The 70158-nt window shown below is 43.2% G+C and overlaps 4 protein-coding genes and 4 non-coding genes across 9 annotated transcripts in view; 4 read left to right on the plus strand and 4 right to left on the minus strand.

Annotated features, from left to right (window-relative positions):
• Nucleotides 1–7626: 7626 nt before the first annotated feature.
• Nucleotides 7627–16743, plus strand: GPR161 (G protein-coupled receptor 161). Its single transcript, XM_033146597.1, has 5 exons — nucleotides 7627–8048; nucleotides 8879–9603; nucleotides 10552–10656; nucleotides 12343–12462; nucleotides 13161–16743. Exons 1-5 carry the CDS (start codon nucleotides 7681–7683, stop codon nucleotides 13406–13408), a joined length of 1566 nt encoding a protein of 521 aa, XP_033002488.1. The 5' UTR covers nucleotides 7627–7680; the 3' UTR covers nucleotides 13409–16743.
• A 1683-nt stretch (nucleotides 16744–18426) lies between these two features.
• TTF2 (transcription termination factor 2) lies at nucleotides 18427–39407 on the plus strand. 2 transcript variants are annotated; one of them, XM_033146599.1, is made up of 23 exons: nucleotides 18427–18527; nucleotides 19891–20002; nucleotides 20519–20605; nucleotides 20705–20771; nucleotides 21096–22040; nucleotides 23686–23812; nucleotides 24391–24576; nucleotides 25098–25255; nucleotides 26106–26187; nucleotides 26848–26964; nucleotides 27148–27298; nucleotides 28656–28761; nucleotides 29166–29356; nucleotides 29697–29850; nucleotides 30615–30706; nucleotides 31570–31649; nucleotides 32722–32864; nucleotides 33150–33317; nucleotides 35364–35416; nucleotides 36215–36368; nucleotides 37415–37497; nucleotides 38441–38515; nucleotides 39167–39407. In XM_033146599.1, the coding sequence occupies exons 1-23, from the start codon at nucleotides 18500–18502 to the stop codon at nucleotides 39309–39311; spliced, it is 3504 nt and encodes a 1167-aa protein (XP_033002490.1). In that variant the 5' UTR covers nucleotides 18427–18499; the 3' UTR covers nucleotides 39312–39407. The 2 variants fall into 2 exon arrangements, with proteins under 2 accessions (XP_033002490.1, XP_033002489.1); XM_033146598.1 differs by lacking the exons at nucleotides 35364–35416; nucleotides 36215–36368; nucleotides 37415–37497; nucleotides 38441–38515; nucleotides 39167–39407 and having other exon boundaries at nucleotides 24394–24576; nucleotides 33150–33348.
• Nucleotides 39408–41444: 2037 nt separating this feature from the next.
• On the plus strand, nucleotides 41445–41527 carry TRNAL-CAG. The gene has a single exon. It is a non-coding gene; the product is annotated as a tRNA-Leu (tRNA).
• Nucleotides 41528–42379: 852 nt separating this feature from the next.
• TRNAT-AGU lies at nucleotides 42380–42453 on the minus strand. Its single transcript has one exon. It is a non-coding gene; the product is annotated as a tRNA-Thr (tRNA).
• A 1064-nt stretch (nucleotides 42454–43517) lies between these two features.
• TRNAI-AAU lies at nucleotides 43518–43591 on the plus strand. The gene has a single exon. It is a non-coding gene; the product is annotated as a tRNA-Ile (tRNA).
• A 496-nt stretch (nucleotides 43592–44087) lies between these two features.
• On the minus strand, nucleotides 44088–44159 carry TRNAH-GUG. The gene has a single exon. It is a non-coding gene; the product is annotated as a tRNA-His (tRNA).
• Nucleotides 44160–47790: 3631 nt separating this feature from the next.
• CPOX (coproporphyrinogen oxidase) lies at nucleotides 47791–57462 on the minus strand. The gene is made up of 7 exons (XM_033146600.1): nucleotides 56943–57462; nucleotides 53745–53888; nucleotides 53363–53473; nucleotides 52350–52491; nucleotides 51685–51903; nucleotides 49570–49674; nucleotides 47791–48519 (listed from the first exon to the last, which is right to left on the minus strand). The coding sequence occupies exons 1-7, from the start codon at nucleotides 57418–57420 to the stop codon at nucleotides 48432–48434; spliced, it is 1287 nt and encodes a 428-aa protein (XP_033002491.1). The 5' UTR covers nucleotides 57421–57462; the 3' UTR covers nucleotides 47791–48431.
• Nucleotides 57463–70055: 12593 nt separating this feature from the next.
• Nucleotides 70056–70158, minus strand: part of LOC117045081 (tigger transposable element-derived protein 1-like) — a 1701-nt gene continuing 1598 nt past the window's right edge. Inside the window, exon 1 of the mRNA XM_033145863.1 lies at nucleotides 70056–70158. This exon is cut by the window's right edge and continues 1598 nt beyond it. Coding sequence (XP_033001754.1) covers nucleotides 70056–70158 — 103 coding nt within the window.

Genomic DNA, 70158 nt, shown 5'->3' on the forward strand with positions numbered 1-70158 from the left:
TGGTGGTTGTTTTTTTAAGTGGTAGACGAGCTCCCCCCCTTCATGGATCCCATGCCTTTAAAGGCTGTGTTGCAGGCACAACTTCAATTGGTGCAGCAGTCCTCCCCATAATGGAGAGTGGGGTTTGTGTCTGTTGAGTATCTGCTTTTTATGCAGCCCTGTAGCCACAGGAGGAGGACCTGACTCAGGGATATTCAAAGGCACCTTGTTTGAATTTTTAATTTTCATTTTAAAACAAACCTCTAGCTCTTGCAAGATATAAATTCAGTCAGGATGATTGAGCACTAAGAACTAAATTTGCTCTCACTATTCAGTAGTCGGGTCAATGAATGCACTAGGTCCTTATTTTTACATTGTATAAATCATGTTGTCGGCATCTGCCTGTCTCGGGAGACAGTGGAACTGTGTGCCAACAGTTGCAGAGTCACAGTGCCTCCTGTGGCTGTAGAGACTGATATGGGAGAGATATGTTTTGTTGCAAGTGGGGCAGATGCTACTACAGGTATAGTTTTGCTGCTATAGGTGCACCATTGTGTTGCTTTTCTTTGCAGTTATTCTCCCTCTGGTCACTGCTGTAGATACACAACCTGTTTGTCTGTCTCTAGGCACTGTGGTTGTCTGCAGGGGATTAATGCACGGCATGGTTAATGTCACCACCCTTCATGTCACATTTGCAGACATCTTTGTAACACAGAGTTGATCTGCTAACAGGCCTAGTGCCTGAAGTCAGCTCCCTGTGGAGCACATCCTTGGGGATCCTGCCATCTTCCATTCTGTGGATGTGACCAAACCAGCATAGACGTCACTGAGAGGACAAGCTTCTTGGCAAGGCAGCTATGGCATTGGTTCGCCTCTCCAAAAGGCTGTGGGAGAATGTGATGCTAACAACCAAGATCAAGGTCAACCAGGCTTGCATGTTAACCATGCTGCTTTATGGAAGTGAGTTGCGGATGACTTATAAATCAGTGTTTATTGACTTGGTATATGGCAATTTCTTACGTTCCCCTGGGGATGGGGGGAGGCAGCAGCTTTTGCTCTTCCTTCTTCCATTCTTGCTCCAGCACACTGGACTTCCCTTCCCCTGAGAACAAGGAGCAGCAACTATTGTCCAGGCTAAGGGATGGCCAGTTGGAGTGGCCTGCCCAGGGTGTGGCAAAATCCTCCAGTGAACACTCCACCCTCATATTCCATATCCCTCTGTTCCCAAAGAGTTCTGTGTCAAACATTCATCAAAAATCTGTTATCTTTTCATTTTCTGGCCAAGCACATACTTGTCCTTTGTTCCTTCAACTGCCCAATTAACCGTATCTATTTACTCTCTAATAAATCATTTAATCTAAATAGGGAATGAAGTGGTGCTTAAAATTCTGCCAGTTGGACAGAGCTACTTGGGTAGAGAAGAGCAAGGAAAGACACCGAATAAACAAAACGCTTACTTCATCATAACTCTTCATTTATTAACAAAACCAATCAAACTTTACATACACGAAATGCTAGCTTTTAACTTTCTGAGTCTTCTAAAACTTGGCAGCAGCTTAACTGCATTTAAGAAACACCCACCCACAGAGTTTTCTGTTCTAACACCCAGTGATATAGCAGACTCACCCAGTGAGCAAAAGGATTTTTCTTTTGGCTAGAAAGCATGTTTATCATGCTCTTCCACATTTCAGATATGAAACTAGGGCTGCTCTTGAGTGTTTGCAGTAGTCCTATTCTTAAAGCGAGGACTGGCTGAGTCCAGATACAGTACATATTTATAAATGTAACACAGGACTCTTCTCCATTTACTGTACATCGTAAGTTTTCTTTTTTTAAACAATTTAAGAATTTTAATCTTACAGATAATATGGTTCTTATTGCAGAATAGCTGAAACTCATTTTTACATGTTGCTGTTACTCAGCTATACAAAAGTAACCCCTATGTACTCAGAAGCTGCCAGATCCAGTCGTCTTTCAACAGCTCACAAGCCTAGTTGCTAATCCATGCTATACACAACCCCAAAGAAGGGTGTAGAATTTGTAACTCAACTGTAAGACAACTATAAAATCTTCCTCCAAGGAGTTCATGGTGATATACACAGTTCTTACTGCCTTTTCATCCTTACAGCTTTGTGAAATAGGAGACACTCATCTTTCTATTACTAGTGGTGGCAAGAATGTCAATGGTCAGCAAATGGAAAACTTGTTCGCCTCTCTCCATTGATTATTGGTTTAAGGTGTGTATAGTTAAAGCTATGGCATTCCCAGTAGTGATGTATAGAAGTGAGAGCTGGACCATAAAGAAAGCTGATCGCCGAAGAATTGGTGCTTTTGAATTATGGTGCTGGAGGAGACTCTTGAGAGTCCCATGGACTGGAAAAAGATCAAACTTATCCATCCTTAAAGAAATCAGCCCTGAGTGCTCACTGGAAGGACAGATCCTGAAGCTGAGGCTCCAATACTTTGGCCACCTCATAAGAAGAGAAGACTCCCTGGAAAAGACCCTGATGTTGGGAAAGATGGAGGGCACAAGGAGAAGGGGACGACAGAGGATGAGATGGTTGGACAGTGTTCTCGAAGCTACCAACATGAGTTTGACCAAACTGCAGGAGGCAGTGGAAGACAGGAGTGCCTGGTCCATGGGGTAACGAAGAGTCGGACACGACTAAACAACAACAACAAATAGTCTGGGATATAGCTCTCTCTGAGCATCTTACATATCAAAGTAAAGTAACTAGGGGAGAATCTAAATCAGATAATTTTTATGCTGTTTGGTCTATTTTTATATACAGTATATACATCAATACAACAGAGATGGAACATAGACCCCGCCCCCAATGGTTCAATTAAGTTTGTAGAGAGAATGTGTTCTAGAATAGGATTAAGTGATTTATCAATCCCTTGTATTGTGATTATAAACGATGCAACACATGGATTAATGGAGGGTATTATTTTCCCTTTCTCTTATCCATTGTAGTTTTCCTTATTTTCCCCTTCTGTATCAGTATGTTTAATGGTTTTTTATTTTGTCTTTATTTTAAAAATTAATGTTTCTGTTTCTTAAAAAAAAAGCTTTGTGAAATAGGTAAAGGAAGATAAAGGAAGATATTTTGCCCAATCCTAGCCAGACACATCCATACCCAGACATTTAAAGCATATTTACTCCGCTGCCATGGCTTCCCATAAAGTATCCTGGGAACTGTAGTTTGTTAATGGTACTGGGAATTGTGAAGAGTAAATTACAGTTTACAGAATTCCCCAGGATTCTTTGGGGGAAGCCAGTGTTGCCACTTCTTCACACTGGATCTCAGCTTAATTCATTTTGGATCAGTCAGAAGAATTTTAGCCCAGGCGTGGGCAACTTGAATCCCTTAGGAGTCATCTTCCAGGGCTGCATTCCAGAGGTGGGCAGGCCTGGAACCAAAACTGGGTGGAACAACTTTCTTTCACAGGCTTCTCCTTTCCTCTCTCTGTCACCATTGCCAACATTCTGAAACTACTCCAAGGGCTGCATAAAATTAAGCAGAGGGCTGCAGGTTCCTTAACTCTGCTTTAGTTTGATGGGCTAGGACACAAACTGTTAGAAAACCGGCTGAATTCTGTAACTTCATTGAAGGTGCTTTGTTTCATTGAAGAAAGCCTTCTTTGCAAAGTTAGCTTTGGGTGCTGTTCTGATATTGCCCTAAAATACCGTGGATTCCATCCCTTTCCCACAAATGCTCATTTCTCTTCCTATCTCTCTCTGTGTTGAGTTTTGAGTCTGGTGCACAGCAAAATGGAGGGGAGAGAGAAGAAAGTTTATGGAGTGTGAAAGACAGGAATCTGAGGGTGGAGGGGAGAACAGCTATATAATATAAACTGTTTAATACTGGCGGTGAACCAGAGTACTGCCTAGGAACATCTCCCAGCTGCTGATTTTCAAGTAAACCGACTGGTGGTCTCTAAAAGGGAAGGCAGCACTTTTGCCCAGGGGCGAGCCTCGGCGTCGTTTCCTCACGTTCCACGGCGCTGACTCGCAGGCAAGCGCGGAGCCGTGGCTCTCTTTTGCCTCGCCGTGACGCGAGCGCGAAAGATCAAGAGGAAATATGAAAAGAGGGGGCAGCAAACTGGGGAAGGACAAAGGAGGGGAGGAGCGGGTGGGGGTATGGGAGGAGCGAAACGGGGACTGGCGGGATGGGAAAGAGTAGCTGGGAGGATGGACGGGGAGGAAAGGGGGTCGGGCGCATTTTCTGGGAGTCTGGTGGTGGTGGCGGCGGCTGTGGGGGGTCCTGGGCGCGGTAACCTGACTCCGCTGGCCCCCGAGGGCCGAGCAGAAGGAGATCGGCCGGGTCTGACGGTGAGTGGGTCTCTCTTCTTCCCCGCGCCCCAGCCCGGGATGAAGGGAAGGTGCGCGCAAGAGCGAGAGCGCGCGCGCAATGGAGGGGCCATTGTGTACGAGCGAAGGTCCCGGCTGCCCGCCTCTTCGGCGGGGGACCCTCCGGTCCCCGGGCAGGCGCTGGGCGGCCCCCGAACTGGCGGGGCCTCCGCGGCTGCGGAACAGAACTGGCTTTGTCTCTCCCGTCGCCGGGATGGGGCGGCTAGGAAAGCGGGCGAGGGAGAGAGGGAGGCGCGCGGAGAGCCCCGCCGCCGCCGCCGCCACGGCCCCTTCCACGCCTCCACGGGTGGCAGCTCCACAGGAAAAGGGCTGGGCTCCAAAGACGCTTGCACGGAGCAAAAAAAATAAAATAAAAGCCCGGCTGGGTGCGGGCAGCTCCGGGGACTTTGGGGGGTGGGATGGGATGGGAATACAAGGCGCAAAGACGGCTGGGGAGAAGCGAAGGGCTTCGTCCACTTCTCAGGGTGGGGTGTCGGGAGCATCCAGGGAGTGGGGGACTCGGAACCGACGGCCTCCTCTGTGTTTGGGTTACTTTCGACGGGTGACAAGATCTTGGGCAGACAGGGATCCTCAGATCTCACACCCAAAAGCGAACGAGATGGGGAAGCTTCGTTGCCCGAATCCGTCGTTTGATACATGCAACTCTAGGCCTGCTTAAGATCACAGACGGCTTCCATTGATTCACACACACACAATTGTGTGGGAAGCGAGTTGCTTCCTCGTGGTGGAACCCCGTGTCGTTAGCAGATGTGTGAATGAAGCAATGCACTTGGGGAAAGAATTGTAGACTCATAGACTGGTAGAGTTGGGAGGGACTCTGAGGAGCACCAACCTCCTGTAATGCAGGAACCGCAGCTAAAGCATCCATGGCAGATGGCCATCCAACCTCTACTTTAAAACCTCCAAAGAAGGAGAGTTCACCATCTCCCATGGGAGTCTGTTCCACTGCAGCTCTTACTGTCAGAAAGTTCTTCCTGATGTTTAGTCAGAATCTCTTTTCTTGTGACTTGAATCTATTGTTCAGGTCCTACCCTCCAGAGCAGGAGAAAACAAGCTTGCTCCATCTTCCATGTGACAGCCTTTTAGATATTTGAAGATAAGGCTCACATGATTGGTCTTGCCCATATGGTTCATAGTAAGGGCAGCCAATGTGGTGCCCTCCAGCTGTTTGGGACTACAACTCCCATCATCCCTGACCATTGGCTACAACACCTGGAGAGCACCACATCAGCTAGCTACCCGTTTTATAGTACTGTATTACATTTCTGCACACAAACAGGACTGTACCACAAGAGGGAACCAATTGTTCCCTTTTTTGTGGATGAAAAGAGCTGATATACAGTGTAGGATTTCTGATCTGTATTAGTAGGTCCCTTTTTGAACAGTGGTATTACATGTTCTGCATTAATTAATAGAGCCAGATCAAAAGGGCAAACGTTGCATTTGTGTCCTTGCATGAAAAACTGCTGGGATGTACATGCAAAACTGATGTTGAGCACTTAAAATCCCATTGATTTCAATGTGAGAATTAAGCAAGTGATTAATTTTCCCCAGCTGATGTCACCAGATCTTAGAAAGTGCTTGCTTTTGACTAGAATCATACCTCTGATTGATGGACCTTTGGGCAGCTTGCTCAGGATACCAGTGGTAACCAATGGAGGGAGGAGGCTGCAAAACTCTTCGCAAATTGGCTGGTCCTTTCTAAATGTATGAAAATGCTTTGAGTCCCCTGATGAATAAGAATTGCTACTGCCCCACATTTGTAAAATCTTTCAGAATTCTTGAGGACACTACTGCTCGTTCAACAGAGAAAGGTACTGCAGATTGTGGGCAGAAATTCCTGCTTCCATTTAAAAGCTGGAACAGGGAGATATTCCTATCACTAGCTATCTGCCTGTGTGGAATGCAATAAATGTTATGTACTTAACCCTGTTGTTGATTATTGTTATCACCCAAATTTAATTGGTGTAAAGGGAAATACTGTAGAGAATTATCTGTGTACCAAGCAATTAGATACACAATAGCCACTGTGAGACAGATCTATAACCCATACAATGAACTCTTAACTCATTCCTGCCTCAACTTTGCTACTGCTACTGTAGCTGGTTGAAATTCTTGAAATGTTAGGGAAATACTGAAAAAACATTGGAGGCTAACTGTGCAAGCCTAACCATGCCTACTCGGAAGTAAGTCCAGTTGAATTCAATGGAGCTTACTCCCAGGTAAGTAGGGTTAGAATTTAAGTCCCATAAATTTCAGTGTGAAGTGTGCTCAACGAATTTACCGTACTCCGGATCCAAATGGTGATGGGTGCCACTTTTCAGTAGATTATTAAAACAATAATTATCAATAAAACTTTATAATAAAACAGAAGAGGCTAATCTTGAAGAAGCTTTTTTTCAATTTCAGGAGGGCAGTTACACCCCTTGGAGCTGGGTGGTGGCAGCTCATCAAGCTGTTTCTGCTTCTTCTCCTTCACCTCAGGGCAAGATGGTTGTTTGTTTACACTGAGTTGCGCCTCCCAATTGAGACATCCCCAACTACGTACCGTATTGGCCCGAATATAAGCTGCACTCAAATATAAGCTGCACCTTTTAAATTTGTAGGGGGGAGAGGAAAAAAGACAATACCCGAAGATAAGCCGCACCCTTAAAATTGGAGGGGGAGGGAGATTCCAAAAGGCACCCACCCAATGAAGCGCAATCACACGACGAGGAAAACACACGAGGCTTGCCCAGGGAGGGTGGGGGGGAATCAAAAGGGGGGTCAACAAGCACCTGTCCCAAACAAGCACACTCTCACCACTGAAGCCCACGCGGTCATCTGCTGCCGAATACAGTAACTGCTTTGCTGGCAGCCTTCCCCCTTCCTTACAGTGGCTTGGGAGTGGCAGGCGGGCTGCGCACCATTCCCTCGCGGTCCTGGGCTACTTCCTGGTGGGGGAGCTGCGCCGCTTTGCTGGTGGCCTTCCCCCTTCTTTCTGGTGGTTCGGGGAAGGCTTGGGAGCTGCGGTTGGGACGGGCACCCTTGTCCCGCACCCCTGACGGCCCTCGTGGGCAGCTGTTTCAGCAGCGATATCGTAAGGTCGCAAATATCAGCTGCACTTTAACTTTTCAGTCGGAATTTGGGGGGGGGGAAGTGTGACTTATCTTTGGGCCAATATGTTATATATGCAGCATTCCTCAAGAGAATAGGACAGACAGTGTGAAAAATCTGCCAGTGAGTCTCCACCTGCATTGGCAGAGAATATATATCTACAATATAGCATATCTTCTTTTTCAGGTGTCCAGCATGTCCTGGCTGTTCCAACACAGGACGCTCTGACAATGAGCATCAACTCGCCTCTCAGCAACGAGAACGCCTCAGGGAACCTTACGGTGCTGGAAGACGGAGCTGGCCGAGTTACAGAGTCCATTGCTATTATTGTCATCACCATTTTCATTTGTTTAGGAAACCTGGTGATCGTCCTCACTCTTTACAAGAAGTCGTACCTCCTCACGCTGAGCAACAAGTTTGTTTTCAGCCTGACCCTGTCCAATTTCCTCCTCTCCGTGCTGGTGCTTCCTTTCGTCGTAACCAGCTCCATCCGGCGGGAATGGATCTTCGGAGTCGTTTGGTGCAACTTTTCCGCCCTGCTCTACATGCTGATCAGCTCGGCCAGTATGCTCACTCTCGGACTCATTGCAATCGACCGGTATGCTGCCATAGAATCATAGCATCACAGAGTTGGAAGGGACCCTGAGGATCATCTAAGCCCACCCCCCCCCCCCCTGCAAGGCAGAAATATGCAGCTGTCCATTATGGGGATCGAACCTGCAACCTTGGTGTTATCAGCACCAGGCTGTAACCAACTGAGCTATCCAGCTGCTTTCATTACAGATGGGATGTGGGTGAGCAGTAAAGACAAGCCAGAATACACCTGTGCAGAGAGGGAGACCTGTCTTAAAGTAATACAGGACAAGATTGCCCTGAGAATCATGACAGCAAATACTTTTGGGGGGGGGGAGTCTACAAGCATCAAAGAATGGTGAAACTGACTGAACCATTCCTCTATGGGGCCTCCCAGGAGACATCTGGCTGGCCACTCTAGGAAACAGGATAAGAACATAAGAGGAATCCAGCTGGGTTGACCCATGGCTCATCTAATCCAGCATCCTGTTCTCACAGCGGCCAGCCAGATTACAATGGGAAGCCTGCAAGCAGCATCTGAGTTGGGCAGATGCTGTACCTAGTGTGCACGTTCATGTAACATCATAAATGTCAACTGGTGCTCCAGCATAGCTAGGTAATTAAAAACTGCACCATAATGACAGATTTGTACAATTTATATTTTAGCATCATCACTTTGTGTGTCCTTTGAGCTCCAAACCATGCAATAGCTGTATCTGTAGAAGTTGCCCGTTTGGTTGATTACTGGGGCGAATTTCAAATAACCGAGTGCAAGTTTTTCAAAGGAAAAAAAAAACATTTCCCCTTCTTACTGCATGCTTTTTAACATTGCTGAATCCTCCTATTTTTCCTCAGGTACTACGCTGTCCTGTACCCGATGGTTTACCCAATGAAGATTACAGGTAACAGAGCTGTTGTTGCCCTTCTGTACGTCTGGCTGCATTCCCTCATCGGGTGCCTTCCTCCCCTCTTTGGCTGGTCCTCGTTAGAGTTTGACCAGTTCAAATGGATGTGTGTGGCCGCGTGGCATAAAGAAGCGGGCTACACTGCCTTTTGGCAAATCTGGTGCGCGCTGCTGCCCTTCTTAGTCATGATGATTTGCTACGGATTCATATTCCGCGTGGCCAGGATTAAAGCACGGAAGATTCACTGCGGGAGCGTGGTCATCGCGGAGGAAGACACCCAAAGGAATGGGAGGAAAAACTCCAGCACTTCAACGTCCTCGTCAGGCAGCCGAAGGAATGCTTTCCAAGGGGTCGTTTATTCCGCCAATCAGTGCAAAGCTTTGATAACTATCTTGGTTGTGATTGGTGCTTTTGTAATCACATGGGGGCCTTACATGGTGGTTATTACATCCGAGGCGCTTTGGGGGAAAGACAGCATTTCCCCTGCTTTGGAGACACTGGCAACTTGGTTGTCTTTTACGAGTGCTATTTGCCACCCTTTGATTTATGGACTCTGGAATAAAACGGTACGCAAAGAGTTGCTGGGAATGTGCTTTGGAGACCGGTACTACAGAGAATCATTTGTACAACGGCAAAGGACGTCCAGATTATTTAGTATTTCTAATAGGATCACAGGTAATAAAGCATGTTGGTATGGCTTATGGTATGATTTCTCTAGATACCACTTTCTCACTCAAAGGCTTGTTGCCTTTTTATTATTTCTATGCTTGCCAGGTGATGATGAAGAAAAATTAGTAGTCTCTCAAATGTGTTAGTTAAGGTTACTTAAACACCAGCTGCTCATGTCGACAGGGAAACATTCAGATTCCACTACAGTGGTACCTCGGGTTACAAACACCTTGGGTTACAGACTCCACTAACCCAGAAGTAGTTCCTCGGGTTAAGAACATTACATCAGGATGAGAACAGAAATCGTGCGCCAGCGGCACAGTGGCAGTGGGAGGCCCCATTAGCTAAAGTGGTACCTCCAGGTTAAGAACGGTTTCAGGTTAAGAACGGACCTCCGGAACGAATTAAGTTCGTAACCAGAGGTACCACTGTACCACTGAAAGGGAGAGGAATAAATTCCCTGTCTTTGATTTCTCCTTTGGAGATGGTATTCCTGTCATATAGTTCCAGTTACAGGTAGGTAGCTGTGTTGGTCTGCCATAGTCAAAACAAAATAAAAAAATAAAAAAATCCTTCCAGTAGCACCTTAGAGACCAACTAAGTTTGTTCTTGGTATGAGCTTTCGTGTGCATGCATACTTCTTCTGAAGGTATCTGAAGAAGTGTGCATGCACACGAAAGATCATACCAAGAACAAACTTAGTTGGTCTCTAAGGTGCTATTGGAAGGAATTTTTATTTTTTATTTTGCTCTGTCATATAGTGTTTAACTCTGGATTATGCAAACATACTTGTAGCAGCGTTTTCATTAAATCTCAGTACAGATGCTGCAATTTAGCTGTTGGCTAAATCAAACAGCTGGATAATAAGTAGTGGGAGCTTTGGAAGATGCTTTTGTTAAATCTCCCAGCACTTCTCTAGGATGTCGTTTGCTAATGCTGAAGGTCTTTTTGCAGATTTGGGACTTTCTCCACATCTCACAGCTCTCATGGCAGGTGAGAGGACTTTAGGACACAGCAGCAGCACTGGTGATACAGGTTTCAGCTGCTCTCAGGATTCGGGTAACTCTTCCTTTTTTTAAAAAATTCACTCGCATTTTCCATGTACAGTTGTGAGAAACTATAAGAAACTGGATTAAAAGTGGCACTTACTGGTAATAATGTTTAGCAATTCAAGGTGCTGGTCTTGATCTATATAGCCCTCCATGGATTGGGACCTCTATACCTAATAGAATGCTTCCTCCTATGTGTACTGACCCATGCCTTAAGATAATGTATAGAGATCCTTCTCTGTGTTGCCCCTCAACCTGAAGTTAGGAACGTAGCCACAAGGGCCTTTTTGGTGGTCGACCCTGGCTAGAAAACGCTGTCCCAAGGGAAGCTTGCCTGGTGCTTCCATTGTTGCCTTTTTAACAGCAGGGCCAAGACCAACCTTGTTTTTCCAGGCATTTTTGTCATTGTAGCATGGTTGGTGGCCTTTAACTCTTATGTTTGATGGTGATCTTAACTTCTGTGGGTTGTATCCAGCACAGTGATAAGATATCCATCAGCGTGGAGGGACTCCTTCCCCTGTGAACACCCTAAATCTGTTGTGAAAGTTCCCACAACCCTGTGGAGATTTGGGGAAGGTGTGTGGCACACGTGAAAGGGGGAGGAGATTCCATTGTGCAGGTGGAACTCCATGCACTGATGGGACACGTTAGTTGGATATCACCCCGTGCTTTTTATCCTATTTTATTGTGCTGGTCTTGTGAATATGGATTTCATGCTCACTAGATATTTTTTTTAAGCCTACCTATTTGATATTTTTTATTGTTGGGTTATTTTTCTACATGACACCCAGATAATTTATTGTGTGAGACATGGAATAAATAATTTCAGTTGTCTTCTCCCTGCATCTTTGAAACTTAAACCAGAGTTGCAGTCCTGTGCACACCAAATTGGAAGTGAGTTCCACACAATGTATTATTTCAAGCCAACATGCATATCATCAGGCCATATAGAGGCACTTGAGTTGCTGCCTAAGAGCAGAGCTACCGGTACATGTTATACTTGTAAGCACATTTCAAAAACCCAGCTGGTGGTTAATACAAATGCAGGGGCATCTGCTGGGAAGGATCAATCAGTGAGAGATGGGAGGTGCTTAAGCATTCCTCTACCCACCAATTGTCCCCTGCAGTCATTTCCCACCCACCCCTAATAAGCCTTCTCTCAGGCTCAGTGCCCAGTTTGGGAGAAATAATGGTTTTTCTTTCAAAAAAAAAAAAAAGGTCAAGGTGGGGCAATTGCAAGAGTGAACAGGCAGGGGAAGGATTAAGCCTCTCTCCCATCCACCTATTCTCTCCATCAGATTTCCCCGCCGCTATCTTAGCATTATTACTTTTCTTACATTGATATTCCACCTTTCCTCCAAGTAGCTCAAGGTGGCATACACCGCCATTTTATCCTTACAACCACCCTGTGAGTTAGACTAGGCTGAGAAGGCAGTAAGTAACCCAAGGTCACCCAGTGGGCTTCATGGCTGAGTACAGGTTTGAACCCTGGTTTCCTAGGTCCTAGCCCAGCACTCTGTCCCCTACACTAACTACAGTGGCTCCGTTACAAGCAAAATGTTTCCCTCGTGTTGTGCCATTCCAGTTCTTAGAATGCTAAGAAAAAGAAAAACTGGCCTGTTGTTGGTTTTTTTGCATGTATTCATGATAGTAATTCTTCCATAAATTAACTGTACATGCCATGGTTTTGTTTCAGGAACAGATGTCATGCTGCTTGAAGACTATAGTTCTGATGGAGTTCATCACCCACATTGCCTTTATCCCCATCGACGGAGGAGTTCTGTGACTTTTGAAGATGAAGTGGAACAAACTAAAGGTGTGCTGAGGCTGGGTATTTTAGTCCAAGCAGAGAGAAAACACATAAAATATTACTAAGTACTATTCAAGTGTTAAAAACCAAGGAATAACATGCAAAAAGCCAAGGGGTGAAACATACAGAAAAGAAGGATGAAAACTACTTTAAAAACAGGGGACCCATATAGGGGAGCTATAGATTGTAAGTGGATAAGACACAGAAGACAATAAAATGAAGTGGGATCTGAGTTAAGCAAATTGTGCAAGGGCAACTTACAGAACTGGTGCTGCAGGTATTGAATAAAATAATAAGCTGTAATTTCTGTGCTACTGGTAAGACCAGGCATGGGCAGGTGTTTTGTTAGCTCAGGGAGCTGGGCGCAAAAAAACGATGATACAAGTATTTGTCCTGTTGTTATTATTACTGAAGTCAGTGTTTAATTCTGAACCATTTTTTTCTTAGATGACTTTTGTGAGCAGCTTCAATATCTGCTGCCAATACACTGTAGTCCTTATTAAAATATCAGGCATTTGCTTTGACTTGACTCTCCATTTGGTTAGCTTTAGAATTATTATGTTATTCCATGGTAGAATCCTGAAATTATCTGTATTAATAGATCCACTGAAGAGCTACTTTGTGTATGAAGTCTATAAATAGTTCCTTGTGTTGCAAGGCTTCTTCGAAACTGTTCTTCTAAACTGTCTGTTTTCTCTGTTCAGAAGCGGCAAAGAATTCTGTTCTCCAGGTAAAAGCTGACGTTCATAAGTCTCTGGACAGTTATGCATCCAGCCTGGCCAAAGCTATTGAGGCAGACGTGAGGATCACCTTGTTTGGTGGAGATGCTTTACCTGGCTCTCTGTTTCCAGTGCGAACTGTGACAGGCAGCAACGCTGGTGCCCGGCGTGGGGGCAGGACCCACGTTGGACAAAGACTGCAGCTACAAAGCATTGAGGAAGGGAACACTTGAAATTTCTCCCAACAAGGAACAGACGGAACCACTAGGGACGATACAAGGCCTTTGGAAAAGAAAGCAAAATGGCCTTCAGTGTTTTAGTCCAAGGACATCTAAAAAAAAAAAATACCTGAAGTCTTGTCTTAACAGTATTAGAATTTGTGTGCATATGTCAAATATATGTGTTTTGCCCTTCAGGGTAGGGTTAAGGCCACCTTGTGCCTGACTGGCTGCTCAGTTAGGAAACTGGTCAAAACGAAAAGGAAATTAGAAGTAGACAAGGGAGGCTACTCACAACATGAATGATAAACTCTGCTTCTTGAAGTGATATGGGATTCCTTACAGGATCATCTTCCTACTTGTTTTCTCTTTAATTCCACCCACTGACACTATCCATTTGAGACAGCTGCTTTCCTCCACCCACCCTATGCTTTCATAAATGCAACAATTTCCTTCACATGCTCCTGGAGAACAGTACAAAGAAACACAACAGTTGCCTTAATAGATCAAGTTGAGTTTGTCATGTCTAGTGTTCGGCAATGGCTGAGAGATGGCATTATCACACTGTGGGGAAGACAAGAAAACTGAAAAGGAAAACTTTCAGGCATCAAGGATTGGTTCCTTACCAGATTGAAAAGGAGATGAATAGGCTGCAATCCTAACCCCACTTGTCTGGGAATGAGCCCCACTGAATTCAGTACTTCTGAGTAGACATAAGTTAGTACGGCACAGTAAAGCAGGTGTTTTATGGTTGGACACGTGCAGAAATGTATGTCTAGTCTTACTTTAATGACTTTTGAAAAGTGCCACGTATGTGGTTTTAACTAATGCACAACAGTTGAACCAGTTTTTACATCCCATTGGCGGTGTTTTCAGGTAAGCTGTGAATCAAGGTTTTCCTGATGTGAAACCAAATAACATCATAAAGTGAGTGTTTGAAAACTGGAATTCATCAGGTCATCCACAACACAATGCAACTCATAGTCAAACTGAAACCTTTTCAGACAGCTGCTTGAAAGTCTCTGTCCCTCTTTTCTTCTCTCCCCACCCCCCAGTACTTCTTTTTGGGGTTTCAAGGAAAGGCTGAAATCTCGAGTCTGCTGAAACAATTGGGAGTTTTGCTATGCCAGAGCATAGCTATCACTAATCAGGCTTTGACAAAATTTAGCAAATGGTTAGCTTAGAATGCTGGGTTCGCAGGGGCAGCTTTGAATTCAACAGCGCGTATTGCGAGGCACCTTGCCTTTAAATTCTCCTTTTATCCCATCTATAACATACAGAAATAGTAGGTGTTATTTGCCTACTCGTGCCATATGGGATTACTTAAATAATTACCATACAGTGGTCAAAACATATTTCAAGTGCCATGAATAAACCTGCAGACATACAGTATGTCCATGGCTACTAATTCTTTAAGGTTGGAAGGGAGAAATGAGACTCTTTTTAGTGGTGGTATTGTAGCATGCTCTCCTGAAGACCACTTTTAATTTCCACTTCAGTTCTGCTTAAATCTGTGGGAACGGCTTCCAAGTAAATATGGTTGGGATCACAGCCATGCAGGCTGGGGCTGATAGGTGCTGGAGTCCAACAATATCTGGAGGGCAACTGGTTCCCCATCCCTGCTAATAGCCTAGTGAATATGCTAACAATGCATTTATGTGCATGGAAAAGTTGCTGAATTTCCCCTTCTAAGTATTCCTCCTAGCACCACAGCAAAATGCTGCCCTGAAATGCTCCCTTTCCTTTACAGGGGGTGTGGAGGATGCCATAAGGTGAGGCTTGGAAAAACCTCTGAATGCGCTTTTAAGACTGAAATTTCATAAGGATGTGTTTCCATTTGTATTACTCCACTCAGTAATATAAGTCACTGTGTGACAAAAAGCACTTGCCAATCTTTGGTTAAACAAATGAATCTTTAGAGTATCCAATTATTTTAATGGTAGGAGTCCAAGATTTTGCACAGACCTTTTCTGAAACCATCTACCCAAATGATGTTTACAACAGTTACAACTGTGCCAAGAGCTTTGAAATGTTTTAATATTCTGTGTATAACACCTGTTCTGCAATACTGAGCAGCTCTTAACAACTTTGGTAAATGTGTTCAAGCACTCCTTCTGCTAATAACCTTTCTACAGAACAGCGGCATTTCTATACTTGCTTTCCCCCTTCCTTAACTGCAGATGGAAAATAATTATATATTTCAAATATTAAGGAATCCACTCTAGATGAATCCCATGTGGAGGCTACTATGGCTAACATCTAAGGCTGCAATCCTAAATACACTTACCTGGGAGTCTCATTGAACTTAACGAGTCTTTACTTCTAAGTAGATATACTGCAATAGTAGCATAAACACAATGTGATTGGGGGGGGGGGAGAGATTATCCTAACTTTACCTGCTGAAGAACTGGCATCTTGCAGGGCTGGCACTAATTTTAAGCAGCAGGTGCTGGGATAAGGGAGAGCAAAGATGTTGTAGGGACTCTGCTTCATACAAACCAACCTGTGCCCTCTAAGCTGCCTGGAGATTGGGTGGTCTAGTCAGCCTCTGTATTTGAACTGGGGCGGAGCTGGAGCAGGGAACCATCCTGCCTTTCACCTCAGGCAGAAGAATATCTTGGGCCAGCCCTGGCATCTTGCAATGTCTTCATTTCATTGTCACATCTGATGTGCCTTCAGGACACTGCTACCAGCTCCCTCAGACTCCAGGTAATTCTCAAGTCACATAGTGGCAATGGAAGCTTGTGCCCAAAATCAAGATGCCAAAAGTATTTTCAAGAGACAGATACGGTTTTTCTTGCCTGTATTTCAAAGAGAAAACCTATTGGTATTAATTGGGCCTATTAAACCAGTCTTATTTCTGTAGTGGAGGAACAGATAGAGGAGTCAGATAGCTATGGTCAGCGTTTGCTGTTTCATTGCAAGAACTCTGAAATGATGATTAGATAAATTTATGGGGAATAAGACTATAAATGTTTACTAATCCATGATGCCTTTGTTATTTCTCACATCAGAGGTAGCATGCCTCTTGCTGTCTGTTGCTCTGGTTCACGACAGAGAGTGCTGTTGTACTTATGTCCTACTTGTGAGCTTCCCGTAAGCATCTATCTGGTTGGTCACTGTGAGAACAGGATGCCAGATTACATGGACCTTTGCTTTGGTACAGCAGGTCTCTCTCTATTTCCTTATGGTACTCCTACTGAGCAGAAAAGTAAGTTAATGAAATAATATTCTCATACAGATTTTTGTTGTAGATGCATTCTCATTTTGTATTCCCTCCCCCAATTGTTAAAAAAGATATATGGTTTTCTATATGAATGCTTTGAAAAATAAAAAATGTATGAAGATAATGATTTTCTATCCCAGTGAAAACTGTCAGGAAAATAAGGGATTTATTAGACATTTGCTAAGTATCAACTCTCAAAAAGGTCTGATTACATGACACAAAAAACCCCACAGTAGATGTAACAATTTTCTACAAAGCTTTTGTTTCAAAATATTATAACGTAAGTTATAAATTGGATTATGTAATGCCTGTATGTTATAGAACCTTTATGCCTTATACAACACAATTACTGTAACTGGTAATTTAATCTTTAGCCTATCAGCACATATTTTCTCTGGATTATTATTATTATTATTACTATTATTAATTACATGCATATCCCAGCTTTCCTGACAGGAGCTCAAGGGTCATGTACCGTACATGGTTCCTTCTCATTTTATCCTCACAGCCCTGTGATGCATGTTAAGATGAGAAGCTGGCTGACCAAAGGTCACCAACTGTACATGGCTGAGCAATGATTTGAACCTAGGCTTCCTTAGTCCTAGTCTGGCACCATAACCATTACACCACACAGCTCTTTGATCAAAACAGAATACCAAGCAGTGCCTATAGATATAGTTAAGGTTGCAATGCTATACCTGGGAGTAAGCGCCATTGCATTCACAGGGTCTCACTTCTGAGTTGACACAAAGTATTGCACTGTTGTCTAGAAGTACTGTATAGCAAGTCTTAAAGTGCCACAGTTGACTTGAAGTTTGTGACATTAACCTCAATACATACCTATTTTTAACCACACAACCTGTTTTCTGCCTAAAACTATTTCCAGAGAAGTAGGTGTATGCTAGTGTTAATCTCTTGCAGCAAAACACCCGGTGGCGCTTTAAAGATCAGAATATTTGTTGATTGAAGAAGCTGTGGTGGCCACCAGATACCGGTACATACTGTAATCTTCAGTTGGCACCCTTTTTTTTGTAGGTGTCCAGCTATTGCTTATCATCAAGCCAAAGACCACAGTCAAACACCAATGGGCCTTTGCTTTCCTAAGAGAACCAAACCTTTCACCTAACTATGCACACGAAAGCTCATACCAGGAACAAACTCAGTTGGTCTCTAAGGTGCTACTAGAAAGAATTTTCGATTTTGTTTTGACTATGGCAGACCAACACGGCTACCCACCTGTAACATTTCACCTAACTAGTTATCTCTCTGTGTGTTTATTTTAAAGCATTTCTACACTGGTTAATATTTCAAGAATGTGTTGAGCAGTATGTTGAAGTATGTATACTTGCACAGGCTCTAGCTGGCCCCTTTAATCGGGAAATGACTTTTAGAGCGTCTTATAGAAGCCAGAATTTTGACCGGTGGTTCTCCAAAGAGACTGGGGCGGGGCGGGATCTCTGGCGGTGCAAATGACTCTAAAGGGAAAGCGAGCGCGAGCTCGTCCAACTGCAGTTCATCACACGGCGCTATGTGTCTGCAAACAGCGTGAAACCAGTCGCCCACCAGGCAAGACCCGGGGAATTCCGAAGTATGAATCCATTGGCTGCTTCCCCTCCACTTTCCTTGATTGGGCAGATGAAACGACGTTCGCGCTCCGTCTGCGCTCTGAGGCTCAACATCCCGTCCGTATTTCCCTCCGGCCCGCCTACTTTTCGTCGTGATTAGCTTTGCCCGCAAAGGAGGACGACGGGATTGGCAGTTTCGGGGATTGACGGGGCGGGAGGGCGTTACCTCAGGTCTCTCCCCCGTCCCCTGCCCCGTACTCCTTTTGCACTGAGTTTTGCCGGGTTGAGGCGACGGGAAGGCTTAGCGGCTCGACTATGGAGAAGGTGCTGTGCAGCGGGCACGGTGAGGAGCTGAAGGCGCGTGGATGGGATGCAGATGCCTGGCTCCTTTTGAGATTTTGTGCAACTGTTAACTTTCAGTAGGGGCCAAGCTCGCTGCTCGGGCATGCTTTCACTTTTTATCTCTTTGTTATTTGCAAATGGATTCCTTGTTACCAGTCGATGCTGCTGCTGCTGCTTCTTTCTTCTTCTTCAAAAGTAGTAAAAAATATTTCGGAAACAGGAAATTGGCTGGGGCGATTGGGCATGTCTTTACTTGCTGCTTGCTAGGCACCAGGCTCTGCCTCCTTTGCTTCCAAAGAGCTAATGAGGGAGAAGTAGCAACATCGGGAAAATAACCGGAACTACTTTGGCAAAGAGGCCGGCAGTGCTTTGCGCTCAGGTGCTTGTCAGGTTCCGGTGCCTGGCTGCAAATCAGGGCTGGATCGACACCGAACAGCAATCTCTGGCCCTTCAGCTGCTGTGAGACTACAGTTCCCATCTCTAACCATTAGCCATACTGGCTGGTGGGACTAATGGGAGTTGGAATCCTGCAACTTCTGCACGGTAGACTGTCGGCTGGTACTGCCGAGGTACATAGCCAGTTAAGTAGTTATGGCTTAAAGCAAAAAAAGAAAAAGAAAAAAAAAGCCATAAGCTTCTCTCTCCCTCAGTGGCAAGTAAAAATACAGCAGCAGCAATAATACATTAACTTAACAATTTGCTTCGCTTGCATACCACCCAAAACTGGCAGTTGCCCTACTCTGACTGATGGGCCTATGCTGAAATGCAGGAGTGGGGGAGAACTGGATTCATATAGTAATGGCATGGGTTGACTCTACACACGTGAGCATAAGACCCATTTTGCTCAGTGGGTCTTTTGAGTACACATAACGGTATGTAGGCTAGTCTTGCACACACTGTCCCTTTCCTCACAAGGCACGGAATGACTAGAGGCTTAGTAGCTAATTCTTATGAGATTGTTTGCAATACTGACAAATGGAATTCTTACTTGTTGAAATACGGATTTTAATTTTTTTCTTAAGCAGTAGAACCCAAATGCAGCGTGAGTAAGGGAATCATAGGTGTGAATGTCTATACAGGGTACAGAAGTGGCTAACTACAGCACTAGGAAGGTTAGTCTTTAGCAAGTCACTATGTCTCAACCTAACCTACCTCACAGGCCCGTTTTGAGGATAAAAGATGGGTGAGAGAGAAAAAGAACCTTGTAAGCTCCTTGGGGAGGGCAGGCAAAGGGTGAGATGAAAATGTAATACAGGTAAAGACACACAGGTTCTTGAAGTGAGGTGAAATTTTGACTGATGACACAGAGCCTCTATCATGCTTCTATTTTCTTCATATTTATCTTTCACTTTGTTCCTGTCCAGGGCATCCCTGCCTTTTGAAGACTGGTATCCGGGATGGCCCAAACAAAGGCAGAAGCTTTTATGTGTGTGGCATCCAAGGCCAGCAGCCATGCGAATTTGTGTTGCTCACAAAGTAGGTTAAATACCTTTCTGTTTCTGCCACTTTTAATTGCACAGGATTTTTAAAAATAAAAACACACACCAAACAAACCATGGAAGATGGTTTACATTTAGTCGAAGTTACTTTTTAAAGGAGAGCTGTTTGGTGTCATTGGAAAATAGATTTGTGCTGTAGTAACATATTTGGGGGATTAGAATAGGTTTCAAATTTGGGATCAGGTGATAATGTTTCGATTGGCGAGTGAGTAGCCTTGGAAGGGATTGCTTGCCTTTCTAGCAGATGGCTTGGCTTATTTATTGTATTAATACTGAGTGTGGCCCCATTATGTGATGCAAATTTACCTGCTATGGTGCTAATTGTGTATATGCCTGTTGAGGTGGTAGAAATGTGGCCCTGGCATGTGGCTAGAGTGTTAGATTGGATGGTCATCTTGGGCAAAATCTAACAGAAAATTCTCCTGTGATGAAGATGTTTTATGATTCCTTAAATTTTCCTTCTTATGTGAATATCCCTTGTTCCTTTCCACAGGCTTTGCCCTTCTCATTGCTTGGTGCATGAGAAACATGTGGTGGACCTCCAGGTTTTGATTCAGGAACAGGAGACAGACACATACAAGTATATTTTCTGAAGAACCATTGATATTTCTAATGGCAGGGATATGGGGTATTAGTATTGAAAGCTAGCTTCATTCTCCATGTTTTGTTTCCTTACCAGGCTATTCTATCGCTGCAGTAAAGCTAAACTGGAAGGGAAGAGATGGTGTGGAAGTATCCCATGGCAGGTACAAAGAACAGAGTTTGGAGGAAGTGTATTGGGTTTGGATGTAATGAACACTAGCAGTCATACCATTTGTTATGAAGAATGGGGAACTGTACAGGACAGCATTTTAAACTCAATACCTGTGTAGTTTCCGAATCTTCAAAAAAATATTATAACTTAAAAAAAAAATACATGAAAATAAAGATACCCTGAATGTCATTTTTTTATCTTATGTATGAGTTTCCTGTGCAACTATTCTGCAGAAGCATAAGAGAGCACTTCGCTCTAGCTTTCAAGATGCCTGATTTATATGGTAAACTTTACATTCCACCTGTATGTTTTATAGGAGTCAAAAGCCACCATATTGCCAAATAAGCCACAATCTCAGCAAGTCTCAGAATTGCTCCGTAATCTTGGAGATCAAAGAAATCCATTCAAAGTACCAAACGAGAATCACAAATCTTTCAAACAAATAAACTACAGTGAGGACAAAAACTTATCAAGAAATGAGGATAAAAGACAGGTTCTAGATAAAAAGGATCAGCTGAAGTTGCCATCTGAGTCTGTTAAGAAAGAAGATCCGGCACCAGAGAAGACCAAGAACAAAAAGTTGGGAGAAAAATGTGAAGGATCACCCAAGGAAAGAATAGAAACGGAAACAAAAGCAAACGAGTCCACAACTGAAATTAAAAAGCCAGTATTTTTGGATACACACAAATGTAATTCTAGCAAACAGTTTGAGACAACTTCTGGGCACACAAGGCAGGATTCAGCTCTGAGATCTGCTGAATATGGCTTGCAAAAAGAGGAAAGTCCAAAGCAGTCATTGCCCAGGTTCAGTGGCCAAACATTGGGTGTAAAGCCCATTAATGAGGCGCAACTTGGAAGGAGAGGATCAGAAACCTGCAGGGACAAAGCAGTAAAAATGAAGACAAGTAACAACTGGGGAACTGAAGAGACAACACTGATGCCCAGGCAAGTTGGGACTGTTCAGGAATTGACAGGCTTGCCAGCGGTGCACCCTAAAGAAAACCCAGAGAAACTATTACAATTGAAAATGGCTCCAGAAGATAAAAGCAGTTCTGGTAAAAATGCCAGCAGTGATGAACATGACAGATTGGTATCTTCCAAATTGCCTGTTGGGCAGGAATTGGATTCCCACCAGTGGAAGGATCGCAGTCAAAAGAATTCGTCTTCCACATCACACAAGAAGACCTCTTTGCAAATGGCAGGAAGTCTGGATTCCAAAGCTCTTCATAGCCAACTTTCAGCTCAGCTGAAGCAGAAAAAGGTCTCTCTTTCGATCATATACTTGCTTGCTTATTCTTTCTGTACCTGATTGCCAAAGGCTTCCCATATCAAAATTGCAACTCCTTGAGCCTTGGTAAAACTGGGCTAGTTCTACAAAAATTATAAACCTTTAAGGTATTGCAGCCATAGATGAAGGCGCTCAGACTTTGCCTTAGGCTAGTGTCACACGAAGTGTGTTGCACACATTTTGTCTGAAGCTCACAAGCTTTGTAATGAATATGAAGTTTAGCCAACATAGTCGCCGTCCCTCCCTCCCTCCCCCCCAAAAAAAAATATTTGAAAGAAGCAAAATAGAAAATTCTTTCCAGTAGCGCCTTAGAGACCAACTGAGTTTGTTCTTGGTATGAGCTTTCGTGTGCATGCACACTTCTTCAGATACACTGAAACAGAAGTCACCAGATCCTTAAATATAGTGAGGGAGTGGGGAGGGGTATTACTCAGAAGGGGGGTGGGAATGGGTGATCAGCTGATAGGTGTGGCAGACCAACATGGCTACCCACCTGTAACTTGAAAGAAGCAGTTAACAATAAAGCATTTAAATACATATATCCAAATCAGTGATGTGGGTGTTCTGGAAATTTTTGAATTGCTTATTACTTTAATTTGCATCCAGAAATTGTCAGTTGCATTGGAAAATTTTCTGATGCTACAGTGATGTAGTTTATCATGTTTATTTTACTCATATTTATAAAAGATTTAAAAAATCTTGCCTAATACTGTATCTGCAATTGGCACCCATTCATTGTTACTAATGCACTTAAGAAATGAAAAGGGAAACCCCACATCACAGATCCTTGTGTGAAAAAATTACTATAGTAAATTTACTTCTTGGGCAATTTTAACCCTTTAAACTGTTCTGAAGACCATAAAATAAAATGCCACCTGAAGCCAGTGTCCCATTAGACACAGTGAAGCTTGGGTGGTGTTAAAGGGCAGCAAATGTTTAGCTATTTAATTTATCATGCTTTTACTGCCAGTGAGGGAGAGGAGCTTATGGGCTTCTCTGCCTGAGCTGTCACAATAACTTGGCCTTCCTGTGTACTAAACACCTTGATTTAAGTGTATTTGGGGCATCATTTGCCTTTCTGCTTTAGGCAGCAAAATATCGGGGGCTGACTATGATGGCGGCAATAATTGCACCAGGTGGGCCAAGAGAAAGGGAGGATGAATAGGGGCAGCAGCCAAGTGGAACAGAGCAGTAGCATCTCTTCAACTTCCCCAATACTCGGTTATTTGCTGGTTCCAGTTGTGTGTGCTTCCTTCATGCTCGTTGCCATGTGGGGCTCTTCCTTGGAAGTTCACAGGAAACAATCCCCTAATCCGGTGTTCCACTGATAAGAACATAAGCAGTCTGCTTGGTTGGACCAAGAACTTTTCTCACAGTGACTGACCTGTTCATAGCAAAGGGAGGTCAGTGGGGATACATGGACTTGTGCATGCAATGGAGTACATGCTGCATTTATTATATGAGAGTCATCCAAATTCCTGCTTGCTGGTTGATTTCTATGTAACTCTTATTAAATATTTCAAAGCTGTTGTGGAGAAAACGTCTGGTAAAGGCGGGGAAGTTGAGCAATCAGGTAGTCAATAACACATTTCTCTCCTCGTCTTTCTCTTCTCTCTAGAACACTTTGAAAATCGTGAATGTTCAGGCTCTGCCCGATAAAGGCGAGCGGTTACTCAAGCAGGTGCAGGACCTGGAAGCAGCACTTAGTTCTCTGAACCTGGAGGCAGAAGAAAGTGTAAAGGAAGGTAAGCTTATTCATTCAGAATTAGGAACATTCCATATGCCTAAGGAAGAAACATTTTCCTCTATCATTGTGTACAGCAGGACTGGCATCATCAAGCCTCTGCCAAGAACCCCAGCAAAAGGCTCACTGATAACAGCCCCCCCCATCCCAATTTACTCCTCCTTTTCACCATTGCAACCTGCTCATTTCCATCTCTGTCGCTCTCTGGCCCAGACAATGGTGGTGAGGAGGAGGAGGGGCAGTAGATGCCACTGCCTGCTTGCTCATTGGCTCTCTGCCTGGCAAGCAAGAAGTGGCAAGGACAAAGGAGCAGCTGATGATTAATGGTGGCATGGAGATACTCACAGAGCAGGTCCAGAAGTGTCCTCCAAAACCTGGAGTCAGCCCTGACAGGCAGGGAAATCAGATAAGCTGCCTCTGTCCCAGAGCAAGTCAGCACCAAGAGTTTACCTCTCAGGTTCTCCACGCCTGGTTTAACAAAACAAAATATGGAAGAGCGTTTGCAGCCTGAATTGGTGCTGTCCAGGAAAGACTGTACCACTTACAATTTTCTGCATATTTCAATCGGTTTTTACACAGCAGCAGATGTGAACAGCAGTAAGCGCGAAGAGAAACTGCAGAATCCGTTCTCCAAGACCACCGCAGAACAGCCAAATACTGTGACAGGGCGAGGACCAAAGCCATTCCGGGAGCCTCAGGTAGCCAGCTCCTTAGAGCTCCACCCTCCTTTGGGATCTAGTCAGTGTTCCAGTAGCACTTATAGAGGTAAGTGGGAGAGGGGGGCAGCCATGATGAAATCCAACATGATTTTGTTAGAAGTATCATATGAAGATTGGGCTCCCCTCGCCGCCCCTGGCACATTCGTTTACGAGTGGGAAGGAAAGAAGACTGCATTCCATAAACGGGCCTTCTCAGCAGTGGCTCCCCATCTGTGGGATGCTCTCCCCAAGGAAGTTCGCCTGGCACCTTCATTATACACCTTTAGGCGCCAGGCAAAAACGTTCCTTTTTAACCAGGCCTTTGGTTGACCCAATTTACATCCTGTGCCCTTTTAAAATGTATTTTTATGAGACCCCTGGGTATAGGGTGGTATATAAATTTAATTATAAATAAATAAATAAATGCATATTTAGCTGTGCCGTTAAGTGAAGACACTTCCCCATGTAAATGCTTAACCTATCTTGCTTGATGACACTTCTGTTCTGCCGTAACCGCTATATCACACCTCCTTCAGAATCAGCACTGTGATTGCTCATTGTTCTAATTTTCCTGCTACTGTATTTTAGAGGATTCCTATATGCAGGCCCTTTATGGAGGCCGGATGACTGAAGATCGCCTCCGAGCCGTGTATGATGCCACCAGTGATGCAATCAACCAGCTTCACAGTTCCCTTAAGTCCTGCCCGAAGGAGGAGACAGTGGTTGAGGATCCACCTGGGTTAAAGGTGAGCTGGGACAAATTAAGAGCGTTGCGCAGCTTGCTTTTCCTATAATCTGTTCTCCCCAACATGTCGCCAAGTTAAGAAGTGCGTTAGCAGTGCACCTACAAATGTTGAGCGATTTTTGTGCAGGCAAGAAAAAAGATCATGGAAAGGGGTTGCAATAGTTTCATCTGTGATCTTCTGCTTTCAGTAAAACCCTTCGAGGGTTGTCTTCCATTTGAAACAAATAGCTACAAATGTTTGCTGTGTCCTAGCGATACGGAGCAATGAATCTTACCTAAATTGTACAGGTGCCGTGTTACTCATCCGCTTATGAAGAATGTGATGAAGATTAACAAATGGCAGGCTAGTCCCAACCAATTTAGTTTGTGGAATCATAGAGTTGTAGGCTGATTGCATAAACCCCAGTTTTAATGGCCTGGGAGTGCCCAGTGCTGTATTATTGCTAAAACAAAGTGGTTGTGGATCTGGATAGTAGCTGGCTGACTATGAAGAATCCCACGTAAGCTGCTCGAAAGCATGGGATAAAATTATTTCTATAAATAAACGACATTTTGTTTTAAGCTAAACTTTCAACTTTATTGAGACAGAGGTCTGAGTTTACCTTTCTTCAAAAAGCAATTCATTACCTGACATGTATGCCATTCTGGTTACCTTGGAGTTCAGGGATAGGGAGCCTATGGTACCTGGCAGTGCCAGCCAGCATGACCAATGGTTCGGGATGATGGAAGTTTGAGTCTTGCAACATCTAGAAGGCTTCAGGTTCCCCATCCTAGCTGTAAACTGCAATTGATCTGTACCGTAAATACATGAAAAAGCCATTAATTTTGCATCTTACGGCTGGCTTTTTCAGGTCTCCTTACTCCTGCATCAGAAGCAGGCGCTTGCTTGGCTTCTCTGGAGGGAGAATCAGAAACCGTGTGGAGGAATTTTGGGTAAGGAACTATTAGACATTATATGATTCTGGTGTTTGCTTTCAGATAGATTGTAATGAAAGTAGCGTTGCGTTTAGGTTTTGTGTTGAACAAGGGGGTGAATAGGAAGGTTGTGTGGCCCTTCCACCCTAAAATATTAATCTGAGCTCTGGGAAAGGGCCTTGGGGTTATCACAAATCTGTCCCCTGGCCCTTTAAGGATTTACAAACATCCTGTCTTGGATGATGGAAGGCTGTTAGTGAGAATGGACAGATCCTTACAATGCAGTTTACTTCAAGGTGGGTGTATAGGATTGCAGTCTTAATATTCAACTAGAGCTTCTCTCGGATAAACCTGTTGACTAGCTTGTGAACCTCCAGATATTGTTGGACTACAACTCCCATAATCCCTGGCAATTGGCCATGCTGCCTTAGACTTGATGGGAGGTGGCGTCCAACAACATTTGGACAACCACAAGTTGCCCACGCTTGGATGAAGGAACATTTTCTACATGTCAGATCCAATTCCTTCTGTTCCCTGAAGGGTGAGGCACCACAGTGGGACACCTAGCAGATAGTTTTACCTGCCAGACAGTTGAGTCAGCAAGTTAAGATATCTAGCACCAAACATGCCTATCACTCCCTGATTTCTGTTTTGTTCTGTGCTGCTTTTTCTTCCCAGCGGATGATATGGGCTTAGGGAAGACTCTGACAATGATTGCTCTTGTTCTGGTTCAGAAGTGTTTACAGAAAGATGAAGGGAAAAAGAAGCAACTTGAGCTTTCGGTGTCAAGACAAGGTACAGAAATAACAAGATACCGCCAATTTTAGCAGCACTTGTTTTTCACCATTTAATAAAACGAGATTCTCTTACTGGTTGGAAAACAAATGTGGCAAAGACTGCCTGCAGTATTATGATCTTTTCTGCATCACTGAGACGTTACCATGAAACATCTTCACCTGTTAATGTTTGCATTTCAAGATACTTCTGTAATCGTTTCCCACGGCACGCTGATTGTCTGCCCCGCATCTTTGATCCATCACTGGAAAAAAGAGGTAGAAAGACACGTCAGAAGCCGCAAGCTGAGAGTCTGCTTGTACCATGGACCCAACCGAATTAAGAACACGACTGTGTAAGTGCACAGCTTCCAGCTCATTGGAAGTTAAAGAGCCTTAGCCTGGTACAATGCTTAGGTATCCCAAATTGCAGAAGCACAGGCATAGAGAGCTGATGCAACATAGTCACTTGAGTTAAGCTAAAGAACACCTTTTTTGTTGTTTGAGCCCAATATGCTCCCAAAGTGCCTTAAGGACCATACGATTCCTTATGCTCCACCTCTGAGATCCTCTATTGGGACACTTTTGATGTTTTCCCACGCTTAAGCTGGCCTTCAGTAGACGCTGAACCTTTAGTGTGCCAGGTACTGCCCTTTGGAACTCCCTACCACTAGAAGTTCCGCAAGAACCATCCCTCCCATCTTTCTGACACTTATGGGAAAAGCGACCCTGGCACAAAGACTGCTTTTAAACTCTCAGCCTTGCTAGCTCTGGAGTAGGGATTCTCTCGCGAGACCTCGCGGGACAATCTGACCTGTCAGATCTCACGAGAGCACCCTCACCTTGCCTGTATATACTTGAAACTGTGCAAGCTAAATGTGCATAAGATGTGGGCAATGGGCACACTGCAACTGTGTCCTGCTTTGTGTATTTTGTTGCTGGAGGCCATTGCTGCACAAATGAGAAGTACTTCATCAGTTAATGGGCTGAGGTGATTCTGCAGGGTGTGTTGTCTCTTCTGGTGTTGACATACAAGTTCTGTGGCACCACGTGTTCTATTTTGTCTCTTCCTTTCCCCATTTCTGCCAAGAAAATATACACACAGTTGATAGGAGTCAAGTTTATTATTACAATATTCAATTTATATATCGCCCTTTATCAAAAGATCCCTGGGCAGTGTACAACATTAAGAACACATTTTACAGAGCACTATAATAAGAGACAGCATAATCATAAACTAATCATAATAAGAGCCCGTCCCCCAGTATTAACAGGCCATAGAACACTTAACGGCCAAAAGCCTGGGTAAAGAGGAATGTCTTGTAATAATGGTGCCACGCAAGCCTCTCTGGGGAGAGCATTCCATAGACAGGGAGCCACCACAGATAAGACCTGCTCTTGAGTTGCTACCCTCCAAACCTCATGGGTGGAGACATAGAGAAGGACCTCGGGTGACAAGTTTACCATTGGTTCCTTCTTTTCTGTTCCTAAGAAGACTCCGTGCTGAGTTATTCACAGGCTGCGGCTCCAAGCACTCTTATCGGAGAGTAAGCCCATTGGACACAATGGACTTTATTTCTGAACAAACATACCTGCGATTGGTGCTTGTGAGCTTGAGTGTGACCTTTTGGAAGCGGCCACACTGATCCTGCATCAAGATTAAAATCCTAAAGTGGTCATATTGCTTACCAGCTCTCCCTCTCTTCTTCACAGGCTTTCTGAATATGACATTGTTGTCACTACTTACAGTATTCTTGCCAAGGAAATCCCTACACAGAAGGAAGAAGCAGAAGTTGCTGCTGAAGACCATGTTGTGCAGGTGACTGAAAACGTGCCAGAGTTGCTTTTAGAAGATGCTGTGATAAAAGCTGCATTTTATTCTTAAGGTGCTATGCGTATGGTGGGTAGCCTTGCCATCAGATTGGTTTGTGCCAAGTTAGCAACAAGGATATCATGCATCACATTTGAGTTGTGTAATTGCAAAGAAGAGGAGAATTTGGCCAAAAATAATAATAATTAAGTCTCAAGTTGAAATACTTCTTTTCGAATTGAAGTGTTTTTATGTGTTTGAAATATTAAATCCTTATTACGGAAGGAGTAATTGTAATCTAATGTCATAGACTCGGACCCTGACCAAATTAAACTATTTTTCAGCTAACCTCTTATCTGCCCCTTTTCCTTCCAAGTCTTGCATTTTAAAACCAGGTCTACTTTCTGCTCTAGGATAAGTCCGTTCCCTTCTCTCCCCTGCTCTGGATACACTGGGCTCGAATTATACTGGATGAGGCCCATAACATTAAAAACCCCAAAGTCCAGGCCTCAATAGCAGCCTGTAAATTGCGAGCTACTGCCAGATGGGCCGTCACTGGGACACCCATTCAGAACAACCTCTTGGATATGTACTCCCTGCTAAGGTGAGTTGAACACACCCATGATCATGCCTTGTAGATTAACTCTGATTTGCAAGTCTCTTCTTTAATCGGCCTTCAACTTACAAGTTTTTCTCTCACTGTCTGTCACACATGCTGCAAAGAGAGCAAATTCCTGTTTTCCTAAGATGCACACCTTCAGAAAATATGTGCACATTAAAAAACACCTTAGAAAAAGTGCACACCTTAAAAAGGGGGGGGGATAACTTTTGTCCCAACACTTTTAGATGGAAAATATTTCCTGGCCACCCCAATTCCATGGAGCCTAGTGGTTGTACTTCACCTGTCTGTCCTGCCTTCCTCTTGCTGCCGTTTGCCCTCCTAGATTCCTTCGCTGTTCTCCTTTCGATGAATTCAAGGTGTGGAAGAATCAGGTGGATAACAATACAAGAAAAGGAGGAGAGAGGTTGACCCTCTTAACCAGGAGCCTCTTATTGCGAAGGACTAAGGACCAGCTGGACTCATCTGGCAAGCCTTTGGTAATTGATGGCCCATCTCCTTTTGTCTGTCTCTTGGATTTGTGTTCTCTTCACTGATGGCCAGTTAGTGCTGTTCTGCACATGCAGCCAAATGTGCCATTTTCCTTCCATCAGCAGGTTTCATTTACCAGCAAATGAAGTGTTCTGGCTCTTGATGCTGAAAAGAGATCAGAACACTCCAGAAACAGGAAGAAGTGCCCTGATCTGCTCCGATGTTTCCTGAGCTCATGACCATCATCAGCACTCTGGAAGCACTGGACTAGAGAGCTCCTTCCCCTTTCTGGCTCTGATTTGCTCTCATTGGCAGCTGCTAGACAACAGGCACTTCATTCAGTACTGATGCCATCAGTAAATTGGGTCAGGGGGGCTGGCAGGCCACTGACAAGGGCTTGGTGAGCTACTGGTTTTCCACCCACCCACCCCTGTTCTGTACATGGCTTAATTTTTTCTTAACAAAGGGACTCTAAAACAGTGGGAATTTAAGCATCTGTCAAAATTTGCCTCTTTGGACTTACTGAGGCTGTGTTTTGGCTGCCTGAAAAGCCCATTCGATGATGAGTTTAGGTATTATCACAGAAGTTCATTTCATTAAAATACAGAAGCGTAAAAGGAGCCAGTGCTCAATCTGCATAGATTCCTTAGACCTGCTGGTGGGCAGAAAGCAAAATTTGCCTTTCATAGGAGAAATGTCTCTTCGAAAAGCCATATTAGTGCAAATTATACTGACACACTTTTCAGTCTGTTTCTTTTCTCTCTCTCTCTAGGTATTGCTGCCTCAACGTTGCACTCGACTGCACAGACTAAAACTCTCTGAAGATGAGCAGTCGGTGTATGATGTACTTTTCAGAAGATCAAGGTATGATAGAGACCTGTGAAGGCATTAAGAATGAGTTCATGTCAGCCTGTAAAGGACAGTGTACACAATGACCTCACTTTCTGTAGCCCTCCTGATGCAAACCTGCTCTGCTCACATCCCTTCCCTAGATGTCCTGATAATTCAGCGCTCTGTGCAATAGGAATCACCATCTTGGTCACATACCACTTAGAAGCCAATTTGGACATGAAGTGGTGCATTGATTAGTTCATTAGTGGTGGTAGTGCGGTGTATTAATTAATTTAGTAGTAAGGTGGCATTCTATTTATTCATTTTATATACCACTTTGGCGTTAGAATAAACTTCAAAGTGGTTTATAAAAAGGCAGAGCACAATAAATGAATTTATTAATGAAAGTAATATCACTAGTGTGGTATCTTAATTAATTTAGAAGCAGTCCTAGTAATAATAATATCTCTGCAAAGTATTTCAGTATCCTCACACCTGCCAAATAAGGGAGACTAGTACTCCGCTGCCCCCTTTAGTGCTTTCACTTGCTAAGCATTTTGTTCCTCATTGACCTAAATTCTTGTTAGTCTCCTGATAGTTTAAATGAGGACTTTCTTTTCTGGCATGTTCATGCCGCTGCCATTATCATGTTGTTAGCAAGATGATACTAGGAACAGAATGTGTTCTGTCTCGGCAGAGAGTCGTTTTGAAAAGAGAACAGAACTGTTCTTTTGGGGGCAGGAGTCAAATATGCTGCCTCTTTTTTCCAGTTTTCTCTCCTTTGTGCTCAACGTTGTCCCCATCCATCTACATTTATCGGGCTTATGTTTAAATATATAACGTGGAAACTTGCCTTGCAAAGCTGCCTAAATTTTAACTCTGGTTTCTTCAACCAGGTCAACCCTGCAGTCCTACATCAAACGGCAGGAGACTAAGGGTACAGGACAGCACCCTGGGGAGAACCCATTTGACAAAGGTCGGAATTTAAACTCTTTGCCCCTCCCCCTAGCAAATGTAGAAAAAGTGTTGAGAGGGATGTGATGAGGGTGGCCTCCCTGTTCTGTAGCTATTCTACAGTATATATTTCAGCAATCTCTAGAATACATGGCACGGGTGGGGATCTCCAGGGGCCAGATGAGGCCCTCCAGCCCCCTCGATCTGGCCCTCAAGGCTTTTCCCAAGCTGCACTTCCTCCACAGCTACAAATCCCCCTCTTCCAGCTGTGCCCCTTGCCAGCTCTTCTTTGCACCCACCCCAAGTGTTTTTGTCTGACTAAAAGGTATCCTTGAACTCTGATAACACCTCTTGTTTTCCTGGAAGGAGGATCGAGAGTGTGTGTGTAAAAAAAACGAGCCCGCTATGAGGAAAATTTGCATTTGTTACCCCATCCACTACCAACCTGTGTTTCTTGTAAGATTGACCAGATTGGAGTGTGGGCCTCAGTCTAAAAACGGTTCCCCATCCCTGTTTTAGTGCCACCTGCTATACTTCGTCTTGAAAAATGTGCAAAAGATCTGCATGCCTACATTTCCTGGTTGGTTCCCCCCAAATAATAATAATAATAATACAGTATTAAGGTTTTTTCATAATACGTACAATACTATTGAAAACAAACTAATCTAAATAAAAACAGAAAAAGAAAAGAAAATGCAGAATCCTGTCTCAAAGGTAGCTCTTAACCGTTGACTCACACAAAGTGGTGGGTTGTCCCAGTTCTCGCCTGGGAGCTTTCCTTTCTGCTCCCATCCTCTCACCTTACGAGAACTTCCCTTCCCTGCCTCTCAGTCAGGGTCCTTCCTGCACTTCTTGTGTGAATAATCCCAGTAAAGACCCAAGAGCAGAGAACACCAAGGAAAACAAAAGAGGAAGGAGAGGAACAGAAGAGGAAAGAAAACTAGATAAAAAGGACTTCCCATTTCCATCTGTCAGTTATATACAAAAAATATTCACTGGTTGGTTTTTCCGATTCTTCTTCTTAAAAAAAACGCTGAATGGTAGCTCCGGGGAATCTGTTCCTCTGACACCTGTGCCATTTCATCTCCTGACAGGAGCGCAGCAGTTTAGATGCCACCCACAAGGAGCCTTGGAAAAGCCTCGCCAGGATGCTCCTCCTGTCTCCACTACCATTCACATCTTGTCCCTTCTGCTGAGGCTCCGCCAGTGCTGCTGCCACCTTTCCTTGCTGAAAGTGGTAACTATGTGAACAGGCTTGGAGGCACACAGTTCAGAACTGTGGTGTGTAGTGGTTAGAGATTTGGGAGACCAGGTTTCAAATCCCCATTTGGTCCTGAAGCTCCCTGGGTGGCCAGTCACAATCTCTCAGCCTAGCCTACCTCACAAGGCTGTTGTGAGGATAAGATGGAGAGGGGGGAGGTGCAGGCCACCTTGAGATCCTTGGAGGAAAGGTGGGATATAAATGTAATGACAATAAGAAAGTTGCCATGACCCATACAGGTATGCATTCTTTACATTGAAGGCTCTGGACCTGGCTAACCTGAATAGTGAAGGCATCTGCCTCTCCTTGGAGGAGCAGCTCAGTGCTTTGACCTTGTCTGAACCCAGTGGTACCAATGACCCTATGGTGTACCTCTTTGGTACAGCTTTTAGTGTGGATCTCTTCGAAGCAACCAAACAGAGCACCAAGGTATTGTTATTGTTACTTATTTAGAATGTGTATGAATTACCTAGAATCCTGGATCTCATGACGGATTTGCAGCAAAATGAAATGCAGAAATCAAACATTTGTAGATAAAACAGAACACAAAGAACAACTAACATTAACATTCCTAAAATGCTTGCTGAAATAAATATGTCTTCACTGCATGTCCCAATCTGTACAGTGTTGACATCTGCGTCTCCCCTGGGAGGGTTTTCTGTAACACTAAGGCTACTGTGCTGAATTTTCTCTTCTGAGTATAGCAAGAACTAATTTCTAGGGCATGAAGCACCACCAAAAAGCTCAACTCCTGACAATTTCAGTGAGCCCATCTATTATTTTATTATTACAGTGGTACCTTGGGTTACAGATGTTTCAGGTTACAGACTCTGCTAACCCAGAAATAGTACCTCGGGTTAAGAACTTTGCTTCAGGATGAGAACAGAAATTGCGCGGCGAAACCAGCGGGAGGCCCCATTAGTGAAAGTGGTACCTCAGGTTAAGAACAGTTTCAGGTTAAGAACAGACCTCCAGAACGAATTAAGTTCTTAATCCGAGGTACCACTGTATTTATTAAATTTGTATACTGCCCTATACCCGTAGATCTCAGGGTGGTACATAATACAAAAAAACTCAAAATACGTATTAAAAACAAAAACAGAAACAACTCAATAATCCCCCCTCACACATTTAATCCCCCCTCACACATTTAAAAGGGCACCTGATGTCTAAGGTAACAGAGCTATGACAATCTTTTCTAGTAAGCTCTAGGGATCAGGGTTTTCCTTCCCTCCACTTTTATTTTTTTAAGAACCCCAATTCAATTAATTTATTTAGCTCAGGAATGGGAACCTTTGACCCTCCAGGACAACAACTCTCCCCAACCAGCATGGTCAGTCGTCCGGCATGAACGACTTCTGGCAGGGCACATATTTCCAATCCCTGATTTAACAATGCAATCCTAACCATGTCTACTCAAGAGAAAGTCCTGTTGAATTCAGTGGAGCTTACTCCCAGGTAAGGAGTAGGATCACAGCCTAAGTAACCATTTTAACAAACAAAAGCTATAACTCAGCACAAAATGTATTTCCTTCTTAACAGTGTGCAGTCAAACACACCGTGACAAAGAACCAAGTCTTCTGTTGTGGAATTTATTTGTGTGCCTATGCAATACCAAGTGGGCTGCCCACCTGTTTCAACTTTGTAGTGATTTCATATAGCAAGATGGGAAATCTCATCTTAGATATGGGTTCCTAAAATTTGTACGGCTAATGTTAGCATTACTGTAGTACATCTGGAGTTAACCTATCATGTTGTGTAGAGAGAGATGGGGATCATCTCCATTTGGCCCCTCCTCAACTGAGATCAGTTCTGTAACTTTTAAGAAGTGGTGTCTGAGTTGGTTGTCTTTCCTCTTCCCTCCCCATCCACTTTTCCTTTTGTGTTGTGTCTTACCAGGGCTTACTAGTAGTTTGATCATGATCCGTTGACAGATCTCAGGATTATTTGCAGTAGATCAGCAAGGGTTTCTGACTCCCATTGTTGAACAATGATAACAACAAAATGTATTTTCCATCTAAATTAGACTGCTGGAATGAAGAAAGCTACCCAAGTGTGGACCTTTGCGTGAAAGGAACGTGGGCTCAGGACATTTCTAGTACTGAAAACAAAATCCTAGGCTTAGAATGAGCTCAAAGACTTCTAATTCTTTAACTCCGTCTGTGTGCCCTTTGCACCTGGCTTTGGTTGGCAGCTCTTAGGGTTCTAGTGAAAAGCAAAGTTCTGGCAAGCCTTGTATTTGCCCACCACTATTTTAGATTGCAAGCCCAAAGGCATGATTCCCTTGTTATTGATGTCTTATTACGCAAACAACTCTTGAGAGCCTTTTCAGCTGGAGTGGAATAAAAATGATTTTAATAAATGAGGCTGCAATCTCAAGCAGAGTTACTTGAAAGTCAACCCCACACAACTCAATGGGGCTTCTGAGTAAACCTGCTTAGGGCTATAAGTGCATTTTCCTCCCCCTGCTTCTAGCTATCGCATCTCTTGGAAGAGTTGAAGGCCATCAAAGGGCGTTCCCAGAAAGCGTAAGTACAGGCATACCCTATGTCTTTTGAGGGATGTCAAAGGGTGGGTTTGGATGCTATTTAATGTAGATGTGTAGGGAATGGTGAGAGGGACCTGCAATTGCCTCTCCAGAAGCAAAAGCAGCTAGAATTGTGACAGATAAGTTCAGTTGCGAACGACTCTGGGGTTGTGGCGCTCATCTCATTTACAGGCTGAGGGAGCCGACGTTTGTCTGCAGACAGTTTTCCAGGTCATGTGGCCAGCATGACTAAGCCGCTTCTGGTGAAACCAGAGCAGTGCACGGAAACCCCATTTACCTTCCCGCCAGAGCGGTACCTATTTATCTACTTGCACTTTGATGTGCTTTTGAACTGCTAGGTTCAAAGAATAGTTTCCAGTAATTTTAACATCCACAATGATACTTGCTTGGCATTTGTATGCTTATGTATCACATTCCAGCCATTTTAGAATATTAATACTTATCACTTTATATAGTACCACCTCAAATGTTTTTAAGTACTTCATATACACGTATCTCTGTACACTTTACACTAGCCAGAAAAGATGGGCTGGTGTTTAATTTTATTTTTACAGTTTCAGGACCTCCTTTTCAAAACATAAAGCTTTCCCAAGGTGGCATAAGATCACAACAAAATGTTTAACATTTCTCCATAAACCTGCACATCACAGAAACTAAGGGTGAGGTGAAGGCTAAGAAGCCATAACTTGCCTAAAGCCAGTTCTAGTGGGTTTGTAGTTAATGTGAGTTTTGCACCAGGGACTAGATTAATTGTTTGGTCCCCCCCCCCTCTTCCTAGTGTCATTGTTTCTCAGTGGACTAGTATGCTGAAGATTGTAGCAGTACACCTTGAGAAGCTGAGCATAAAATATGCCACAGTGGATGGCTCTGTGAATCCTAAGCAGAGGATGGATGTGGTTGAGGAATTCAACAATAATCCTAAAGGACCTGAGGTATGGGAAAAGATCAGAGAAGCTGCTGAGTTTTCTAGCTTGTTGTCACTGTGACTATCTATTCAAGGCTAGATCCTTAATTGCTAGGCAGGGTTAGCCAGTAGCCATTTTAGCCAAAAATCTGACAGTCCTATACCCACTTGCCTGGGAGTAAGCCCTATTACACTCAGTGGGATTTACATCTGGGTAAACATTCTAGGTTTAACATACCATATACTGTAAAAACAAGCATTGCAGGGCACACAGTTCTGCATTGAAGAATGTCTGTTTTATAAAACAAAAATCTAGGTTTCTAGCTCATGTTGATAATTAAATAGTCACTGGCCCGTAACATTTTCTAGGTAGCTTACAAATACACACACACACATACACTGTATATTCTGATGTATAAGACTACTTTTTAATCCAGGAAAAGCTTCTCAAAAGTCGGGGGTCGTCTTATACGCCGGGTGGAGAATCTGCGGTCGAATATATCTCAAACTCTATATTTTAACTGGAAAAGTTGCGGGTCGTCTTATACGCCCATTCGTCTTATACGCCGGAAAATACGGTATATATAATAGATAAACAGATGAGATTACATATATGATTATATATATATAATCTTAAAATACAATTAAAACAAAAAGTCAGTAAAAACAATAACATAAACCTTTCCCTAGCAGAGACAAAATAAAACTTTTAAAACCACACTCTGACTACAACCCTAGCCCCACTTACCTGGGAACAAGCCCAAGTGAATTCAGTAAGACTTATAAGTAGGCATGGTTAGGATTGCGTTGCAAAAGAAAGAGCATAAGGTTTATTTTGAAACTACCAAAACAGCAAAGGTTTAGGTAGGGGTCTGTGGGAGGAGGTGATATTTCAGATAACCTGGGTCCAAGCTGTCTCGGGTTTTATAGGCTAAAACCAGCACTCTTAATTGATTCTGGAAACAAACCAAGAAGCAGTGTAAATGGCAAAGTATAAAGTGTATGTAGGTTGTGCCAAGGAGAAACAGTGTATAAATGTGTTGTGCAACACCTAACAGCTTTCTCTTGTTACAGGTGATGATGATCTCTCTCCTGGCTGGAGGTGTTGGCCTCAATCTAGTTGGAGGAAACCATCTCTTTCTCCTTGACATGCATTGGTAAAGATGTGGAAAATTTTGCCACTTAACAGAAACCTTCTCATGGTGTTTCTTCTGAGTGTGTGTGTGTGTCTTTTGTTTTTGCTTTTTTTTCAGCTGCAAGATTAAGATCTGAGTTGACCAAAAGGATAGGATAATTCAGGAAGGACTCCAAATTATGTATTTGGTTCTTACAAATCATTGCAACTGGAAAATATCCTGCATGTTTCTGTAAACTGCATAAGAGGGTTTTGTTTTCTTGTGAACTACTAAGAGGTTTTGTTAAAATGAAGCGGCATATACATTTTGTTAAATAAAAAATATTCACTGTTACATCTGTTGTCAGTAAACCACCTTGTGTTACCGAATCGCCTTCCAGATTAGTTCTTAGTTGCTCTTTGAGAAGATGAGGAAGCAGGGTCTCATTTTATCCACATGCACCTTCAGTTCAAGGAACAGGATTCCAGGTGTGCCACAGAACAGGGGGAGGATGACGACAAGAAGCTGGGAGGAAATTGAGGGAGATGTTGTCACTACTTCTTCCAAAGCTGAGATAGATTTAAAGTGTTAGGGGATATCCCGGACTTGCTTTTTGGCAATCCTGTGTACTGGGTGTAATTGTATGAGCTAAAATATCTTTCAGCTAGATTAACCTATACAGTGGAACCTCGACTTGCGGACATAATCCGTCCCAGAGGCATGACCGCAACTTGAAACGTTCGCATCCAGAAGTGCCGCATGTGCGCGGCGCAATTTAGCGCTTCTGTGCATGCGCGAAGCACAGGTTAGTGCTTCTGCACATGCGTGAGCGGCAAAACCCGGAAGTAACCTGTTCTGGTACTTCCAGGTTGCTGCGGGGCGTAACACGAAAAGACACAACATGAAGCGGATGCAACATGAGGCATAACTGTGCAGTAGGTATAAAGAGGAGAATGACTGAACAGTTGTTTTTTTTTAATTTCAGGAATCCAGCACTGGAGGACCAAGCCTGTGACCGCATTTACCGCGTGGGACAGCAAAACGATGTCACGATCCACAGGTCCTGCTTTGCTTTTTCCACCATCTCTGTTTGCATAATTTCTAGGGGTTGCGATATTTCCTCAGGTGCTGTATGGAAGGGGGCTGAAGTTGTGGAAAAAATATTCCCAACTGCTCTACTGATGCTCTTACTTTTCATGAGGTTTTTAAGTGATCACAGCTCAGTTTTTCTAAAGCAGCCGTGGGGAGCCTCCAGCTTGCAAGCCTGATTAGGCCCTTGAAGCCCATTTCCCCAAACCATGCCCACTTGTCCGACACCTGAAGTTCCTTGTTGAAGCTTCACAATCATCAAAGGAGCTCCTCCCAGTGCCAATCAGATGATGGTGCTTCTTCAAAGGGGTTCATGTTCAGTGCTCCATAGATTATTGGTGCTGAGAAAATCTGCTCAGAAAGTAATTTGTCAGCTGATTGGCATCAACACCCTGCTCCTTTGAAGAGTCTGTTTTCAGCACCAATCAGCTGATGGGTGCTACAGGGAGTCCCTTTGAAATCATCACATTACATCATATTGACATGCAGTGATTGTTAGGTGAACTGTCCCATCGCCCTCTGGCCTTATTTAGTTCCTTGCACTGTGCTTAATTTATTTTGAAAGCTTGACCAATGAGGATGCACAAAACCTGTACTCATAATGCTGTGTACTTGATTTTAGGTTTGTCTGTGAAGGGACAGTAGAAGAAAAGATCTCGGAGCTACAAAGCAAGAAAAAAGAGCTGGCCCAGAAAGTGTTGTCAGGAAGAGTAGATTCTTCAACAAAGCTGACCCTGGCAGATCTCAAGCTCCTTTTTGGCATTTAAACACTGTTTCTGTTTCTGTTTCAAATATGTGGATGCCACGTGTGTGCGTACCTTTTGAAAATTCACTATATTAATGAATAAAAGTGGTTAAGTGTTGCATTACCCCATTCTTTATAATTAAACCTTTCTGTAGGAGGATGTACCCTACCTGTGATCCTTTGAAATTTGGGAAGAATGCAAAACATTGTCAAAAATGTATAAAATGTTGTTGGAATAGCTTTTGAAAGATGAGGAAGTGAAGTCGGTGATGATACAATAGGCAAAAGATTTTGGTCATTATGCTAGAAGGCTGGGGGAAATTGTGGAAAGAAGGAATGAAATTTACTGCATGTAATGCGTTAAAAGAAAATGTCTTGACATTACACCAGTCAAATTAGCGAAAATGTATAAGGTTGATAATAAGTGTTGGAAATGTAAGGAAAAGGAAGGTACCTTTTATCATATGTGGTGGGAATGTAAGAAGGTGAAAGGCTTCTGGGATATAATTTATAATGAGGAAATATTGAAATATATATTTGCTAAAATAAAATAAAAAACCAGAAGCCTTCTTACTGGGCATTACTGGTACAGACATTAAAAAACAAGACTTTAAACTTTTCCAATATGTAGTGACTGCAGCGAGAATCTTAATAGCACAAAAATGGAAACAAGAAGAAACACCGACAAAGGAAGAATGGACAGTGAAATTACTGGAGTATGCGGAATTGGATAAAATGACAGAAAGAATCCGAGAATAGCGGGACCAGAAATTCATCAAAGACTGGACTAAATTTATGAATTATTTAAAAGACAATGGTATTCAATTAAATACGTTGATAAGTTTTTCTCAATGTATTTATATACATTGTTTTTCTCAATACATTGTTTTTATATACATTGAGTTTTTCTCAATGTATTTATATAAAAACAATAAAAATGATATTATTATTTTTTTAAAATGGGAAGAATGATCTGCCTATGCCTGATACTGAATCGTTGCTAGCTAGCCAGTCTTGTGTTTTTCCACCCACCCAGTATGCCCCTTTCCAAGATAAATACTTCTGTCCATATCACACGGCCAGCAATGGTCAGGATCCTTTCCTTTGAACTGCTGTCCCAATGAACACCAACCGAGGCCACTTAGAAACCTGGTGTGCAAAGCCATCCCTGCTCATCTGCAAGAACTTTAGAGACAACGTGGTTCAAACAGCAGTTGAAAGATTGAAGGTCACAGCTTGGGTGTGTTATGCCAACAAGATCTAAAACAAGCCAATACTGCAGTTTGGATCGGTTCAGATCAGGCCATGTACTGCAGAAGGACAGGCAAGCATGTTAAGATTTGGATGGTACAACTGGGAGCACTAACTGGAAATCCCCAAGGATAGCCAAATCTTTCTAGTCCAGCATCCTGTTATCACAGTGGCCAGCCAGATATCTGGGGGAAAGCTGTAAGCAGGATTCAAGCACAAAAGCACTCTTCCACCACCCCATTCTTGTGTTTTCTGCCAACTGGTATTCAGAAGGACACTGCCTCTGAGTGGAGGCAAAGCACAGCCATCATGTTAAATGGTTCCAAAAGGCATACTGGAGCCTCAGATCAGAATGAATTCCTAAATTTGCTGCTACATTTTGTTATCACAATCTGTTTCATAATAATTTACACACCAAAGCTTCCTTCAGGTTGTGTCTCTGTAAATGTATTTCATGAAATCATGCTTCCTCTGGAAAAGGAAGTACGGGTATATTAGCTGTGGAAGAATTACTAATCTGATCCTCAAAGAGTGCTGTCTTGGGGCAATTTTTTGTTTCATATGGTGATCAGACCTTTAAGGTTGCACTACATAAATTGCAAGCTTGAAATAATTGAAAATGGGACTTGCTTTATACTGCAAGAAGACTATTCAGTAACCTTGTGTAAATAGAGCAGGTTTTGTAGCCTGTAATGGTCTTGGAACCTCTGCATAGAGATTCTCTACCTTGTTCAACAAAATTACTAGACTGATGGGTGTATTCTAAGGAGATGTGTAAGAAGAAAACCCATGACACGCGAATAGCTTGTCAAAGGGTGAACCCAGTGTTAGCAAGTCCTTTGTTTTAAAATTTATGGATGATCTTGGAATACTAGGACCTGTTTGAGAGCTTCTTTTTATAGGTGTCAGGATGGCCGAGCGGTCTAAGGCGCTGCGTTCAGGTCGCAGTCTCCCCTGGAGGCGTGGGTTCGAATCCCACTTCTGACAAACACATTTTCTTTGCTTCAGTGCTAATAACATGTTGCCAGCATTTTCCTCTGCAGTTCCCCACGTAATTTCTTTTTAAATCTGCGGTGTGTTTTGTGACTAAAGAAAGACTACGTATTCGAAACAATATTTCCCTCCTGTATTATTATTGCCATTCTTTAATGTAGTGTTCAGAGGTTGGAGGAAAGAAATACTTTTATTAAACTTTTTCTGAACGAGATATTGCCGAGGCGGCGGCAGACGGTCAGAAGCACAGAGCGGGGACCAAAGAGGTGCCCCCACCCCATTTCAGTAAGACATTGCGGGAGCAATGCCTAGTAGTTGCTGCAGAAGCTGCTAGCAGAGGCGAGAAGCAAAGCAACGCGATCTAGGGAGACGGTCTGCGAGCCTGGGATTCTTCTTAAAGGAACACGAGCCCTTTCAGATTATCCCCATTGCTTCATGCCCTCTCACGTTTGATATGAGGACGAGGTGGAGGCATGTTTGATGGCCCCGGAGAAATGCAGGCACTTTGCACATGCTCAGATGCACCATCTTTGCAGCGCACCATTGGTGTTGAGCCCCTGCTACTTAGGTGTGAGTAAGCGAGCATTGAGAGAGGCAGTTAAGAGGAGTAGCTTGTGGGTTGGTTGGATTGATAGCGTGCGACTTTCTCTGTTTACACATCGAAGGCTGGATTGAGTTTTGTGCTTTCTCTTTGAGCGCTTCCTTTTCTCGGGACAGGAACGCTTTGCTTAATCTGAATGCCACAGAGCAAAAACCATAGATAGAATAGCCATAAGATGATGCAGCCCCTGTACCTCTTTTGGTGGGGGGAAAAGCTTAAACTAGAAGAAGGAAAGGAACTCTTAAAGGCACCGCTGGGATTCGAACCCAGGATCTCCTGTTTACTAGACAGGCGCTTTAACCAGCTAAGCCACGGCGCCTATTGTTACATCATACCTTTATTGAGGCCTCCCCTAAAGAATAATTCAACTACTGTATTGCATTTCACAATGTAGGAATGTCTAAAAACCAGAATGGGAAAGTGCTGTTGTGCTCAAGTCCTGTTTGCTGGTTTCCAAAAGGCACCAGGCTGGCCACTATGCGGATACTAGGTGGTCGTTGAACCGACCTAGCAGAGCTCTTCTTGTATTCTTACGTTCCTCTTCCCTTCTCATGCATTTTGTATTACTATTAGATTCTGAGAGTGTGGGCAGAGTCTGCCTTATTTGTCACTTATCAGACCTTAGTAAAAAAAAAAAGTGCTTAATAAATGTTGGGTTTTTTTGTTATTTTTATTTTACAACCCCCCCCCCCAAAAAAAATCAATAACAACATCTTGCTTTATTTAGCAGGACAAATACTTCACCCACCCTCGCCTTTGTGGGGAACGTTCATAGGAGTCAAGTCAGGTAAAGCTCCATGAATGAATTGCAACCCACTTTTCCTCTTCCACGATATGAGATTGATATAGGAGATTTTAAGGAAAATCCACCCCCAGAACTCAACCCGGGATCCTTCCGAATAAGAAGCGAGTGGCTTCTAATTTTGCTTCAGGTCTTGCAGAAGAAATAAAGATCCTAAGAGGATATGATAAAATTGTGAAACTCGCTTCCCTCTTCAGCCGCCGAAAGGATAAACGTGTGCTGCATTCCGCTTGTAAACCTCTGATCCTTCCAGCTGAAGGTCCCCCTCCTCGCTTGCAGAAGCGGCAGTGAGCTGCCAAGAGGCGGAGGGAGCTCACCATTCATTCTTTGCAGAAAAACAGGCACCGATTATTCCCCTGGGTTTCTGCTTTTCTCCGCCGCTGCCTGTGCATGAGATTGGGCAGGAAACCGTCTCAATTCCCCTTCGCAATAAGAAAAATATGTGCGTTTTCAGAGTGCGGGCATCAGGGAAAATTCAAACTGCTGTATATTTAGTCTAATCTTGGAAAAAAAACACCCGAAACTTCACACTAGCATTGATTTTCTGGAAGGGGCAAAATCTAAGGAGCATTTTCAGCCATGGCCGGTTAGCTCAGTTGGTTAGAGCGTGGTGCTAATAACGCCAAGGTCGCGGGTTCGATCCCCGTACGGGCCAGCTAACTTTTCTTGCTACTTTCTTCCCTTTGGGGCAAACATTAGTTTTACAGATACAGTTGCTTTATTTTTATATTTATTCATGGAAATTTCCCCATAGGCTTTACTTTGTTCTCCAAGACGGTCTCTGCCCGGCAGTTGGCTTCTGCACCAAACTGACCAAACTGCGGGAGGCAGTGAAAGACAGGCGTCCATGGGGTCACGAAGAGTCGGACACGACTGAACAACAACAACAGCAGCAGCAACAACAAATAAAGTCTCTTTCTTCTGCATCATGTCTCCAATGCACTAAAATGCTTTCTTTTTTAATGGTTTGCTTGTGCATCCCTGATAAATTGCGTTAGAGAGGCTGGAGGAAAGAGGACTCCTTTGCATCCTTTTCCTCTAGAAAGACGGGAAACATTTCTAAAAGGGGAAAAAAAGAAGCAACAACTGGAAACAAAAGGTGGTTACCGTATTCTGCTTTTTTAAGGCCCAGAAAACAAGGTGAAAACTTTTGCCGTGACTCGGATTCGAACCGAGGTTGCTGCGGCCACAACGCAGAGTACTAACCACTATACGATCACGGCGCGCCACCACTGAGCTGGAAAAATTCTCCTGAAAAAGCTTACTTGAAAACGAATAGCAGCGAGAGTGTCAGTCTTTAACATTTCCCGGAATGTTGTAGGTACGTAATTAAATTGCGTAATACTGTTCATTAAGCAAAGTAAAAGCCTCATTCTGATTAATTAACTACCCGCATCCCTTCTGTGTTTTTTTTTTTAGCCTTGGTCCTGTTAATCCTTGTGTTCTGCATGCATTTACACTATTAGGAAATATTTTTCTTCTGACAGCCTAGATAGTTTTACTTCTGTAGAAGTATAAATGTAGTGGATGGTTTCCCACACATACCTTACCTTTAGAAGCCCACCCATTGCTCTGACATCTCTCCTGCCTCTTCCTTATTCAGGAAACGTAAAGAAAGTAGATCGTAAGATTTAGTAAATATGATTGTAGCATGTTGATGATGGGGAATCTTTTAGTTTCCTCTCCACCCTTCCTGCAGTTGGATAAAGCCCCTGATGTCACAGGGTAGCTTTCTTAATCCATAACTAATACAACAGCCTAGTTGCATGGCAGGGTGGGGGTATACCTCTCAAGTTTTTATTGAAACGTTTGCTTTTCCTATCTAAAAACACTTTTCAAAGGACCTAGTCTAGTTTATATAGAAAATAGGAGGCATCTTTGCTGGGGTTTTTTTGTCTGTAGAATCTTTTTTGTGACACTCAGGAATCTGAGTAAAACAAAATCAGGGAAGCCAAACAAGAATCACAACTCTTAAATATTAACAACTTAATGTAGGGCATAACATTTAAGGCAATTGAGCACATTTTTTTTTTACATCACCCATTGAAAGCAACAGTAAGAATTCCCCCTTGAGAGCATAATACATGTTGCAAAACACACTCAGCTTGCTTTCTTAAAAGTTGTTCTCAAATTACCTGTAGCTGTGTACAGCAGTGTGTTTTCAAACTTTCACAGAACCTATAAGTTAATATAGAATCACTACTTAAGATGCATTTTGGATGAGTGGGTACATCTGCACCCACCCTCAAAGAAAAGAGATCTTACGGCAAATACTGGTAAAAGCACTTTGTTTTGGTGTGTCTGTGCCTTTAGCAATAAATGCCTATTGAAGTTACCGCTGCTGCTTGAGAAGGTATTTGAATCCCAACTTGGGAGAAAGGCAGGATATAAATATATTAAATGCATAAATTTGAATATTGCTTTGGGTCATCCATGTGCCAGAAGAGACAAAACTTAAGCAGTGCATTTTCAAAACACTGGTCTGGTTCAAAATGCCACAAAAACTGAACTGTTAGAAGAGTGAAATTTAAGTTTTGCTTTTGACTACGAGGTACAATAGAGGGCAACATGATTTTATATAAACAACTAAGTTATACAGAGTAAGTGTCCCATGAAGAATGCATGAGCAAATGAAGTTAACTGGGTGGTTCTCAAGTGTCTTTGAGTTCTGAGATGTCCTAGAGGAGCTTGTTGGATCAGGATGAGGGGTGGGATGAATTACCTGCTCACAAGCCCAGGTAGGAACCCACCAGGCTGGCACGAGCCACATCAGGGGCCCAAGAACCATCACAGCAATGTGCATGCAAGTCCATCGATGAAGAATCCAATCCTGGGGAAGGCCCCATGTTCATATTGCCTTTGTATTTTGTATAGAACCACTTAAATTACTAACTACCTACTCATGACTTTTCATCACCTGTGATGATTGCCAGAAAACATAGCTCCCTAAAGCCTGAAAGAAAAATGACCAGCACACAGGTTTGTAGCCTCAGCTGCTTTATTCAGTTTCACAGTAAAGGATATGAAGTTCTGCTGGCAAACAGAACATGAAAGTCAACAGCATTTTGTAAGAGCACTGAATAAGTTATTAGGTTTTGTAGATTTGAAGACTGTGCAGGAGGGAGAATGGAAGACATGGAAAAATTCAAGGGGGGGGGGAATTCCCCTTTTAAACCAGGGGTTTAAAATGATTGGGGTGGTGAGAAATCTTGGAATAAATTGAAAACACTGTTGTGCAAAACTTTTTCTTGAGCAATATTTTCAAATAGTTACAGCCAACTAACACTAGTGCATTTTTTCTGATTCAAGATTCAAAAGGTAGCAATGTAAACAATCATAGCATTGCTACTGCATTGGAGCACACGTAGCACATGATACTGGGAACTTTCAAATGTTGTCGGAGGCAGAATATCATCAAGGATTCGGTCAAATCTACAAAACATGGCAGCCTTTGGAATTTCTCTGACTCCTCTAGCTTCTCCATTGCCGCAGATTCCTCCATTTTCTGCACTGGGTGAAAAACTGAGGAACATTTGAAGACACACTCACACAGAAACACGAAACTAACTTTTGCACAAAAGACCTGATCCATTTTCTGAAACCCATAAAGCTCAAGGCAAATATCCCATGTATGTTTACTCAGAAGTGCCCCACTAAGTTCTAGCGGGTTTACTCCCAAGTGTGTGCATGGTATAATATACTAGTGCATAGTGTAGTGCAGAATATACTACTGAAAATTTTAAATCCAGAGGGGAGTTTATTTATGGCATTCTGCACCAGCTCTCATCAGCCCTAGCCAGCATGGCCAACAGATCATGAATGTTACACTTCTGGTCCTAGGTTTCTAGTAAGGGAGACAACTGAAGGCATTGCCAAAAACAAACAAACAAACCACTTAAAATTTTAAGGAAGCGCCCTCTGGCTCAATTATTAAAAATGTAATGTGGCCTTCGCTACAATGCAAGTAGAAGAACATCATACCACAGGCATAGGGCCATTTCCACATGTAAAATCTAAGCCTTGATGTTTAAGAAAAGCCTTTCATGAGAAGGTGCAGGTGCAGTAAACCTGAGATCAGAGAATCCTTTCTTCATAAATCTGATGTGACAGAAGTATGTTTTGCTCTTTTTAAGACATTCTCAGCTGACATTCTTTTATCACCACACATCCCTACAGTACATTCTGCCAACCCAGACAGGAGAAATTTGAATTAATTGAGGCTTTGGGGGCCTTTTGGGCTGAGAAGTGGTATAAAAATAAGCTTTCTATGGTCTACAGTCATTTTTCAAGTGTCACTAGGCTTATTTTAAGGTTTGGAATGAATCACTTGCAAATGTTGTTAATACGAGACAGAACTGAAAATCAAAAGGTATGCATTCTATTCCATGCAGCCTTTTCATTTTATTTACAAAAGTGGGAAATACAAAGAGTGCACAACTTCTAGAATTGGTCCAAGCTGTCACTGCCCAACCTTATTCGGATGCTCTTAGCCATGATTCTGGGCCTGTAGAAACTCCTCCCTTCAGGTTAGGGCTTCTTGAGGGCAAAGGCTGAAAAAATTCTTCCAGCAAGTGAGAAATGTTACTTTCTCTGTGCATCTGCTGTGCAAATGTTGCACACTTGTACATGTTCAAATACGTAGGAACATAGGAAGCTGCCTGATACAACATCAGATCCTTAGTCAATCTAAGTATTGTACAACAGAGGCTAGTCTCCAGAGTTTCACACACAAAAGGATTCCCTCTTCCCTACAGGAGAAACCAGGGGTTGAACTTCTGGATCTGCTTCACTAGTGAACTACAGCCCTTTTCTCAAACATAATGCATTGTACTTTATATAAGGTAATTTATGCAGTATTACAGGAACCTCAACTGGTGACCTAGTGACAGGAAACCACTGTGCAAATTTATTTTACATTGTTCTCATTGCAAAATATTCCCCATCATATTACTCATTCGAGGAAATTATTGCAGATCAAAAGGACAAGCAACTCGCTTTAAAATACATGACCCCATAGGACACAAAGTGGATTTAAAGAGAAAGCAACTCTTAACTTCTGAAATGGGTTAAGATAGCCTATAAAAGAATCATGCCAATTAGGAGGGTAAATCAAGGGAGGTTCCTGGAAAAACAGCTTTGGGTCTAAACCTTAGGAGCTGGTGCAGAGTTTTAGGGCAGTGTGTGCCGACCACATTTTGAGCGCATCTCACCTTGTTATGCTGCCTCTGCACCAAGCCCATTGCATTTTCAGCAGTGCATCATACCGGTAGAAATGGTCAAGTGATCCTCCCACCAAGAAACTGCTAATGGAGCAGCTTGTGGCTTTTAAAATGGATATTTACACATAACAAATTTGAAACACTATTTCTAAGGCACATGATAAGAGAATAAGTAGATAAAAAAACTAACTGCCACACAATGGCAGTTTTATGAGCAAGCAGGCAGGAGTTTGTGTCCTTTCTTCATGGCTGGCTGTGTGGAGCCGACGCAGCTTGTCAGGGCACCCAGTCTTTTGGATGGCGCAAAACTTCTAGGATTTCAGCTTCCCTGGAATTCTCTGGAGGAGAATGCATGTATTCCCACCTGCACACAATTTTAAAATTACAAACATACAATTACTTTCACCTGGCAAGCAGGATGCATGCTCTCTAGACAGTACAGTTTCATACTTCTTTTGATATCTCAGAGTGGGATCCAATAGGTGTCTATGTGATTTTGATTCACTAGAGAGGAGGGGAGGGGGTGTCCACCAATTTCCCCCTCTCCCTGCAGCCTGTGGCACTCCACCACCCCCCAATCCAGCTCCCAAGAGTTGGGGGACCCTCTAGAACAGCCAGGAAGACATGTAAATAAAGCAGCAAGAACTCCCTGTATGTAAAGCAGGACTTTTGAATATCCTTCATCTCTTCCTCATACTAGGATAAGCATCCAAACCACCCTCCCTTATGTAGTTGGTAGCAACATCTCTCTCGAAAACAGGAAAATATGCAGATGGAAGGACTTGGGGGGGGGGGACTGTTGGCCACAAACCCAGGTGAGCACTCATCAGACCCTGAGGTAGTCAAGGGGAAGCAGAGCTTCTCATACTGGCCAGACACTCGATGTGTTCTTCATTTAAGCGTCAAATCCAGAGGAGCAGAACAAAACAGTAGCTGGATACTTTCCGATGGAAAGGCAAGTTGTTTCTTATGGGTAGCAATATCCCCAGCCAGCCAGCTGAGTCCCCCAAAATTAAAAACCCGAGGAACTGCTGAGTTCAGGTTCACAACATGGGAGAAGACCCAGCTGATGGCACTCCCTCACAGTTGCCCATTCACTAAGCACCCAGCACCAGCAAATATCTATCTATCCCCACCTCTCTCGGGTCTCTCCAGAGGGAAGTGTTCTTCTCACAGTGGCAACGGTATTCTTCACCTAGTGCTGGCTTAGTGCACATGGAAATATGGATTCTGAGAAAGCTAGTTACTGCTACTTATTGCACAAAGCTAGCTAGCACACATTTGGGGCTGGACCAGGCACTTTAAACTCACTGCTATGCAATCTTGTTTGCAATTAAAAAGCAACAAAACTTGTTAGTTTCCTATCAAGCAATACATGAAAAGGTCTGTTTAAAGGTTGGGATTATGCTCTTACCTGGCAGTGAGTGGCAAAGACATAAGAATGCTTTCAATCCTAGATCCTGGTGTTGCAAGTCCAAACTTAGTACCTCTGTCATAAACAAGATTGAATTCCACATACCTGTGGGAGAACACAGGGGAGAAAGAGAGACTTTTGCCTGTTTCCTTAAACCGTGTCACTAATTCTGCCTTTGCTAGTTACAAGTAAAGGAAAGAAGTTCTGCAGGAAATTCTACTCCAATACCTGGCCAGGGAAATGCTGCATAAACGCCCTGGCGTTCATGATTTTACTAAGCACTTTCCACATATTTTCAGGTCGAACTTCATTAGCAGCTAAAAAAAAAAAAGTAACCCAGAGTCCAAGGATCTTAAGCTGAATTCTGAAAGTCGATGCTTGCAGAGAAACTTGGAATAAATCCAGCCATGCACATAGGTTAGCAACACTGCTAGTAAAAGAACTGTTCAGTTGCTTGGCTCAGAAACAAAAGAGCACCAGTGTGAGACCTACTTCAGCATTTGCGCAACAATCAATGCTCGGCATTGTTTCCTTGAACAAAATAGGAAACACAGAAAAACTTTTATTTCTAAAAGGAAGAGGAAGACAGGTTTCCAAATAAGCTGTCTGAATGGACTGTCAAATGAACATTCGCTTACAAGTCCAGTCACAGTAGACTGAAAATTACATTTGAGTCCTAGGCATAATTTTGCCATTCCAACACATGAACCAACCACAGCAGCCTTCTCAGCTCTACAGCAGCATCCTTATCCCATACGCTAATCCCCTCCCAGGGCCACAATCTCAACTGGTCACAGGTCTCCTGCCACCTTCTCTAGTTGCTACCTTAGAATACAAGCCATTGTCTTTGAAGCAGGACAGAAAACGAATGCTAGCAACATTTTAAAAGTTGGAAATGGGAAGTTTTTGCTGTGTCTCAAATTAAAGGAGAGAGAGGTTGGAAGCCAAACCAAAATACCGAGGTTCAAAAGCCAAGAGAGAAGGACAGAAACTGGCAGTGGTGGGATACTGAACTATCAGCGATGGCCGTGAGTTGAGACAAAAATGCCAGAACACACTACTATAGCAAAGAACAGGAAGATGGAACTTTTGACCTTCCACGTGGGCAATTTTAACTTGTAACATCGCACCCCAATCCTGCTCCTGCTTTACAGCAAGAGTTTGTTTCAGCTCTAGTAATACAATGAGAAAACCAATGTTAGAAACTGGGATAGAAAAGCTAGTAGCCAAAATGGCTTCTGGGACCTGGGTTGTGGGCACCAAAACAGAATGTCTAGTCGCCACTTATGGGGGGGTTAGCACTACTTTTTATTTATTATTTTAATAAGCATGCATTAATATGCAATTCACATGAGTGAACCATTGTTAATATCACATTTTTAGAAGAAATTGTTAATACACGTTTAATTTGGTGTTTACAATAAAAATATTGGTACCATACTCAACACACTCTAGTCTCTATTGTTAAAGTCCTTAACATATTCTCTATCCTTAACATATACTTTGAGGCTTCAAAGCGCATACATTTCACAGCAGAGAACTCTCTATCTTAAAGACCAGTCACAATGAACGGGGAAAAGAGGGGTTATAATGGTCAGCTTGTCACTCCTTATCTTAGAGCAAGGAAAAACAGAACTCAACTACCCTAATCCCAGCCTCTACATGGTTTATCAGAAGACACGAAGCAGCCCGTGTTTTTTCCCTTCAAGCAACGCCCTGATCTCACAAAACCAGAACCATGCTCCAAGGCTGTCTTTAGAATCAAAAGATAATCGGACATTGTCAGCACTTGGAATTTCAAATGCTGCAACAAGATTGTTCAGAAACTGTCATTAGTTTGTGGATACAAGTACGCTGATATAGTTCAGTTTCAGTTGGCGGGGACGTATTTATCTTGCCAATAGGGAAACAAATCCAGTGTTTTCCAATTAAGTTCTGGGCACAACTCAACAGGTTGGCGGTTAGAAGCCTGGTAGAGCTTCGGATGATGAAGAAATTGGAATAGCACTGACTTAGGACAAAGACACGAAGAAGGTTCTTGGCTACTTCAAATGTACTTCAAATTGACATTTTATGAAAAAGGGGCAAAGAGGTTTGAAGTCTTCCAAAGCTCACCTCCCTCTGCGGATCTGCTGCCACAATTTTTCCTCAGGTGAGAATGTGTCGTGGCAGTGCTTCTTCACAATGGGAACATAGCAAGGCACAATGGCTTTGGCACAACTCTGCACAAACTGAAAGACTTCTTCTTTTGAAGGAGAGTCCAGGTCATCAAAAAATATGCCTCCAATCCCTCGTCGTTCTCCTCGGTGCTTGATATAAAAATAATCATCACACCTACAACCATGAACGTTAGGCACACAAAAATTGGTTATTATCGGCAGATTTTGAAATACATCACTATATACAGCTGCATAATCTCCACCTTTAGCAGGGTGAGGGGAGGGAAGAGAAGAGAGTTGACTCTCTCTGGTTCCATTCAGTACTTAATGACAGCAACAGTACAGAAATTAGCTGAGCAGCCCTGTTTAGAGAAGTTTTTAATGTCTGATGTTTAACTGTGTTTTTAATATTCTGCTGGGAGCCGCCCAGAGTGGCTGGGGCATGAATAATTTATTTATTTATTTATTTATTAATTAATTAATTATTATTATTATTATTATTATTATTATTATTACAGCAGATAGAGGACATATTTAAAACTATAGGGCAAAAAGCTCCAGGATGTTTTATGATAATCTCTTCCTTCCTCAAGGAAAATTTGATTAGGGCTTTCTACATACCATTTCTTAAACTTGGGGTACAGCTCTGGATTATGCCGATCACAGGCTTCCTTCAGAGTTTTGTGGAAATGAACGGCGTCATCTTTGTCCAAGTAAGTTGGAGTTAGGTCTGTTCCACCACCAAACCACCACTGTGTCGTACCTAAGGGCAAAAAAACCCTTCAACAACTACATAATTATTGTACCCATAAGAAAGTTATTAGATACATTTGAGCTGTTTCCAATGCTCCTTGACCTGAACTCCACTTATGCAATGGGAGTTCCCCTTCCTCCCCTCACCGCCATGCCCACAAAATCTGCTCTGGAGGGTCCTGCAACCCCTTAGAGCTGATTTTGAGGGTGTACAGGAGGCTGCAGCAGAGAGGAATGTTCTGCAAGCGGAATTATCTAGCCCATCACTTTTTTACATTTACTCTTGTAATATATATGAGGAGTAGTAGAGAATTGATTGCAAGGCACTTATTTTAACTTCTGCACTCTCCCAGGCTTATGGATGAGAGAAATTCATTTAAAAAGTAATAAAAACCAAGTTCATATATAAAAGGCAGGTTGACACTACTGTCCCTTGGTCACTGATACATATCAGAACATCCTGCAAAACTAGGGATTAAAACATCTGACATGCTTCCAAAAATGGTTGTGGAAAACTGAAGAGACCATTGTAAAGAAAAATGCTCAGATATTTTTAGGATGTTAAGACAGATTCCACACTGCCTAGGTTAATCGGTAAAATTCATGTTCCTTGAGAAAGTCATCCCACTGGGAATAAAGGAGATATATTTGCTACCAACATCTTCTCAATCTTTTCTCCCTCCTACTGACTTCTCTAATAGGTCATGGCTGTAGAGATCTGTTATACATGCCACAGATCATCTTGTTTAGGCAAGCAGAGGTTAAGGAGGGCAATTCTCAATCTCTTGCTGCAGCATAAGAATTCTCCCTTCTGAAGGTGGGCTCCATTATTTTTTCACTCACATATAATTCACACACTCCTGGTTCATTACTGATCTTACCATCGGCCTCCTCAATTTCAAAGTATCTGTAGTTGAAGTGTATGGTGGGTACGTGAGGGTTCTTTGGATGAATAACGGAGCTGACTCCCATAGCACAAAAAGGCAGTTTTCCTATAAGGCAAAATAAAGGAAGTCTGTGCCAACAATGAAAACATTATCCAGCAGCTCTGAAAACAAAACAATATTTTCTAACCGTGCTTCCAATTCTGCATTGTGCATCCCAGAAGCAATGTACACGAACCCACAACTTTTTAGTTTCAGTTTGTTTCTTGCTGAGCCCTGCCTCAGCTTGCCCTGTATGCAGCCTGAAGCTTGCCTTGCTTTGCTCCCATTCAGAGCCTGGCCTTGGGCAGATCCAGATTTCCAAAGCAACATGCCTTACCACTTTTGCCCTTCAGGGTTTTCCCTCTGCTTCTCATCTGTTGAGCTGCTTCTTCAGAAAGGTGTCCAAAAACAACAGATACATTAACTCCGGCCTTCTCAAAGACTTCTCCATTCTGCAGTACGCAGCTGATGCCTCCCCCACCTGTTAAAACAAGAAGCAAGATTTCATTTCACTACCAATCAGTTTGAAATTAGTGTACGCCATTTGTAAAGACACCTGTTCATATAGTTATCCAAACCTAGGCAATTTGGTAGCTTGGCTCTTCAGAATAGGAAAAGGCAGCACTCAAACTACAGAGGAGGGGGGCCTGGCGGGACTTGACACTTTTACACTTTGTTGATGATTTTGCTAAAACTGGTGGCAGTCAGAAGGATGTTGAGTTACCGTAAATTGATGTTAAAGTCTTACTTTCATCCATGCCCCTCAATAATTTGAGCAGCGGGATAAACTGTGCAATGATAAAACTTTCAATAATTATCTTGAGGCATGAAAAATTCACAGAAGTATTATGGCAATTAAACTTCAATCAAGCTGGGATGCATTACCACTTCATGTAGAGACGGCTACTAATCACCTGAAGCTTGTAAGGAACAGTCACCGACCATGTTCGCAGGTCACAATATGCAAGATGGCCAGCATATTATGGTTTCAGAAATAAGCAGCATGCTTGTGCCCAGTCACATTATTCCTTTTTCACCCTGCCCCAGGCACAAGAAGGATAAACAACTCAGGAAGTCATCATTAAGGGTGGCTTTCTATACTGCCCAAAACAAGGAGAATCCTGGTCTGCTGCCAGTGTAGTGTAGTGGTTATGAGTGGTAGACTCGTAATCTGGGGAACCGGGTTCGCGTCTCCGCTCCTCCACATGCAGCTGCTGCGTGACCTTGGGCTAGTCACACTTCTTTGAAGTCTCTCAGCCCCACTCACCTCACAGAGTGTTTGTTGTGGGGGAGGAAGGGAAAGGAGAATGTTAGCCGCTTTGAGACTCCTTCGGGTAGTGAAAAGCGGGATATCAAATCCAAACTCTTCTTCTTCCTAACAAACCAGGGTTTGGGCATCACAGGAAGCCAAGCTTAATTGCAGCTTCCTGGCTTGCACGAAGGAAGAGGAGTGAAACGGGAGTACGGGTAATTGGGCAGTGGCTTCCAGTATGCTGCTGGTTGCCAATGTAAGCCAGCAACCTTGGCTTAATGTGATGTGTGAACAAAACTACAATCTGTTACTAAGCAGAACTATAGTCAGAACTACCTTCCACCTTATTAAGCAGCAAGAAAATCAACCAATTAAGTTTTTTTATTTTATTTTTTTAAAAATAATTAAGTGATATTTTTATAAAGCTTCCTCTCAAAAGCAATGTGCATTAGGACAAAAAGTAGATGTGATAGGTTTCCCCCCCTGGTTTTAAAGATGCAGTGTTCTCTGATATTTGTAAAGAGCAGATAGGACCTCAGTGGGACCCTCCTTTCTTATCTGCTTCACTCCACGCACCCTGCATGCCACACTAGCCTCAGTCCTACAAAACCCTCCCTTGAAATCAGTCGTGCTTATCTTCAAAAGTCAACTGCCCATTAAACACAAAACATTTAAGGATATTTTACCTCTAAAAATGGTCTAGTTCAATTAATTGTGCAACTTTGACTTTCACAACTCTTCTGCTTCTGTTGGATAACATTTTGTTCCTGATCTGGCAATTCACTCCAGAAGCAAATATAATTAACAGGAGAAAACTGAGAGGCAAATATTAACAGCCCCTGAAGCCCTGAGCACAAAGTCACAAACAGAAACTATTCAAAGGTTAAAGGTACTTTCATAATAATTATTAATATTAAAAATTCTAAGATTACGTTTTTTAAAACTCCAATTATCAATCTAAGGCACTCACTTTCCAGATGTCTACCTGTCTTCCCTAAAGGACTTCCCTCTCATAAAGAGAACTGTATGAACATACAGTCCCATACACAAAAGATGGACTAAAAAAGTGTCAAACATAAGATATTCTAAGCTTCCCACCCCTTCCAATCTGCAACTTCCTTATGTTAGGCATTTTCACTGTATGTACACAAAGACCACACTCTCTTATGCTCCAAAATAAGCTACTATGTCCTAGTTTGATAGCTATAAACACAAATGGATTCAAATTCACCCATAAACACAGTGATAGGAGTATGTGTGTCTTCAATCACCAAAATTGCGACAGATTCACTGAAAGGTGCTAAAAACAAAATCGAAAATTCTGAAGAAGTGTGCATGCACACGAAAGCTCATACCAGAAACAAACTCAGTTGGTCTCTAAGGTGCTACTAGAAAGAATTTTCGATTTTGTTTTGACTATGGCAGACCAACACGGCTACCCACCTGTAACAGGTGCTAAAAAGCAATTAATCCTCACTTTGAAAACTTTCCACTACAGCTCACACTACTATAGCGGTGTCCAAACACACAGCCACATATTACACACACTTATATACAGGCACCCCTCAAACTCACATGGCCCATACTAAGGAGCATGTAACACAGGTTACATATCCTTTACCCTTGCACTAGTTTATTGCAATCACATTCCAAGCCACCAGCTCTTTGGGTGAAGAAGGGAGTCAAATCCAAACTACCGTAGCTATTCTGGCTTTGTTTTTAAATGTGTTGCTCAAGCAGTGCTTGCAATCCTGTACACGCTTATGCAGAAGTAACCTTCCCGTCTCCCAATACGGCTGACATTACTTACAGCAGAACCAACTCCCTTGAGTACAGTGGTGGCTATTCTGCATCAATTAGGCTGCAAACCTAACCCTGCTCACTTAAGGAGAAACCCCCACTGAATTCAGCAGGGCTTATTTTCTGTGTAGAGGTGGTCAGAACTGACTGCCTTTAAGGAGAGGGTGCTTTGCTGTGGTGCTTTTATCCTAGATGATTTTACTGAGATCCCTGCATGGCAGGGGGCTGAACTAGATGACCCTCGGGGATCCCTTCCAACTCTACGATTTCAGCGATCCGTTTGCTTTAATAGATCGTATAAATTCTATCGATGTTTTTTAAATTGTTATTACGTTCTACGCTTTTTGGGTTCAAGGCACCTTGAGAGCCCTTGTCAGGGGCGGAAAAGTCAATGACAAGAATAATTCCGGGAGCCCGAAGTGCACGTGTACGACGTGCACGACCGTGCGTATGCTCGGCACCCCCCTCCGGAACTTGGGTCACCTTCCTTCCTCTCCCAGCGGTCCACGGTGAACTGGGCTCCGCGGTCGACCTGGGCCAGGGCGTTGCACACCTGGCTCTGCGTCTCCATGATGAGCAGCTCCATGCGGCTCCGCATGGCCCCGCGGCGGTCGCGCAGCTCGCCCAGCCCGCTCACCGGCGGAGCCATGAAGCGCTCGCAACGCAGCGCCAGCTCGTCGTCGCCCTCCGCCTCCCGGCCGCCGCCGCCGCCGCCTGCCAGCTGCCCCCGCCGCATCTGCTGCTCCATCTCGGCCCGCCGGGCCACCCCCAGCCCGGCCAGCGCCGCTGCCGCCGCCGCCGCCGCAGCGCCCCAGCCGAGTCTCTCAGCCCAGCGGGAAGCTCCCGACGGCGACCCGCAGCCGCCTGCCCAGAAGCTCCTCCTGCAGCAGCAGCGCGACCCGGCGCCCAGCGACATGCCCCGGGCGCCCGCGGCGCAAACCCCGCGCACCAACAGCGACATGGCGAGCAAGCGCGGACTTCGGCGACCGACTGCTTCTCACCGCCGGCCCGGACTACGAGGAAGCGGAGCACACGCCCCCTCGCCTCAGGCAGCAGCGGGAAGGGGAGGGGAAAACAAGCAAGCAATCCGGAGCAAAGGCTCCTGGGGGACGTAGTTCGGCGCTCCGTCGTGTGCGTCGCCGCCGGGAGGCAGCCAGACTACAACTCCCAAGCAAGCTCCGGAATAGGCGTCCGAGCCGGGAAGCGCCTGCTTTGCGCAAGGCGGCGGGCAGGGCTGGGCAGCACGTAGCGCGAGAGAGAGTTGGTGGCGCGTGCTGTAAACGCGGGCGCTGAGCGAACTGAACTAAGCCGCCCTGTGATCTTTGGAGGAAGGGCGGCATAGAAGTTCAATAATTAACAATAATAAAACGCACCCGCAGCCCTGCGTCCCGTTTCTCTTAACGTGAGAGCGTCGGATCATTGATGCATCAAGTGGTTCAGTGTCCTAACCACTCGTGGAATAAACCCAGACGAAGGAATTCTTAGTCATGGTATATGTGTTTAGCAGCTTGGCACCACCTTGGCAATGGGGCGTCTTCTTGCATTAGCGCTGCCTGAAGCGGGTGCTTCATCACCCCGCCTCCTGGGTGGGCTGACTGCGGTAGGTGGCAGAACTGATTGTAAATGGCCAACTCAGTCTTGGAGAAGAGGTGGTGCTTTGTGGTGTTACCTTCACTGTCCTCTCTTACTTTCCTGCACTAAAAAATGGTACAGAAGGGAGGCATTTGCTCCCGTGCAGATGTCCTGTTTCTGACTTTTTTGTGATCACACAGATGATGATTTCCACCTGCTGCTGCTGCTGTCCACCTGAAGGAAAGAAGTTGGCTAAGGCCTCCAAGGAAATAGATACTTGATGTCATTATGACACCAGATGATTGACAGGTGAGCAGCTTCAAAGTTGGTTTGCAAGGTAGGACAAGATAACCATCTGGCCCACCAGGACAAAATGTTTATCCACCCTGATCTAGGGACCTTTTGTATTCAATTGTGGCTCAAGCCCCTGCCCAGGAAAACCTAGGACCCTAGTCTGGATGTCTCGGTAACAATCCCCACGCTCATGAAATATGGCTAAGCACAGTATTTATTCAAGTTAACAGACAATAGCAGCATTAGCCATCTGTTCTTTTCTTGAGGTGTGTGTGTGTCCATTTAAAGACTGAAACAGAAGGCGCTTGATGAATCTCTGTTGGTAGTGGATTTCATAGAACTAGGCCAACAACACTAAAGACTTGGTTTCTTGTTGCTGTTGCTGAGCCACACTAAAAGCTCATCCAGACTTCCCTTTGTGCCTCATTTCTAGGCACAGGTCCACAGTTTAAAGCTGCATGTACAAGTAAACCCCCCCCCCCCAGCAAAGACAGTTCTGAAAAATAATTTTGAAAACAATTCTGTGGGAAACCTGATTTGCCATTTGTTCCAATTCAGTGTTAAGGAGTGGGTTTTCCTGGGGAAAGGCACAGATCGGGAAAGTGCAGACCTGTGCCAAGAAAGCATGGTGCAAAAACTAAGTGTGAATCATAGAATCATAGAGTTGGAAGAGACCCCAAGGGCCATCCAGTCCAACCCCCTACCAAGCAGGAAACACCATCAAAGCATTCCTGACAGATGGCTGTCAAGCCTCTGCTTAAAGACCTCCAAAGAAGGAGATTCCACCACACTCCTTGGTAGCAAATTCCATTGCCGAACAGCTCTCACTGTCAGGAAGTTCTTCCTAATGTTTAGGTGGAATCTTCTTTCTTGTAGTTTGAATCCATTGCCCCGTGCCCACTTCTCTGGAGCAGCAGAAAACAGCCTTTCACCTTCCTCTATATGACATCCTTTTATATATTTGAACATGGCTATCATATCACCCCTTAATCTTCTCTTCTCCAGGCTAAACATACCCAGCTCCCTAAGCCGTTCCTCATAAGGCATTGTTTCCAGGCCTTTGACCATTTTGGTTGCCCTCTTCTGGACACGTTCCAGCTTGTCAGTATCCTTCTTGAACTGTGGTGCCCAGAGCTGGACACAGTATTCCAGGTGAGGTCTGACCAGAGCAGAATATAGTGGTACTATTACTTCCCTTGATCTAGATGCTATACTCCTATTGATGCAGCCCAGAATTGCATTGGCCTTTTTAGCTGCTGCATCACACTGTTGACTCATGTCAAGTTTGTGGTCTACCAAGACTCCTAGATCCTTTTCACATGTACTGCTCTCAAGCCAGGTGTCACCCATCCTTTATTTGTGCCTTTCATTTTATTTGCCTAAGTGTAGTACTTTACATTTCTCCTTGTTAAAATTCATCTTGTTTGCTTTGGCCCAGTTGTCTAATCTGTTAAGGTCATTTTGAAGTGTGATCCTGTCCTCTGGGGTATTAGCCACCCCTCCCAATTTGGTGTCATCTGCAAACTTGATCAGGATGCCCTCAATATAGCTATAACTCGGGGAACAACCAATGACTCTGCTGCAGTTAATCTTAGTGACTGAGGTGGCATATAAGGGTTCAAGTGGTCCCTGAGGTATGCTGGACCGAAGTTGCTTAGGGCTTTGTAAACTAATACAGGGACCTTGAGCCTGGCCCAGTAGTAGATGGGCAGCCAGTGCAGATGTTTAAACAATGCTGTCACGTGTTGTTGGACACGACAGCAGGCTGGCCTCTGTGTTCCACACCAGCTGGAGCTTCTGAACCAGCCCCAAGGGCAACCCCACACAGAGTGGTTATAAGCTTTCCTAGTCACAGAGAAAGCTTAGGCCTCCAGGGACATATCCAGGGGTACCCGCAAGCTTGACAAAGAGTAAAATATACATTTTATAAACAAACAAACAAACAAGAGACTGGAAAATCAGAAGTTTCTGTAAATCCACAGCTGCCCTTCTCCCATTGTTAGATTTGCCAGTTTACGTCTGTCCTTTGAAGCAACTCATAGCTAATTCAAGGATGCAGTCAGTGAGGTGGGGTGCCTTGTGCACTCTACAAAAATGCAAAAACTTGAGTGCTGCAACATAAATTCTCCAGTAGGTGGCAGCAATTAACTTGGCTGTACGCTGCAAATGCTTCTGCCATCTGGATGGCAGGAGGAAATTTGTATTCCAACCAGCAGGTATCAGTAGAAAAGTTCCTGTAGCTGCTTTCGATGTCTAGACTATTTCTGAAGCATCAGCCAATCCCGAGGGAAGCAAGATCCCAGCTCCTAGAATGGCTCACACACTTCCAGCCCTAGTAGGGATTACAGAAGGGTAATCCCACTTATTAGCGGTTTCAACCAACAGGAATTGCAGCCTAGGATTTTCCTTATAAGGTTAGCAAATCTCTCCTTCAGGATCAAGCACAACTGTAGTTCAGGTCTTAGATCTAGTGTCAACAAAACCACCAGGTCTCTACCCACCAAATGTGCAGGCAGACTGAGGTGCCAGTAGCAGGACCCCTGCTGGTAGTAGCTTACAGAATGTGCTGAACCAGGGTGTTCCTGGTGCACGGAGCAGCTGAGCCAGCCAAGGATCCAGTGGATCCCAAGCTAGTCTCATCGCTGTGACATGATGGCATTGGGCCTGATCGCTGCACCACCTCCAGGCTGGCACAGCACATCCTGGCTGGTGTGAGTGGCAGGGCCACTGTTTCATCTGCAACCCTGCCCCTCCAATAGGTCCCACTGCTCCCCAGCAGGGTTTTTGATTGATGCCTTCTTCTCCTCTCTTGACCAGAGTTGCCCCCTGTGCTCCCAGTCACGCTTGAGCTCAGGCCGAAACAGGCTGTTATGGAGGGCAATTGGTGAAGAGTTTGGAGTCCCTATATTGCTTTGGAAGACTGCCATTCATTCAGTTGCTATGTTTTTTGTAGCCATCAATCAACTCTTATACAAATATTAAATGAACCAAATTTCTGGAAGCTTCTATCACGTTATAATGGGCAAAGTCACTAAAGCATTTTATGTAAATTGCTTTGGATAAAATCTCTGCTCATTCTTTTGCATAGCAAAACTTTCCACCCATGGCTTAAATTTGCTACTAAGGATTTTAGTCCAATGCAGACTAGGCCAGATATCATCATTTAGCTAAATTATATATTTGGCATGCATGACTATATAATGCAGTGCTATATGCAAGAAGATATGAGATGAGAAATCGGGCTCTGAAGAATTTAGAAAATTGGATGTTCTGGACCAATGTCTCAGCCCAGTAATGAGAGCCAACTGAAGCTCAATTCAGGTAAGACTTTTCTGGAAATGCCAGAAAGAAAAAGGAACTTTCATCCATATATGAAGAAGAAGAAGGAGGAGGAGTTTGGATTTGATATCCCACTTTATCACTACCCGAAGGAGTCTCAAAGCGGCTAACATTCTCCTTTCCCTTCCTCCCCCACAACAAACACTCTGTGAGGTGAGTGGGGCTGAGAGACTTCAGAGAAGTGTGACTACCCCAAGGTCAGCCAGCAGCTGCATGTGGAGGAGTGGAGACGCGAACCCGGTCCCCCAGATTACGAGTCTACCACTCTTAACCACTACACCACACTGGCTCTCATATGATGGAATGTAAGCAGATGGTGGCTTTTTTTCCCTGTGGAAAGGTATCGGAGATACAAGGAAAGTGCAGGATGAAGTCTGCAAATAAAAGCAACGATAATGCTGTTAAATCATTCCTACAGGTCTTTCAGCATGGGGCTTTTAAGCAGGGCTCGGCTGTAGTTCCTTAGAGGCTCCCAGAAGTAGTCCTCCTCAGGAGAAAGGCCATAGTCAGGCACAGCCCTTTACTAATGAAAATTAGTAAACAGACACTCCACCTGAGCATGAGGAGCCTGGGTTGCCTCTTGAGGCAGAGAACTATTTGTGGGCACCTCTTACTCCAAGATGGAGCTATCATGTGGCAATTCTGGTAGTCTCTCCCTCGAGCCCAAGCTCTTGCTAGATCATTGGGTATGGGCTGCTCCTGGAAGTCACTAGTTTCTGGAGAAGGAATTTTCCAGTGGGCAATGGGGGTTGGGCATGATATCTACACTCTTTTCAATTTAATAGCAACAACAGTCTGCTGAACATCACAGAAGATGGCTTTTCAGTAGCAAGTGATGGTATTATGTAGACTGGGGGGGGGAACGCTGTCACAAATAGTACACAAACTATTGCATACAATGTCACTCCAAGACAGATGGGGTTGTTTGAACAGCTGCCTAAAGGAGATATGGTTTTCCGTGAGTACGGTTTGTTGTTAGCACATTGCAGTTGTGTCTAGGTGTTGCAATTTATGACTTACATGCAAATCATGATAAGCTTCAGGGCTTGTGCTTCCTTTTTGTTCTCTCAGCTATATTTAGGCATTCAAGATGTATTTTTCAATTAAACTTTCAGAAGGCAACACAGCCTTTTCTAATCCTTCACCCTGAAATCCACCATAGGGGAAAGCTTTTCACATAGCCTTACGTTAATAGTCCATTAAATATAATGGCCTCAATTTTTTTCAAAAGTTTGGAAATGTCAAGGCTTGGCACATCACATTTAAGTATCTATCTATCTATCTATCTATCTATCTATCATAGTCATTGCCGACTTAGGAATAAAGTGTGTATTGAGATCAGGGTGGATTTGATTTAAATCAAACTGATTTAAATCACGATTTAAATCACTAGTCAGTAAGGCTTGATTTAAATCACAGTTTAATAGGTTAATCATTCATATTTGGACAACTTTTCTGTTGTACTTAGGGAGAAAAATAATCATTACCTTAATAATAACAATTTAAATAGATTTATTAGATCCATTCCACTCCAAACAATCAGAAAAATATTGTTTCTGTATTCTATTCACTGAACTTCTTGAAACTTAACACTGAAGGGGTTGATTCTGTATTCATAGGTTTGTAGAACAATAGGATTAAGGTCTTTTTCTCAACTCTGTTCATGTTATAACATTTTTGCTGTGAAGAAGAGGCATGTGATCTCTGCTGAGTCAAATTCAGTTTTGAGAACTGCAAAAGTAAAACAAGCCTCTGTGATAATATCTTGTAGGCAGAGAAACTGCCCAATAATCATACAAAAACCTCTGGAAGAGCATAAATGACATTGTGAATGGATTAATGGGATTTATTTACCAAAAAAATTAAACATATACAGCCTTATTCTACATAATTAAAAAAAAACTTATCTTTATTTCATGATTGAATAACCTTTGGATGGTAATATATTTTCACCAAAAAGCATTTTATTTTTAAAAAACCGATTTAAATTTTAAAAAATCTGATATTTTTTTTAAAAAAATTAATCATAGATTTTTATCCACCCTGATTGAGATTGAATCATAAATAAACTGGAACAGTTCTGCAAGCTTCTCATGGAAAGAAAGGTGGGAAATTAAGTAACACACCAATCTTCCCTAATTAAAGGGGTAATGGAATAAAAACTTGACTGAAAAGACCCTATCATGGGTGGCCTTACTTCTGAAGATGGAGGCACCCCCAGAAGTCTTTGTTTGGAAGATCTACATAGCAGAGCAAGTTCACATGGGGAAGTTACTGCAAAAGATATATAAACAAGTGGACCTGGAACAAAATGTTACAGTATATCCCATCATCCAATACAATAAGTCCTCTTAGCCAAGGCCCCAGATAGCTTGGAATAGAATGTTCATGTTCAGGACTCAGGAGAGGAAGAGCTGTAACAAGTGTGATGATGTTGATGATGATGATGATGATAATTTATTATTTATACCCCAGCCACTCTGGAAAGAGGACAGTTCCCCCACCTTCCATAGTTGCCCTAAAGCCTGTCCCCTGCTGTTCTATATAGACCTAGTGGCTCAGTCAGCCCCAAATTGACATAGATAGATTGAAAGCCAGTGTGCTACAGTGGTCAGAGTGCCTGGGAGACCAGGGTTCAAATCCCCACTTGGTCATGAAGCTCTTTGGGGTGACCTTGGGCTAGTCACTGCTACTCAGCCTAACCTACTTCACAGGGTTGGGTTTTTTGGGGGGGTTGATTGAGGAGAGGGAATACCATGTTAAGCCACCTTGAGCTCCTTGGGAAAAAAGGTTAGTTATAAATGCAATAAATGAAGAAAACAGATATATGTATATATAATATTTAGGTATAGGGGTGTGTGTGTTGCAGAGTGTGAAGGAAGGGAAATGCCCATTTCAGTTTCTTTTCTCTCAAAACATCCCTGTACTGTATTATTATTATTATTAAACTTGATATCATGCTCTTCCTCCCAAAGGAGCCCAGGGCAGCAAACACAGAAGTGATAAAACAATGAAAACATCTAAAGACAATTCTGATACAGAGACAGACTGGGAAAGATGTCTACCTAAAATGCTTGTTAAAATCCTTTTGGAAAGCTAACTTTATAGTGTGGTTGGGGACATTTTTTACCTTATAACATTCACATACGCACACACAACTGTAATCTCCCTCCAAGATGCCTTCTGTGACCTGCCAGGGACTTGAGTAGGTTGATTCTCTTTTGCTTCCCTTTCTCTTTTGTTTTCTAATTCCACATACAGCTAGTCTCTGGATCTTCCTTCAACCCTGCAATAGGATAGCACGCTTCACTGCAACTGGGGGCAGCAGGCTAGCTTGGGGTGACACCGTAGTAGCTCATGGAGTAGACGCAGCAGGTACAATCAGATTTCTTCAGAAGCCTGTTTACAGTCTGTATTTCCTGTTCTGCTATGCATTGGACTGAGAAAACCATAGATCTGACGCAGCATAAACGTCCCTTTCTTTTGCAAACATTCTGAAATCTCTGAAGCAAAACCAAAGAGTGTTGTTACTCATAATCTCTTCTGGTATATGGTGCCTTCCAGAATTATTGTGTCAACTAGTTAACTGATTTTTCTTTTCTTGCTTGTAAAGATTTTCTATTTCACTTTATAATATATGTAAAATGGAGAGCAATTATAACAACAGATGAAAAACAAAACGATAAAGCAGGCATGCAGAATGAGTGCAGTTGTGCATGGGTTAAAATAACAAAGTCCAAGTGAAGACTATTAATGTTATCAGATCATCGGGTATAGTTCCAGATTTGCCAGGCTAGTGATGAGGGTTGTCTTGAAAATGATAGTTCCACTGTATATTTCACAAAAGAATGCCGAATCATATAAAAAGATCCTGGAGGTTGTAATCGAAATCTCAAATTATGCGTAGTTTCTTGGGAAGGAGGAGGCTTTCATCTCATTTATTAAATTCCTTTCATACTTGCTCTATTTCTTTGCAGCCGTGATAGTTAGAAAACTTCCTCAATGTGTCGGCTTATATTATTGAACTTCCTGTTTGTGCAGGAAGTCAAAGGAACAGTGTTCTGGTGGTATGAAGGTGGCCAAGACTGGCCTTGATCAAAAGACAGAATGTTTGCAATGATAGTGTGGAATGTTTTTCTGTCCTTGTGTGTGACTCTTCTGTCTCTTCTCCCTTTCAACTTGAGCCAAGTCTCACTCATGGTCCTTCCACCGTCTTATCTGCCACTTTCATATGGGCACAATTTTTGACTTTCAGACAGGGAGACACCAGAGAGGTAATTCAAATTACCTGTGCTCAGATATCTGCACTGGTTGCCAATTTACTAGGGGGCCAAGTTCAAAGTGTTGCTATTCATATAGCAACTTGGGACCAGATTACCTGCAAGGTTGCCTTATTCCATATATGCCCACTAGACCCCTTTGATCTGTGGAATTGGTCCTGCTACAGGTGCTGCAGAATACCTATTCTGCATTTGTAAGAAATCAATCTTTTAGTGTGGCAACATCTACACTCTGAAACTCCCTGTCTTATTGGCATGAGGCACCTTCACTGTACTCTTTTCAGTGCCTGCTAAAAACATTTTTGTTTTAACCAGAAGCTTTCTTACTAGGAATTATAGGTGAAGAAATACCAAAGGAGCAGGAAATATTTTTTATGTATGCAACAGCAGTTGTGAGAATGTTTCTCTATGCCCAGAGATGGAAAGAAGACAGCGTTCCAACCAGGGAGGAATGGACAATTAAAATGATCGAATATGCTGAAATGGCACAAATGACCGGGGAAATCAGAAATCAAGAAGATAAGAAATTTAGTAAGGAATGGAAAAAATACATAGACTGTCTTGAAGAACACTGTAAACATTTAAATTCGTTAGCAGGATTGACTTAACACTTGTAATAGAAGAATTTGAAGGTAAAAATTTGGACACAAAAAAAACATAGATAAATGTTATAAGATGCAATACAAAAAGATTTATAATGGAAACCAGGAGGGGGTGGAGGGAAGTCTGAGGATTCAGGGAGCCCTTATATGTATAAAACTGATTATTTTTTTGAATGGAAAATATTTTTTTTTTTAAAAAAAAAATTGTTTAGGCAAGCTTACTCAGACACGTAGAATGGAAATGTATATTTTAATCTGTTTTTAACTTACTGCTGATTGAATGTTTCAAGAGTTGTTTTATGGCTTTTACTGAGAACTTATTGTTCTATTCTCTTTGTAAGCCACGTTGAGATGTTGTTTTACAATCAAGCGGTGTATACATTTTACAAAGCAAACAAACAAACTGCATATACCACCTGAAGCATTTGGGGGGGGGAAGTAGCTTAGGAGGATACAAATATGAAAAATAAATTATTGGAGGGTGGGGAAGTACCATACAGATGTTCCCTAAATGTACTCAGAATAAGAACAGGGTCAACATAGGGTGGTTGTGTGCCCTGCTTTCTAGATGACAGTGTCCTTTTTGAAGTGGTGTCTGGTTCAAGTCCAGTTTGTAGATAAAGAAGCATCAGGAGGGAGAGCAGGAGGGGGCCTTGCTGCTGCCCATCAACAGAGAACACCTGCATAGCAGACAAATGGATCACCTGGTTATAGCCTTCCTCACTCTGGCACTGTATGTCTATTTAAATAATAGCACTTATCTAAGTTTGCATCTATACATATAAAACAGCAAATCTAATGCAAAGTTCCAGTATGAAAATTTTATGCACACTGGTATCCCCTTTTGTGGCCTGTCCCCCCTTTTTAGCAATATATTAAATAAACATTTTAATAGTAGCTTTGAAGAGTGTGTTCAATTATCATGCGCAATAGACATAATGCATGCAAATATACAGTATATGGATAAGTTTCTTACCTGAAAGAATGTTGCAAGAAATCAAAGATAAGATTGTCTGTGCTGTTGTAGCAACAGAATGTGCTCTGGAGATCTTGTACCTGCCAACTTCTACTTCTTTAATATGCTTTACTATTACTGTTTGCTGTAGGGCCTATAGCTATATTCTCACAAAAGCAAGGAACTGGATATAAAACACTCCTGTCCAGAAACTACACAGAAAAAGGAGTAGGGTTCATAGGGACACTATAGTTCTTGCAAACCTGCTGTGATGGCTTAAAGTCTAACCCTCTAGCACTGCAAACATTAACCACATCAAGTATAAAGAGGTCCAGATCTTGCAGTCAGAGAACAAATAGTATGTAGCAAGAATAAATGAAATAATCCATGAAAACATTTTTAAAACTCTTATCTTTTATCTATCTGTCTATCTTACAGGTGAACAACCAACCAAACAGAACAGAACAGTAACACAATAACAGAATGTTGAAATAATATTGGATATTATTATTCTCCAGAGATACGTATGTCATCAGTCATGGGGATAAACTTTTGTTATCAAAAGTCACTTTTCCAAAGATTTCTTGTGTTTGAGGTGGTGTCAGGTGTTGTCCTTTCTTCATGGTTCTTAGTTTCTAGGTCAATTTTTCCACAAATAATATGTGAATTCATGATGGCAAGAAGACTCCTCCAGGATCAGTCCAAAGGTCCAACTAATCCAGTGCCCTGTATTCACATGGTAACCAGCCAGTTATCTATGGGAACCCCATATGCAAGGCTGGAGAACAATAGCTCTCTCTTGCTGTTCCCCAGCAACTGATACTTACATGCACGAGGCCCTGGATTCTGGAGGTGGTTTATAACCATCATAGCTATAACCAATTAATAGTGAAATATTTGTGTTGCAGCTGAACGGGAAAAATGATGCTTGGGGAAATTAAACAATGCATCAACTCATTTGAAAGGAGACATAATGATTAACCAGGGTTTAAGGTTGAGAGAGTGTCCAGCTTTGGGGGAGTCCCCTGACCAACAGATCACATTTCAGAATACAGTGTTTGATGGTCACAGAATATGAACCCAAACACATAAGCAAGGGGCAGAGTGCAACTGTAAAATGATCGTTATTTGCAAAATTTATTATTTATACCCCACCTATCTGGCTGGGTTTCCCCAGCCACTCTGGGCAGCTCACAGCATATATCAGAACATACTAAAACATCAAACATTAAAAACTTCCTGATACAGAGCTGCCTTCAAATGTCTTCTAAAAGTCAGATAATTGTTTATTTCCTTGACTTCTTTAAGGGAGGGTGCTACACGGGGAGAGTGCCACTACCAAGAAGGCCCTCAAGCTAAACAGATACAAGGCAAACTTTTATCTTTCTCTTATCTGCAGGTACATGCAACACTATAAACACACTGGCTTACATAAACTCTTGGTTTATGGCAGACAATATGGCCCATCCCTCATAAAAGGAAGCAAAGGTCCATCTGCCTCACCATCCTGTTCTTCACAGAGGTTAACCAAGTGCTTCCAGAAAGCCCACAAGCAGATGAACAAAGCAAGAGCCACCCCCTGCTTTTCAACCTTCCAGCTAGAAAAGAAGAACACTACCTTGGAACCAGAAAGTTAATACCCACCGACAGGCTTATCTCCATATTCTTGTCTAACGCCACCTTATCACCGTCAAAATTGATGGTCACCACCACATTATGTGGCAGTGAGTTACATAAGTTAATTACTGTATAACCTGTTCGAGGAAATAGCCCACAGTTCTGCAAACAGAATTGGCTGCATTTGGGCACAATGCTAAACGATGGTTTTGCATTATGTGAATTGGCATTAGGCTCATCAGCCCCCCCCCCCCCGGCACAGCCTCCAAGAGATCAGAAACCACACCCTGCTGCCTTCCAACTTCCCTGCCTCAGTATCAGACACTGAAAACCCTGAGAATGGTGATCCCAGTGGAGTTTTAAGGTATCCCAAATATCTGAAGATGCACCTTCTTTCTTGCCAACCTGTCAAGGTATTTAAATTGGCAGGGGAGGCCCTACTTGCAATACCCTACTTCCCACCTAGTGAAGTTTTGGGGGTGGTAGTATGTGAAGGAGATTTCTCTGGGGGACCCCTAGACTGTGGAATGCCCTCCCCTCTGAGGTGCATCCCTCACAAGTGTGTGTGTGTGTGTTTGTTGGCAAATAAAGACACACATCTTTGCCCAGGCCTTCACAGGAGATTGGAATAAAATACAGTGGTGCCTCGCAAGACGAAATTAATTCGTTCTGCAAGTCTTTTTGTCCTGCGAAAATTTCGTCTTGCGAAGCACGGTTTCCCATAGGAATGCATTGAAATTTAATTAATGCGTTCATATGGTCAAAGAAAGTCCAAAAAAGTCAAATTTGGTTTACAAAGTGTTTATTAAGTGCTCTTTAAAGGCAGTTGTGAACTCTGAACATACTGTTCAGAGCATTTTTAAAAAAATTCAAGCACAAAACTTTTTAAACATGACAGAAAAACATTTAAAAATCACCAAAGTACATACTGTGCTCTCTAAGACTCTGGGGGACAACTTGGAGAAGGTTCCTCTTCCACTCTTTGCTTCTTGCTGAAGAACCTCTCCATGGTCTGCTGCTTCATCCGCCTTTTCAGCACC

This window comes from Lacerta agilis, chromosome 4 (assembly GCF_009819535.1).
Source record: "Lacerta agilis isolate rLacAgi1 chromosome 4, rLacAgi1.pri, whole genome shotgun sequence".
Lineage (NCBI taxonomy): Eukaryota > Metazoa > Chordata > Lepidosauria > Squamata > Lacertidae > Lacerta > Lacerta agilis.

Excerpts from the sequence above, each read along its gene's own strand:
- TTF2 (XM_033146599.1), top strand. The coding sequence starts at position 18,500 with ATGGAGAAGGTGCTGTGCAGCGGGCACG. Across the intron at positions 20,003-20,518 it reads GAATTTGTGTTGCTCACAAA|GCTTTGCCCTTCTCATTGCT; the intron begins GTAGGTTAAATA and ends TCCTTTCCACAG. Across the intron at positions 22,041-23,685 it reads CTCAGCTGAAGCAGAAAAAG|AACACTTTGAAAATCGTGAA; the intron begins GTCTCTCTTTCG and ends TCTTCTCTCTAG.
- GPR161 (XM_033146597.1), top strand. The coding sequence starts at position 7,681 with ATGAGCATCAACTCGCCTCTCAGCAACGAGAACGCCTCAGGGAACCTT. Across the intron at positions 9,604-10,551 it reads TATTTCTAATAGGATCACAG|ATTTGGGACTTTCTCCACAT; the intron begins GTAATAAAGCAT and ends GTCTTTTTGCAG. Across the intron at positions 10,657-12,342 it reads CAGCTGCTCTCAGGATTCGG|GAACAGATGTCATGCTGCTT; the intron begins GTAACTCTTCCT and ends GTTTTGTTTCAG.
- CPOX (XM_033146600.1), bottom strand. The coding sequence starts at position 57,420 with ATGTCGCTGTTGGTGCGCGGGGTTTGCGCCGCGGGCGCCCGGGGCATG. Across the intron at positions 53,889-56,942 it reads CCGCTGGGAGAGGAAGGAAG|GTGGGGGAGGCATCAGCTGC; the intron begins GTGACCCAAGTT and ends TTGTTTTAACAG. Across the intron at positions 49,675-51,684 it reads CAGCAGATCCGCAGAGGGAG|GTATGTGGAATTCAATCTTG; the intron begins GTGAGCTTTGGA and ends GTTCTCCCACAG.